Source organism: Brachyhypopomus gauderio, chromosome 18, assembly GCF_052324685.1.
Source record: "Brachyhypopomus gauderio isolate BG-103 chromosome 18, BGAUD_0.2, whole genome shotgun sequence".
NCBI classification, from domain to species: Eukaryota; Metazoa; Chordata; class Actinopteri; order Gymnotiformes; family Hypopomidae; genus Brachyhypopomus; species Brachyhypopomus gauderio.
This window is the reverse complement of record NC_135228.1, coordinates 2,881,687-2,953,775: the sequence shown is the minus strand read 5'-3', so window position 1 is coordinate 2,953,775 and position 72,089 is coordinate 2,881,687. Positions and strand designations below refer to the sequence as shown.

The window sequence follows — 72,089 nt, the reverse complement described above, 5'->3', positions numbered from 1 at the left end:
TCTCTGATCACGAGGCAAAATACTATCTTTTAACAAACCCTCATGAATAAAATACCCAGTAAAGACAAACAAATACAAAATAAGTCACTTCCCTTCAACTGAGGAGGCGAACTGCTGAGAGGATGTCGTCTGGATGGCAGGGTACACGGCAACAGTCTGGCAGGATGAAACAGTCTCTGGAGACCAGGAACACGCGGAGTCTCTGTGTGGCCTTCCCCCACTGCCGCCGGACGGTAGACGCAGTTGCAATCTCTCACGTTGTGCGCGAATACGGCTCCTGCTCAACTTGTAGCTGACGCTAGCCTAAACATGCGCACACGGACACGCAGGAAAGTGTACAAAAATAATAATAAACCAGCAGCCTTCATCTGCGGCAACGCTGTATCCTCCACCACATGCACGTTACAGAAAAGGCCTCACGTGCTCTTAGTCGGTGCGCAAGTCCCGACTAAATATGCACCGGAGTCTAGTTAAAGAGCCCTCAGACCTGCTCGTCTCACTCTCAAAGCTGGTGCTCACAAAGACAGACTTTCTCTCATTTGAAAACACTCATTTGTTTTCTTTACATGGCTGGAGAGCAAGCATATGCGTTTTCTGCTCTTTACCTCTCTGTTCACTTTCGATTTCCTTGACCCGCCCCCAAAGCGATACTGCGACCTGCCATTCGTCTTCGGACAATACTTTAACCCTTGCATGCCCCGGTACACATAGTACATTGCTGGAGATTGCAGAAAAGTAACTGAAGCATCATAAATATTTGTGTACTCCACAATTGAGACCATCGATATCAAGGGTTTGAAGCAAAGATTGTTTAAGGGCACTACATTTCATACAGCCTGAAGTGAAAGTGAGCACCTCCCAGCTGTCGGACTGTGTGCACTTCCGCCCGAGCCACTGGACACAGAATCACCACGCTCTTTCTCTCCACACGGTGAGTGTCTAAGCAGTCCGGTGCTTAAAATTGCTTAGTAAACTAGCTTAGATTAGCTAGCATGCCTTTAATTAACTTGAGATTTGATTAGTATCACAATTTCTATAAAGTTATGTTGCCCTCAAAATAAGTGCACCATGTAGAAGTTTACTTTTGACATGCTAAGAATGCGTGTCGGTGTTTAACAGGTGAAAGAGGATGGTTTCCTGCTGACGCTGCTTCCTGCTGACGCTGTTGCGGAGCGAATTTTGATTGTTTCTCTAAAGGGTGATAATCTGTTTACGTACTAATCTTTACTTTTTTCCTCCCTAGACAACTATTACAGGTAGTGCTTCCACTATCAAGACAGTTGACTACTCTCTTCGACTGGAAACATCTTCGACATTTCGACATCTTAACCGAAGCTAAGTATTTCATCATGTCTGAGTCCCTTGTTGCTTGTGTTGAGTGTGGCATGTATAGCTACTCTTCTTCCGTCAGTAGTGATAATAATAATTATATTTGTGTGAAGTGTAGGTTAGTTATTAGTATGACCGAGAAGATTTCACTTTTAGAGGAACGCATCCGGGCTTTAGAAAGTCCTGGAAAGTTTGTAGCAGCTAGCGCAGCTAGCGTAGCGGCTAGCGCAGCTAGCGTAGCAGGCCCGGGTTGCACAGCTGTAGCTAGCGAGCCCTCAGCTCCGGCATTTGAGCCCTCGCAGCGGGGCGAACGGGTGACGTCTCGGCGGCATAACCGTAGGGCTGAGCACCGTCCTTCTCAGTAATAATAATAATTTAATAATCTTTATTTGTATAGCACCTTTCATACATACATGCAACTCAAAGTGCTTTGCAGTATAAATAAAATAAACATTAAAAGGAGATAAGACAAAAAGACAAAAGGAAAATGTTAAAAGAAATTAAAGATAAAAATATTAAAATAACAAAAAGTAAAAAAGGTAAAGTAAATAAGATAATAAGAAGTAAAGTAAATAAGATAAAACTATTAAGATAATTGGATTTAGAAAATAATAGACAACATAATGTAATAAAGTAAATAAGATTGAGAATTTCTTATTTAAAAGCAGATCTAAACAGGAATGTTTTGAGACTGTTCTTAAAACTATGCAGGGATGAAATGCCTCTGAGCTCTTCAGGAAGAGAATTCCAGAGCTTTGGGCCATAGTGGCTAAAAGCACCCTCGCCAATCTTTAATCGGCTTTTAGGAATCACCAGTAGATTACTGTTTGAAGACCTGAGAGACCTGACTGGAACATATCTAACCATCATTTCACTGAGGTAAAGAGGGGCAAGACCATGAAGACATTTAAAAACCATCACTAGAACCTTAAAATCTATTCTAAAGCTGACAGGTAACCAGTGCAGTGAGTGGAGTGCAGGTGTAATATGATCTCTCTTTCTCCTGCGGGTCAGAACCCTTGCAGCCGCGTTCTGAATTCGCTGTAGGTGCGAAATAAAGCTCTTTGGAAGAGCAGATAGAACAGCTTTACAATAATCTAGCCTTGATGTGATAAATGCATGGACAAGTTTTTCACTGTCAGCAGGAGAGAGCATATCTCGTACCTTAGCGATGTTTCGAAGGTGAAAGTAAGCTGTCTTGCATGTAGTCATGATGTGTGATTTGAAGTTGAGCTCATTATCAAAGGTGACGCCCAGGTTCTTAACACATTGTCTGGCATTCAGATTCATATGATTTAAATAAGTCTGGACATCATTCCTCTGTGAATCACTGCCAAGAACAAGAACCTCTGTCTTCTGTTTATTTAACTGTAGAAAATTGTCAGACATCCATGTCTGTATATCATCTATGCAGTCAAACAGTGAGCAAATTGATTTTAGAGCTTTAGGTTCTAGCGAGATATACAGTTGAGTTGAGTGTATCTGCATATTGATGATAACTAATACCATGTTTATTAATGATGTGTGGTAACAGAAGCATATATAGGTTGAATAGTAACGGCCCAAGAATTGACCCTTGGGGGACGCCACAAGTTATTTTTTGACGTGTGGAGGAAGAGGTACCTAATGCTACATAGTAATCACGCCCAGTTAGGTATGATCTAAGCCACTAAGGCCTACCCAGCTCTGTAGTCGATCAAGAAGTATTTCATGATCAAAGGTGTCAAAAGCGGCGCTTAAATCTTGCAGAAAAAGGACTGAGAGTTTGCCGGCATCCTTATTCAATCAATCGGGTTGCACAGCTGTAGCTAGCGAGCCCTCAGCTCCGGCATTAGAGCCCTCGCAGCGGGGCGAATGGGTGACGTCTCGGCGGCATAACCGTAGGGCTGAGCACCGTCCTTCTCAGGTTCCCGTGTCAAACAGGTTTGCCCCACTCAGTAATACACCGACTGAGCGACCTGTTAAAAGAGCTCTGGTGATAGGAGATTCACAGCTCAGACACGTGAACGTAGCGACTAGTTTAGAAACACCAGCGGCCATAGTCAAGTGTATCCCGGGGGCTAGAGCGCCTGACATCAGGGCTAATTTAAAGGTGCTGGCTAAACGTAAATATTCTAAGATAGTTATACACGTCGGCACCAATGATGTGGGATTGAGACAGTCTGAGATCACCAAGGATAATGTTAAAGAGGTGTGCGAGTTAGCGGGGACGATGTCAGATGCCGTAATATGCTCTGGTCCCATTCCAGTTTGGCGTGGTGCTGAAACCTACAGCAGGTTATGGGCGTTACACCGCTGGATGTCTAAATGGTGCTCAGATAACAAAGTGGGCTATATAGATAATTGGACACGTTTTGAGGGCAGGCCTGGCCTTTTGAAGCGAGACGGCATTCACCCCTCTTGGGAGGGTGCTGCTCTCATTTCTCATAGCATATCTGCTAGGCTTAATAGTGGTAGTGTAGGTGTAGTTAATGGGGATTGACAAACCAGAGCCGAGGCCAGGCAGCAGACAAACAGGCTAATCCGACTGTCTGCGAGCTGCAAAGAGACGTCACCTAGGTCACACCAGATTGAAACTGTGTCTGTTCCTCGAGTACCAAAAAATAATTCTCGTAAAGTTAGTAGACAAAATTTAATCAATGTTAAATTCAACTATGCTCCCTCAGAGAGCAGTTTAAATCTGAAACTAGGACTACTAAATATTAGATCCCTGTCATCTAAAGCATTGCTTGTTAATGAAATGATTACCAATCATGATCTATGCATGCTTTGCTTGACGGAAACCTGGACCCGACCAGACGACTATATGGCCCTAAATGAAGCTTCTCCCTCTGGCTATAGATATGTCCATAACCCCCGTCCAAATGGTCGAGGAGGTGGGGTCGCCACAATATATGACTCTGATATAGGCATTTCTCAAAAATTTGGCTTCAAGTTTAATTCTTTTGAACACCTCATCCTCACTGTATCAAATGTTTCAAATTTAACAAGCAACAAAGTGTCACAGTCGTTTATGTTAATTACTATTTACCGCCCCCCTGGTTCATACTCTGAGTTCTTGCAGGAGTTTTCAGACTTCCTGTCTCATGTAGTGCTATCAGCCGATAAGGTGATTATAGTGGGTGATTTTAATATCCATTTTGAAAATCGGTGTGACTCTTTTAGCATTCATTTTCAAGCAATTCTTGATTCAATGGGTATCACTCAGAATGTGGTGGGTCCTACGCATAACTGTAGTCATACTTTAGACTTGGTCTTGTCATTTGGTATTGACATATCCAGTTTAGCAATTCTTCCTCAGAGTGAGGCTGTTTCTGACCACAGCCTCATAACATACGAGTTGTGCTTAACTGACTGTGTTCATCGGCCACCCCGCTATCAAATTAAACGAGCTATAACACCCAGCACCATAGCCGCGCTCACTGATATTTTACCGGGTCTGACAAACACTGATCCACTTGTAGCTCCGGAAGGACTAGAGCGTTTCACCGAGCACGTCGAGACTTCCCTTCGTACAGCTTTAGACAAAGTTGCACCACTACGATATAAGAGAGCCACGGAGAGAAGAATAGTGCCATGGTACAATGAGCACACGCGTAGCCTCAAACGAGCCGCGTGGATCCTGGAACGTAAATGGCAAAATATGAAGTTAGAAGTGTATAGACTATCATGGAAAAGCAGCCTTATTGAATATAAGCATGCCCTCCATATGGCAAAGTCCTTATACTTATCGGCCTTAATAGAAAAACATAAAAACAATTCAGGACTCCTTTTTAAAACTGTTTCCAGCCTTACGAGGAGTCATGAACAAAACAATTCTCTTATTCCACTAGAGTGTAGCAGTAACAATTTTATGAAATTCTTTAATGATAAGATTGATAAAATTAGGGAAAACATTAGTAGTGCTATCTCAGAGCCTGTCAACATGCCAATGCACCTTGACAGCTGTCTGGTCAGCTCTGATGCCCTGTTAGAGTCCTTCTCCCCAATTGGTCGTGAGGAGCTTATTTCACTGGTGAAATCTGCTAAACCCTCCACATGCATACTAGATGCTGTACCAACCCATCTACTTAAAGAATTACTGCACAGCAATGTAGAACCGTTGCTTACTATAATAAATTATTCTCTGAGCCTGGGCTACGTTCCCAGTTCATTTAAACTTGCAGTCATCAAGCCGCTAATTAAAAAACCTGGTCTTAACCCCCAAGAACTGTCCAACTATAGGCCAATATCTAATCTGTCATTCATATCCAAAATTTTAGAGAAAGTAGTTTCTTCACAACTCTCTTCCTTCTTACAGACAGAACATGTCTTAGAGTTATTTCAGTCTGGATTTAGAGCTCATCACAGCACTGAAACAGCACTAACTAAAGTACTGAATGATCTCTTAATATCCTCTGATAAAGGACACATTTCGTTTCTCATACTGCTAGACCTCAGTGCTGCTTTTGACACCAGGGGCGGACTGGGGAGAAAAAGTAGTGCGGGAGTTCCTGACAGACTGGCCCACTATATATATATATATATATATATATATATATATATATATATAATACATATATATATATATATATATATATATATATATGTGTGTGTGTGTGTGTGTGTGTATATGAGTCTATGCATGGCACGTAGTGTATATGACGGCGTTTATTGTCATATGGACAATATTAATTCCAGCAATAATATGATTACAAAGCCACATAGTGGCTTTTAAATAGTCCACCATAAGACCACCAAACAAGTTGTTTTACGCAAAGTGCATCCTAAAGAACAACCTACAACTATAACGTGGGTATTTCTTCCTCTTACCTATTTGTGGTGGTTAGTTTTAATCTAAGAATTTCAATAGGTTTAAAAAAAAACACAGTGCGCAGTGCTCTGGAACCTTTAAGACCGCCACTTGCGTCCGTGTTAACCGTGTTAAGGTAATTTGTACATGGTGCCTTAGACGTTGCAGAGGCGACAGCAGTACATTTAAAATAACATGTTATCTACAATTTAAACTGCTGTATGTTTTCGTAGTCCGGCCTCGGATTTTCTGGGACAAGTTGTTTTTTTTCTGATCTCCGCTGCATATCGTCAGCCCGCCCAGTCCGCGGCCCGGTCCAACTCGTTCATGTGTTTACAGGCTCAGTCCGCGGCCGCGCTGAGCAGGTTAGTCTGACTGGAGCGGGGGAGGTAATAACACCGTTAAACAGCAGCGTGACTACAGGCCGGGACCGCAGTGCGCGGCAGTGGCTCCTCCACGGGCCGAGTTAAACCACCGGCGGCCAGCGGCCCACCGGCCCACTAACCCATCGGCCCACCGGGGAAATCCCCGGTAGCAATGTATGCCAGTCCGCCCCTGTTTGACACCATTGATCATAATATTCTACTTAATAGACTGGAGACACTCATTGGCATAAGAGGTCAAGCACTCTCCTGGTTCAGGTCCTACCTGACAGATCGTTACCAATTTGTGCTAGTAAATAACGAATGCTCTGAGCATTCTAAAGTAAAGTATGGTGTCCCACAAGGATCTGTACTGGGCCCCATATTATTCTCATTATATATGCTACCACTGGGCACTATCATTCGTAGGCATGGTATTAGCTTCCATTGCTACGCAGATGATACTCAGTTGTATATATCTTCTAATCCAGATGATACCACCACAACTCTCAAGATTGAGAACTGCGTCCAGGATATTAAAAACTGGATGGCGTCTAATTTTCTTAAACTAAATTCTGACAAGACTGAGGTACTGATTCTTGGGCCTAAAGCTGTTAGAAGCAATTGGGCTGATATTCCCCTTACCCTAGATGGTTTTTCAGTAACACCAAAATCTACTGCAAAAAGTTTAGGTGTCACTATTGATTCTGATCTTTCATTTGACACACATGTATGCAATGTCACTAAGGCTGCCTTTTTCCATTTACGTAATATTGCCAAGCTGAGACACTTACTTTCTTTAGCTGATGCAGAGAAGCTAGTTCATGCTTTTGTCTCGTCGAGATTGGACTACTGTAATAGTCTTCTAATTGGATGCTCTAAACAGTCCATAAAGAAGCTACAACTTGTACAAAATGCCGCAGCTAGAGTCCTAACCAAGGCTAGGAAATTCGATCATATTAGTCCCACTCTCGCTGCACTACACTGGCTGCCGATTAAATATCGCATTGAATTTAAAGTTCTCCTGTTAACCTATAAGGCGTTAAATGGTCTTGCCCCACAATATCTGAGTGAACTCATTGATTACTACAACCCATCTCGCCCTTTGCGCTCCCAAAATGCTGGATTTCTCGTAGTTCCAAAAATTTGTAAAACTACAGGCGGAGGCAGAGCTTTCTCTTTTAAAGCCCCTCAATTATGGAATAGCCTTCCAGCTCCAATCCGAGACTCTGACACAGTTCCAATCTTTAAATCTAGACTTAAGACTCACCTGTTTAGTCAAGCCTTCAGCTAAAATTCCCCTTGTAAGGTGTAGGGGCTTGGGGGCCCCCAGACGTTGAGATTTCTGGTGATCTGAGATGTTGATGCTGTCATCCAGCTGTGTCTTGGCATCACTCTATTTGTGACTATGACTTGACTGGAAAGCAATGTCTCAGTGAGCCCTCATGCCTGTGGTCACCTCTGAACCTCTCCCTTTAGTTATGCTGCTATAGATTAGTCTGCCGGAGCCACATGCTGATCACTGGCACGTGAGCTACGTACATTTAAATCAACGGTGGTTTAAATTCATGTCCACTCAGTCTGTATTATCTATCTTCTTGCATGGCTCTACCCAAGACGATTGGATACAGGCACCTGCAGGCACCTGGGGGATGGTCTGGCTGCCGGTGGATGTGCTGATACCGGGGTTCACCTGGGGAGTAACACTGCAGTCGGAGCCTACAATACCAGCATCACTGCTCCGACACGGAATGAAAGCCTGGCATTCATCAACAGACATTTACAGTGACAATATCAAAACCCAGAACTTTCAATTCTACCTTTTACCTAGTCTGATTGTGTGAATTATGTGTGACTTGTGTATTTGTGTGTTAACGGGCCGCCCAATGGAGGATGGGTTCCCTTTTGAGTCTTGGTTCTCCCGAGGTTTCTTCCTATTCCTCACCATCATAGGGAGTTTTTCCTCGCCACTGTCGCCTTTGGCTTGCTCATTAGGGTTCTGGACCCATAGTATTGTTAACCTTGTAAACCCTGTAAAGCTGCTTTGCAACAACTTGAGTTGTTAAAAGCGCTATACAAATAAACTTTGATTGATTGATTGATTGATGGTTTAATAGAAAGTGCGCAAACCAAATACCCGTGACATAGATCCAGATTAAGGAAATAATAACCAGCAGTCAACTGGTACAAAGACAAGACATATATACAGGCCCGTTGACAGTCTTGCTAGGGCCCGGCACAAGAAAGTTAAATGTGCCCCCCCCCCCCCCCTCCCACGTCATTTGAATTTCGTCATTTGAATTTCGTCATTTGACAATCCTTCTGTTAGGTCATATAGTATATAATATAGCCACACATCAAAGCTGTTTCTGACAGCTGACTGGTTTATACTTGACGCGTCGCGAGCGTTCGCGCGAAAATGACGTAATCGCAGTGGCACCGCCCGTGTGCGAGGGCCTCGCGCGCTGTCCATTCGCGAGGTCGTGCACCTCTTGACTTTTGTAACTTCGAGCGCGACGCACTTCAGCACAATGAAAGTCATGTTTGCAGGGTTCATACACCTTTATAATGTGGAATTAAAGCACTTGTACGTCACTTTAAAGGTCCATTTCAATATTTTCCAGCACGTTAAACTTAATTAAGTTAAATATTTATACAAATACTCGAAATAATTCGCTTTTTATCACATTATTTAATGGTTGTTTATTTTCAAAACGCCCAATCTTAACGTCTTCACGAGAACTGTTCAGTCAGACAGCTATTTGTTGTGAAACGAAGTAGTTACAATTTCAAGCATTTTCAAGTACTTTAGCCTAAATTCCAGCACTTTTCAAACCTGGAACACAATGCAACATTAAAATTCGTCAGGTAAATGTTTCCTTTCTTTTCTGCGCTCCAGATTTCTGTATTTACTTTAACTATCCACCACTGTATTTCCCGCTGTTGTGTGGGTACCAGTCGGTTACGGTCGGTGCTGGATCAAACCATTTTCCAATGGGATGCGGGGGTGTATGCACTTAATGGAAAATATGCAGATAGGTAAAAAAAAAACATATATTTTAGCCATTGAGTTTATGTTGAGTACAGAATTTTATATTAATGAAAGATTTCAAGATTATTTAAAAATTATAGACTTTAAATAAAAAATAAATTGCTGGGCTCTTTGATGGGCCCCCCTGGCCCTGGGGCCCGGGACAACAGACCCGGTTGTCCCCCCCTGTCGACGGGGCTGCATATATAGACAAACAAACGACCCTCAGGTGAGACGGATCACGGGTCCCGCCCACCTGAGGGACGAACATCACGTGACCAAAAACAGGACATCTGCCGCTGTAAACGGGGGCAACCAGCAGGGGGCCCCCCCATAACGTGACAGATATGTGAATTGTGAAAACATGAGTTAAGATTTTTTTCATGATATGTGGCAGTATTTAATAAATATGTTTAAATATTATCAGAGTATAAAAGCACAATGATATTTTTTAACATTTCACACACTGTGCACTACCAAATCTAGTTGGAGTGGCCTAATTATACTCTCTTTTTAAGCAAATGTGAAAGACATCTGTTTTTATTACTAACAGTAGCTGCAATATGCTCAGAAAAGTTATATGTTAACATTAAATGTTTTGACATCTTTTTTTTTTTCACAGACCTTTCAGATCCATTCTCACATCCATCTATCTCACTATCCTTCATAGCAACCCAACGGCACTTTTAAGAACCACTCGTCTGTCTGTCTATCCATCCATCCATCCATCATCTATCTGTCTGCCTGTCTTGCTGTTTATCTGTCTGTTTGTCTTCAGTGTCTGTGTGTATCTGTTGTCTCTCTGAATATCTATCCATCCATCCATTCATCCATCCATCTATCTATCTGTCTGGTATGTGTACTAATTTTTATTTTACAATCATAGGCAAAGAAAAGAAGGTCGGCAAATCCCGTATCTGGTGGTGTTAGGTGGAGACAGAGGGATAATTCAGGACAAATTATTCTAAAATTTCCCCCAAAGACTCCTAACTCGACTACACGTAATAAATGTTCTTTTTGGTCTCCAAATTTGAATTGTACAGGTCTTCTGATAGTTGAATAATGAAAATGTACCTTGGTCTCACATTGCTTTTTGTTCCAAACTCAGGTAAAAGGAGCAGTTCTGAAGTGGCTGAATCAGTATTTCAGCAGCTTGAGTCAACACATTATGGTCAGTAGAAATCTGTTACACAGATTATACATACATAACTGTAAGTCACACATTTAATAATTTAGTAATTTTTTTTGTCTTACATTTACAGAACTTAATGCACTGCAAGACCTTCTCAGGGACGTTCCTCCACAAGGGAAGGGCACTGTGCCACTCAGCTGGGCTGAACGGCAAGCTCAAAGCTCAGAGAAGTGGAATGCTTCTGTCACGTAGGGCTACGCCCCCCTCTCCTAGCTGTCACGTAGGGCTACGCCCCCATCTCCTAGCTGTCACGTAGGGCTACGCCCCCCTCTCCTAGCTGTCACGTAGGGCTACGCCCCCCTCTCCTAGCTGTCACTCTGGTTTCCCTGTTCTCATGTCTGTGTTGTTCCCAGCCCGTTGATCCCGCTTTACAGATGTTTGCTGTACAGAGATTGCTTCGTCTACCTCAACAGTGTTCCTGTTCTCCCAGTCAGCTAAAGCTGATCTGTGGCAAAGAGGTCATCCTTGTTAGCACTGGAACTCCTGAGATTTCAAGGTTCTGAGGACATCACCCCTCCTTCTCCTGCCCAATTAGCAGGACCATACATATGTTAATTTCAGAGCAAGACAGGAGCAGAAAGACAGGCAGGAGCTCTGTGGCAGGAGCTCTGTGGTGCACCAGGTCTAGTCTGTGTGCAGTCTGTGTGCACCAGGTCTAGTTTGTAGTCTAAAATAAATAAATAAAGTTTAGCCCTGTTTCGGCGTTATGTGTGAAGCGCTACATATTGACATAAGTATTATTTAGAGCGGTGAACCATTATCATTAGCGTGGTATTGGCGTTATGTATGAAGCAAGCGTCTCAGATTTTCTTGTGCATGCACTTCAATAGCGCCACACATTTACATGGCTGAACCAACCATTATCACGGGTCCATATTGTTCCCGTGAAACACATTATCATTAGCGTGGTATTGGCGTTATGTATGAAGCAAACGTCCCAGATTTTCTTGTGTATGCACTTCAATAGCGCCACACATTTACATGGCTGAACCAACCATTATCACGGGTTCATATTGTTCCCGTGAAACACATTATCATTAGCGTGGTATTGGCGTTATGTATGAAGCAAGCGTCCCAGATTTTCTTGTGTATGCACTTCAATAGCAGCAACAAAGTAATAAAGGTATAGTAAAGTAATATTTATTTGTACATTTACTTATTTTTACTCATACAGCATAGTAACATAATATTTTTTTGCAGTGCTTATGCTTGTGTTTGACTGATATTTCGTTTGTGTAAATAAGATATTTCGTTCATGTAAATAACTTAGCGTCATTTATTTATTTTTACTCATACAGCATAGTAATATAATATTTTTTGCAGTGTTTATGCTTGTGTTTGACTGATATTTCGTTCGTGTAAATAAGATATTTCGTTTGTGTAAATAACTTAGCGTCATTTATTTATTTTTACTCATACAGCATAGTAATATAATATTTTTTGTGTTTTCTTGTGTTTGACTGATATTTCGTTCGTGTAAATAAGATATTTCGTTTGTGTAAATAACTTAGCGTCATTTATTTATTTTTACTCATACAGCATAGTAATATAATATTTTTTGCAGTGTTTATGCTTGTGTTTGACTGATATTTCGTTTGTGTAAATAAGATATTTCGTTTGTGTAAATAACTTAGCGTCATTTATTTATTTTTACTCATACAGCATAGTAATATAATATTTTTTGCAGTGTTTATGCTTGTGTTTGACTGATATTCACGGATTGCCGTGAACCATTATCACGGGTCCAATCAACTTTTATTGTTCCCGTGTATGCAGGGGATTAGCCCGGTTTCGGTTTCGGCGTTATGTGTGAAGCGCCACCTATTATAATAAAGTATAATTAGTATGCGCTGTTGTGGGTGTGTTCTTCAGAGTCATGATAAAAGCTGAAACCCAAAGGCAGGCGACTTACATTTTCACTACTATCCTGTGTGGAGACGACGCAAAACACCATGGCAAGACAGAGGACGTTCACCGGTCAAGAAGTTGCGGCTTTGCTGACCAACGAGGACTGCTGTGAGTCCGATGCGGGAGAAGGACCCTCCTGTTTTTTGACCAGCGATTCATCCGATGAAGAAAGAAGCAGTACATCGGATGAGGTACAACAGAGCCCTCCAAGGAAGAGACGGACACAGGCTGACACCACACCTGCACCAACCGTACGGGCAAAAGATGGAACTGTTTGGGAGAAGGTTGGCATCGCACGCTCTCGTGTCAGCAGCTGTTCGCCTAATTCAGCATTTGTTGAGCCGTCCGGGCCTACAGAGCATGCAAAGGTATAGTAACTTCATATTTCTTTCCAGTGTTTCTGCTTGTGTTTGAATGATATTTAGTACGTGTAATTTACCTAGCGTCATTTGTTTACTTTTACTAATACAGCGTAGGATCACAAGCAGACTGCAGAGTTTTCTGTGTTTGCTCGACATGGAGATGCTGCGAATCATCACAGACTGCACTGTCCATGAAGCCCGCAGAACAGACAGCAGCTGGAGTTTGTCGGTCAGCGAGTTTATGGCATTCGTAGCAATCCTATTTCTACGAGCAGTCCTCTGTCCAGTTGGAGCGATGTCGGACTGTTGGTCGGCAATGTTCGCTGTGCCTTCGATCCAGGAGACAATGGCACGGGACCGCTACCAAGAAATCATGCGGTACTTGCGCTTTGATAATAAGGACACCCGTGCGGAGCGTGCAAAGAGCGACAGATTTGCTGCGATTTCGGACATCTGGCAGCGATTTGTGAACAACTGCATTTTGTGCTATACCCCAGGCAAGGAACTGACAGTCGACGAGCAGCTGTTTCCGACCAAGGTTCGCTGTCCATTCACCCAGTACATTGCCTCAAAGCCGGACAAGTTTGGAATAAAGTTTTGGGTTGCTTCTGAGTTGAACACAAAGTACATGTGCAACGCCATTCCATACCTTGGAAAGGACCCCGATCGTCCCAAGGGGGAAAGAGTGTCCGAGAATGTGGTGATGAAGCTTATGAAGCCATACCTGGGCAAGGGCAGAACTGTAGCCACAGACAATTTTTTCACATCTCTTTCCCTGGCTAAGAAGCTGCTGGAATGCAACACGACTCTGCTTGGGACAATGAACAAGATTCGCCGAGAAGTTCCTTTGGAAGCCAAAAACGCCAAGGGACGTGAGAAGTTGTCAATGGAGGTGTACAGATCCGATGATGCGCTTCTGACGGTGTATGCCTCCAAGCCCAACAAAACAGTTTGCGTTCTGAGCACTATGCACACGCACGTGGAGATTGCAGACGACCGCAAAAAGAAGCCAAACACTGTGACGGACTACAACCGGACGAAGGTATGCATGTGTTGGCATTGATAAATCAATTTATCATACATGAATGAATTTATTCAAAATATAACATGTACTTCTTTGTATTTGTTCTTTGCAGTGCGCCGTTGACATCATGGACCAGAAGGCGCGTGCATACACAGTGCGCGCAGGAACACGCCGGTGGCCCGTTGCAGTGTTTTATAACATACTTGACCTGGCAGCGATGAACGCGCATGTTTTGTACACGGCATGTACGGGGTCCACAGAGAGTAGGAGAGTTTTTATGTGTACTCTTGCTGAGGAACTCCGTCTTCGTTTCCTACAGGAAAAGGAGTTGAAGAGAACGCCACGTCCTTCGCCTGCTCCTGGAAAGAAGACTACGTGTCAGGTGCAGACAAACTGCAACCGGAACCACAGCATAACCCCGTGCGCTGCATGCGGCAAGTACACCTGTCGCAAGTGTAGGGCAGAGTGTCCCTGGCTGTGTGGCAACTGTGTACCTAAAACTACATGAAGGTACGTCGATAAGTATATTTATATATATATATATATATATAAATATATTATATATATATACAGACAACCAATCACACACACATATATATACACACACACTATTATTTGAACATAACCAAAAATCTCTTCTCTTTCTGTTCCACAGTCGCACATCATGAAACCCGGTGTCACGGTCTGCCCCGCATCTCCTGCCATTTCATGTCTGTTTCCGTGTTAGTCCTCTGTTTATTTCTCGTCGTGGTTGCTGGTTATTTTTCTCATGGTTGCTGGAATTGGATTCCCGTTCTGTTATGACCCATGCCTGTGACATTTTCACAGAATCAATTTATACATGAATGAATTCGTTCTAAATATAACATGTACTTCTGTGCGTGCATACACAGTGCGCGCAGGAACATGCCGGTGGCCCGTTGACCTTGGCAGCGATGAACGATGAACCTGCCGCAAATGTAAGAAAGAGGGTCCCTGGCTGGTACACATGAATAAATTCGTTCAAAATATAACATGTACTTTGTTCTTTGCAGTGCGCCGTTGACAGACATCATGAAGGTGCGTGCATACACAGTGCACGCAGGAACACGCCGGTGGCCCGTTGCATGCAGCGAGTACACCCTGGCTGTGTAGCAACTGTTGGCTACAACTACATGAAGGTACGTTGATAAGTAGGCCTACATACGTAACACCACATATGTTACGTATTTTTGTCTTCTGAAAGATTTTATTCAAAATGTAAGGTGTACCTTGAATTGTTCTCCACAGCATCAACGCGTGTGTTGCATGCGGCAAGTGCATCTGGCGAGTACACCCTCAACTTCAAGACACCCTCAACTTTCTTGACATTCCACTTCAAGAAACCCGGAATAGACATCCATGTTTGATCAAAATAAAGTTGTTTTACAGCACATGAATTTGTTCTTCCTGTCTTTTCCTCTCCTTTTCCAGTCTGCTGTTTAGATCACAACATTTATCAGCCATATATATAATTGCGCCATATAATTTCTTAGCTTTTCAAACGCGAATTCAAACGCGGAAACAGAAAGTGTAACAAATATTATATAGTGTAGTAAATATACAAAGAGCTTCAAACAATATACAAAGAGGTTCAGACAATTTTATTTATTTTTATTGTTTGACGGGACTCATTTGAGAAACTCTCTACGTGCGCTTGAATTGTATCTTTTGAAACACGAGTCTACAAAATTTCCGCTGTTTGTTGTAGGATCGGTAACATATACAGTCTGCTTGTTTGTAACCAAGTTTTTCGTGAAGTATCACGTTTGGTGCCTTGTATGAGCTTGGAGGTGAGCCGCTTGTGCTTTGGCAGGCGTATGAGCTGGGGGTGAGACGCTTCCACCGCATTACCAAGACAATGGGCGTTAATCTCTTCACAGCAGGGGAGTGGGCTACATGGACCTTACTAAGCCTTGCGAAAATTTTCGCGGCCGTCGGGTTCCTAGTGTTAGTAAGTACTTGATTCAGTTCAATTAAATACAAAAGACTGAATTCATACTGCTTACACGTCTCTTTTTGATTTCAGGACAGTACCAACTAAATTTGCCAACACTGGGCTGTTCTCAGTGCATGAAAAGCTGGACCACTGGACTTGATGAACTAGTACAATGTGGAAATTGGCCTGCTACCATCAACCACCAGACCATCTTCCATGTAGACCTGTTCCAGTCTTTACCTGCTACCATCAACCACCAGACCATCTTCCATGTAGACCTGTTCCAGTCTTTCCAGGATCTGAAGCAGCTGGCTCCTGGGCTTTCTCATCATGCATTTATTGGCATGCTTGATGAAAGAACAGTCTTTTGGCAGAGTAAGTGTGCATCATATTTCTTTGTTGTAGATCAGGGCCAGTCTTATCCACACAGGGTCACTGTGGCTGCAGATGGTCTTATCAAGCAGAACCTATATCTATTTGTTTAAAATGTGCTGTAGAATACATTTATCTTGCATTTTAGAGTATTCTCTCATTTGTGCATAGAAGGTATGCAACCTTGGTTGGGGTGAAAAATGCCCACATGAGGTTTTTACATGCCCATTTGCAGGTTAAAATGTGTTGGTGGTTCTTGTTATATTTTGAGGTAAGGAACTCTGGAGATGGCAAAATTCTGCAGCAGGATGGTGTTCCTTCTCATACTTCAGCCTCCACATCAAAGTTCCTGAAAGCAAAGAAGTTCAAGGGGCTCCAGGATTGACCAGCCCAGTCACCAGACATTAACATTATTGAGGATTGACCAGCCCCGTCACCAGACATGAACATTATTGAGGATTGACCAGCCCCGTCACCAGACATGAACATTATTGAGGATTGACCAGCCAGGTCACCAGACATGAACATTATTGAGGATTGAAAGATGAAACCAAAAAATCTTGGTGAACTCTGGAAGTCCTGCGAGACTGATTACTTTGCCATTGCAGATGACTTCATCAATAGTTTGAGTCATTGCCAAGATGTATGGATGCAGTCCTCCAAGCTCATGGAAGTCATATTGATATTAACTATTTTTCTAATGTTATTGTAACATGTTTGTGTATTCAAAATAAAGTATGTGTATAATTTCAACATTATTTTGTATACAAGACCTAATTAATGATAAAACTCAATGAATGATACAAAACCTCTTTTGGTATAATAAGCATAATCTAGAGAGCTTTGCCTTACATATAAGCTATTTAGTTAGAGTTAGTGGTTAAAGTTCTGTTATGAAATACATTAGATCAGCTATTATTTATTATTCGTATTATTATAGACTTTAAGCTAAGTAGGCTTCTAAGGGGTCTAAGAAAAGTAATCAACTCAACCCCAACACTGTTAAAAAGCTTCTTTAAAAAAAAATTTAAATCAGTAATTTATATTTGTTCCATCTGTTGCAGTTTCCTGTCTTTCAGTTCCATAAGCACTCTTGTACTCCCAGTTCCACAAGTATTTATTTTAAGTATTTATTTTAAGTGTTCAACATCACATCACTCAAATAATAATATTTCCATTTAAAAACACACTTTTATATTCATTGAGAGGTGGCAAAAATATTTTATTTCTTACACAGACATTCCAGGATTCTCTGACTCAGAATTAATTGAGTCTGTCATATATCCTTTTGCACAGCAGGTGTCACTAGTGAGAACGAGTCACCGAGGCTTCGGGTAATGAACCTTTTGGTGAACCTTTGAGCCCATTGGTTCCTGAAGCCTCGTTTGGCCATCACTACTTGGCTCACTCGGCTCCCAGTTCAATCAACTGAAGTCTTTCCTCGGCCAGTGACTCACTCTGCTTCTTTGCTGCGTGCTTGTCAGAGTCCGGAGCAGCGTCCGCGTGTGGCATCCCTTGTCCAAACTTCCGCTCTGTCTCTGCACTCCAATGGGCTGTTTTAACGGCAATAATTAGTTCCGCCCACATGTTACCAACTCCCAGTAGCAGCTGCAGCCTATTTACAAATAATGTCTCAATGCTGCTGCAACCCATCAAAATTAAAGTCCCACCTTCAACAAGTAATGGTAAAATATATACAATGTAAATAAAATAAAATATTTAAAATTTTGTCACCCGTGACGTGTGTGTGTGTGTGTGTGTGTGTGTGTGTGTGTGAGTGTGTGTGTGTGTGTGTGTGTGTGTGTGTTTGTGTGTGTATAAGTAATTCCCAAATGGTACTGACAAAGCAAGACAAAAGTCTTAATTTCTCCTTGCTAATTTGAGCACATAAGGCACAAGACCTGCCAGAATTTCTTTATTATTTTATAATCAGTTCATTGGGTGGAGAAAGAATCAAAAACCGAGGTTTTCTAGGGAAGAAACATAACACACAGGCAGAACAAAAAATAATATGAGCACACGTGTGATGGAAATTTTATGATTTCCATTTATGCCAGGCTTTCTATATTAAACACATTAGATGTATATGTTAGGGCTCTTTGCATATATGTGTGTTAATAATGGCTTCAGTAGGCCTCAGATGTGTGTGTGTGTGTGTGTGTGTGTGTGTGTGTGTGTGTGTGTGCTCCCTGGACGGCCTCGCCTCAGTCAAAATCTGATGTTCCTCTGATGTTCCTAAATTGACCTCGCCGGTCCCCCCTAATCTCAACTTGGAAGGGGCTACGTCGGCACTCAGTCCGTCATGCCATCACGAGAATGCTGAGCGTGGAGGGGGCATGCGAGTGAAGGCCAATATACATCTGTCCAATCAGTGTTAATTATGTCATGTTTACCCAATCATATTCTGTTAATCACCTCATTTTCACCTCGTGGACACCGTGTGTGCTTATGATTAAAGTATAAAAGATGAGAGTTCCCAGGGGGGAATGGGCTCTCTGTGGCAGATGCCTTGTACCTCTGTAACAGGGGTCTCTGGAACTAATCCATACTTGCTTAATTAATCCATACTTGCTTAATAAATTTATTTTACTCTATTATCTTACCCAACTGCTTCTGACTTTTATTGTGCTTACCATTTAAGGGTTACAGAATTTCAACCACACGCTCCCCAGATGTTACAGGAAACCATTGATAAGGGGCTTGTGGTCCTCACCTGGCAACTTCCTCTCGTTTTCCTGATGTCTTTTCTGCCTGCAACCTTTCCTGTGTGAAACCTACAAAACTCACCCACCTGCACCTTACAGGTTCTGCTTCTAGATGCACACATGCAGTTAGGGCTTACTAATCCACCACATATCTGACATTGTACAAACACCTCCTCCCTCTTAACATCCTGACCTGTGTTTGTCTGCTTTATGAATAGAGATACAGACAGATACATAAATCTAAAGTCTTTATTGATCCTCAAGGAAAATGCAGTCATATTGGAAGGACATGAAACATGTTAAATCAGTCTGCATAGTATTGGCATCAACAGCCAACATTTGTGTACTGTGTGTACAGGTCAGGAGTGAGTGTGTGATGTCCAGGTCAGGTGTTTGGAGTGTGTGTTCAGGTCATGTGTGTGTCCAGCAGGTCAGATGCTGGAAGACATGGGCAGGACACATACTCACACTAAAACACAATCATGGAGACTCATATGTACAGTAATGTGTGTGTGTGTGTGTGTGTGTGTGTGTGTGTGTGTGTGTGTGTGTGTGTGTGTGTGTGTGTGTGTCCTGGTGTCCAGAAGCTGTAAGACATGTGGATTACTCACAGTCCTCTACTGCAGTCATGATCACTAACACACACAACCATGGAGACTAATATGTACCTATGAGTGTGTCTTTTTTCCTCCTTGTGTGTGAGACTCATACCAGGTCAGAGTGGGGGTCAGATGCTGTAAGACAGAACAGAACCATCAGACATGAACACACACTCATCACAGCCAGACATCACACTATGATATCATGCCTTAGTTTATGTACATACAAAATGTCTGCAATCACTCCCATTCTGAAGAAAGCTTGTCTGGATACAGCCACCCTTCAATCCACCACCCAATCCCTAATCCCCCTTTAGCTATGCTGTTTGAAAGAGCCTTTTTGAACAAGTACAATATTCTTCCATACAGTCTTTCTGAACCTTTACAATATGCATCCATGCAGCGTCGGCTGCTTTAAGCTTTAAGCTTCCACATGAAGAAAGGGGTCTGCTGAGCTGTCATTACCAGGCTGGAGGTGTTAGGGTCAGAACCTTTAGATCTGGTGAGGTGGAATCCCAGGAATCATGTAGGACCGTGTTTACGTACTCTTGAGAGAGGGAGATGAAGGTGAGGGAGGTAGAGCCTCGTCTTTAATGTCCATAGTGTATAAATAAACAAAAGGTAAACACAGGCAATGGTGGATAGTCCAAGGTGCCCAGAGCACAACGGACTGAATAAAAACACTCAAATTCACTTAAGGAGCAGACATGCAGTGGGCAACATTCCAGTCATGTATCTCTTTATGGCTTTTCTGGTAAACTCCAAATACTCAGGAGTGTGTACACAAATCTGACAATGTTGTTCTGGCACTAGGAAGTCTGGCTTTGCAACAGCTGGAAAAGGGCAACTTGATCTTCTATGAGGAAGACCTGAGAGAGTGTGGCATTGATGTCAAAGAAGTGTCAGTGTACTCAGGAGTGTGTACCCAGATCTTCAGAGAGGAGTCTGTGCTGCACCTGGGGAAGGTGTTCAGCTTTGTGCATCTGAGTGTTCAGGAGTTTCTGACTGTCTTATATGCATTTCTCTCCTTCATCTCCAACAACACAAATGTGTTGGAAAAGAATAGAATAGAATAGGTACTTTATTAATCCCGAAGGAATTTAAGTTCTCAGTAGCATTCAGCAGCAATAACATTACACACAATAGAAATATTGCATATTTAAATTCCACACATGAAATAGGTATAGAACAAAAATAAATAAAAATAAATAAATAATAAATAAATAAAACAAAAATATCAGTAATATTAATATTATTTAAAAAACAGTACTACAGTTGTATAATGTGCCACAGATGATTCATAGTCCGCCTTTAGTACTCCAAGTTGCTCCATGTTAGAACACACATACATGGCCAGTTTATCTACCTGCTTGCATTATAAAGTCTGATTGCACGAGGAACAAAAGACTTCCTGAATTTCTCAGTGGAGCACCTAAGAGACAGAAGTCTGTCACTGAACTTAAATCACTTCATTTGACCCACATACCTTCAAAAGGACATCAATGACTGACTTTCTTTTTTTTTAACATCAATGCCACAGAGTGTCAGGTCTTGATCATATAAGTCTTGGGGATCTCTCCACTCTCTGCTTCATCCAACATTCTCTCTAGAACAGTGGCTGCAATCCAACAGAAGACTGGAATGTGGCACATGATGTAGAGGCTTCTTGATGACTTCATGTGTGAGATGATTTTATTGGCCAGGGTCTGATCTAACTCAGTTACTAACTTATGTCCATATACAGGGTGTAACACCTCAACTAAAGGAAGAGGAACCTATTACAGTTACTAACTCATGTCCATATACAGGGTGTAACAGTCCCTCCTCCACCACTCCTCTCCCCTACGTGTTTGCTTAGTGTTCATGGTGGGTGTGTCTGTCAGTCTTTCTGCCACACCCACTGTGCTATGTGTTTGTTGAGAGCTGGACCTGTGTCTTTTTTTCCCTCATTTTTTGTGTGTATTTAAATCCCTATGTGTAACAAACTTCAGCAACTTGTGTCTTCACTGGCAAAATACATTATGTAGCTGTACAGTGAGGGATGTACACTACTAAACTAAACCAGGGCTACTGTGACATATGTGAGAAAACGGGAAAAAAATAGAGAAACAGACACTCACAGATCCAGATACAAGGAAGTTTAATAAAAGCAATCCAAATATCAGCCAGGTAAAACAGGCAAGTCAATTTCCAGAGAGCAATAAGAAACGTGACAAAAAATCAGTGCAAAAAACAATGCAGAGTTATAAACTGACAAATGCAAGGCAGACAATATTAGGTGAAGGTAGAGGCAAAAATCCAGGAACTATCATTAATAATTACTCCGTCACTGACAATCACATTCGAGTTCATGTTCAACTTCCATGTTTTGATTCACCTATGTGTTTGATTCTTTTCTGTTTCCATGTCCATTTACCCTTCACCATTTGAGTTTGTGTTTAACTTCTATGTTTTGTTTCATATGCGTGTTTGCTTTCTTTCTGGTTCAATGCTACTCATTTACTCTTCTTCATTTGTAATTCTCACCTTACTCATTTATTCTGTATTGTTCTGTATATTTTATAACACAGGTGTGTTATTGTCACTGGTCATTTTATCTCCATCCTTACATCTGCAAGTGCTGATTTCAGCACCCTGTGTTCTGTGCCTTCACTACTTTCCTTGTTTGTTTGTATGTTGGTTGTCCCTGTTTGTGCTCCCTGTCTTGAGATTTGTTCCAGTCTCACACAGATCCATTGTCAACAGAACAAGGCTCTCTTAATAAATGCCTCAATAGCGTAATCACGTAAAGGAGCCGTAATCATGCAGAACAGACTCGAACAGTACACGAAACACAAGGGAATGGCAATAAAGGAATTACACACACATGGCAGGAGCGACTACAACTGTACAACTACATAAACAGACACAGGGCAACTTAAGCTAAATAACACACATAATTACACACATAACAATCATCACATAACATAACCATAACATAACACAGTTCAATACCGGATCCGCAGGGGCTCATGGGTAGCTAGCGTCGTCCCCCATTGGACCGATGCTACAGTATTATTACAAGTTACATTTTTTATATATTTAATTTTGTCAGCCAGAGTGTCCCATGTATTATATTATATTACCAAAGGTATTCACTCACCCATCCAAATGATCAGTATTAGGTGTTCCAATCACAGGTGTATAAAATTAAGCACCTAGACATGAAGACTGTTTTACAACTTTTGTGAAAGAATGGGTCGCTCTCAGGAGTTTAGTGAATTCCTGCATTGAACTGTGATAGGATGCCACCTGTGCAACAAATTCAGCCATGAAATTTCCTCACTCCTAAATATTCCACAGTCAACTGTCAGCTGACAGAACTTCATGGAATGGGTTGCCATGGTTGATCAGCTGCGTCCAAGCTATACATCACGAAGTGCAATGCAACGCGTCAAATGCAGTAGTGTAAAACATGCCACAACTGGACTCTAGAGCAGTGGAGATGTGTTCTCTGGAGTGAAGAATCACACTTCTCCATCTGGCAATCTGATGGATGAGTCTGAGCTTGGCGGTTGTCAGGAGAAAGGTACTTGTCTGACTGCATTATGCCAAATGTAAAGTTTGGTGGAGGGGGGATTATGGTTTGGGGTTGTTTTTCAGGAGCAGAGCTTGACCTCTTAGTTCTAGTGAAAGAAACTCTGAATGCAACATACCAAAACATTTTGGACAATTCCATGCTCCCAACTTTGTGGGAACAGTTTGGAGCTGGCCCCTTCCTCTTCCAACATGACTGTACACCAGTGCACAAAGCAAGGTCTATAAAGACATGGATGGCAGAGTCTGGTGTAGATGAACTTGACTGGCCCGCACAGAGTCCTGACCTCAACCCGATAGAACACATTTGATATGAATTAGAGCGGAGACTGAGAGCCAGGCCTTCTCGTAGGTGAGCCTGCACCTGTACTCTGGTGATGTGACAATAAATCTGATTTGATTTTATTTGTTCCCATAGACCCTTTGTGTCTAGACCCAGCAAATGTATTGGTCGTTTGTCCCTTACCTGGCCCCCAGGTGATAACCCTGGTACCTTTAATTAATCCTGTCTCGCTGCACAATTGTGTCCACCTCCTCTAAGTACCCCGTTACAATCATGCAATGAATGGCAAGGGAAAACCACAACACAACAGCTTAGTATTAACACTTTGCTCAGGGAGAAATGGCAGTACTTCTCCACAAGGAATAGGTACAGTATGTGTGTGTTGTCCAGATGCTGCAAGACGTGTGTTTGATTTTCCTCTTCCCTGTATATGAGTTTCAGACCAGGTCAGATCAGATCAGCTTCATAGTAAGATACTGTAAGAGAGAATATGATAGGACATAATCAACAGACATGAACACACTCATCACAGTCAAACATCAGTTAAGTTGCCATATTGTCAATTGCAGTGGGGAACCGTCAGGGCCCTCTACGCTCTCTCAGAGGGTCTAAAATGTTCTTAAAACATAAATATATATAATTTATCCAATTTTTAAAAATCTACTTACAGTTGGACAATCGACATCTAAACAATTACAAAAATATAAGCAAATAAATTATTCACCCGTGTCTATTCAATCTGTGTTGGAAGGTGAGGGGTTAAGTGGAAGCCTGTGAGCCTGTGTCTCCCCCTATCAGCACTGTGATGCTTCCGCAGAATGTTGGTGATTGGTGGGCCCGCTGTTCGTTTACAGAGGGCCAGGCCGTTATAATTCAGCACAATACCAGTTTCAAATGACAGTAAAATTGACCAATCATATCTTCCCTCTTAGTGGGCTGTCGTTAGCGTACCACCGCTAGCTAGTTTCTATTCATTCCTTTGATGCCCTCGTGCGCGTTGTTTACATATTCCGCTCCTGGAGCTGTGAACCTTATTTTGTTTGGAACCTTATTTTGCTTATGAAGTCATCTAGTACAGATGTTATTGTTTATTGCGTTTCTAAAACTGTACTGTCGCTTTTTTTTTATTGCAGTTAATTAGGAAAGGAAACAATTTTTTTCGGGAGCGGGCCCAGGTTTAATGGTCACGGTTCGCTACTGGTCAATTGTGATTTTCACTCCAATCTAAATCTAAAGAAAATGGAAGCACAATGTCAACTTAAGTTTATTGGTAATTCTCCCCCCCCTCTCTCTTTCCCTCTCTCTCTCTCTCTCTCTCTCTCTCTCTGATGTGACAAACGAAGTAGGAAACAACACTTTTAGGAACATTCAATCTTCTCCTGGTTTCTGTTAGGAAGCTGTGTAGATTTACCCTAACTCTAAGGTAGGTTTGTGAATGTTATTTTCTTTCATTTGAGAGTTAGCGCATATATTTCTGTTTTGATCCTCTTATTTTGAGCATTAGGCTGAAACCAATTCTTCTTTTGTTCAAAATCAATTATTAATATTTCAGCTCTCCCATATCGAGTATATCCCTTTTCACCTCTTAATTTTTTTCTACCTGTTACATCTACAGCATTGAGTGGTCGTTACAATGTGAGAGTAAGTAAATGAGGGTGTGTGAGTGTGTGTTAGTGAATGATGGTGTGTGTGAGTGAGTAATAGTGTGTGTGTGTGTGTGTGTGTGTGTGTGTGTGTTTATGTGGGGTTACTGATTGTGTGTGTGTCAGAAAGGGGAATACTGACAGTGTGTGTGTGTGTGTGTGTGTGTGAGAGAGAGAGAGAGAGAGAGAGAGAGAGAGAGCATGAGGATTTACTGACTGCATGTGTGTTTGTGTATAAAGAAACAGTGAGACAGTAACTCACTGTAGCTTCTCCAGTGTACAGTGTGGATCATTCAGTAGAGCAGATAGCTGCTTCACTCCTGAGTCTCCTGGTTCATTGTAGTTCAGATTCAGCTCTCTCAGGTGTGATGAGGGGTTTGACCTCAGAGCTGAAGCCAGAGCAACACAGCCTTCCTCTGGAATACTGCACTCAGACAGACTGTAAAGGGAAGGAGAAAAACTCCTCACGCTTACAGCTCAATACACACACACTCTCATACAGTGTTGTATAAAGTATTCGAGACCCATACTTGAGTAAACGTACAAGTACTCTATCAAAAAATTGACTTGAGTAGAAGTTGAAGTGTTCTTTAAAAAATTTACTTAAGTAGAAGTACAGAAGTATTCAGCATTTTTTGTACTTAAGTATTGCAAGTAGTTTAGTCTAAAATTTATTACTCAAGTACTGAAAGTAAAAAGTACAAGTATTGTGTTATGAATTAATTAAAGAAAGCCGTCAAAGTTTGATTATCAATAGTTTTTAAATATCACTTACAAATCAAAGATGTTATTGCCAGCTAATATTAAGTGAATTCTGCAGCACGCCATGAACATAATTAGGTTAGTTAGCTAAGATACCTAACCTAAGTCGCTCTTCTGCTGTTACCAAACACTGTACCATCTCTTTTAATGAGATAGGCTAAAAAGCGAATTATTTGGAATAATTTCGAATATATGTGTATTTGTAAAAATATGTAAATCAAGCTGAAGGTGCTGGAAAATACTGAAAATGGACCTTCAAAGTGCCGCATAAGTGCATAAATTCCACCTTGTAACTTCGCACGCACAAAAATCGAGAGGTGCACGACCTCGTGACGCAACCGCGTGCGTGGCCAACATGCATGGGCGGAGCCACCGCGATTGCGTCATTTTTGCCGCGCGGACCCTTGCGGCAGTCACGACGTGTCAAGTGAACCTAGATTACGAAGCTCAAGTGTTTAGTGAAGGCAGCAGCAGAGTAAACGAGACGCGACCGGAGCATGCGCAGTTTTCTCATAAGACAGCCTGATCGCTTGACCCGGAGACAGCGCCAGCTAACATGTTTATAATTGTAACGAGTAACTAAACAGCACGTAAAAAATGTATCGGAGTAAAAGTATTAAACTGATGGAAAATATGTAGTGAAGTAAAAGTGGAAGTAGGATAAAAAAATAATACTCCAGTAAAGTACAGATACAGCATTTTAGTACTTAAGTACAGTAGTGAAGTAGTTCTACTTCGTTACTATACAACTCTGCTCTCATACAAAGTAATCCAGTACCTGGCCTATAGTCCTGTTCGCAATTTGGTGTTGGGGGAATTTCTCACTTGAACTGAGTTAGTGGGTCCCTAGACATGAAAAATCACTGAGGTGCTCGTCCACCATAGTGCCACGAATTCCGCAATGGTCAAATTAAATATGGCTATGATAAAAATTCAACTTTTTTGTTTCTGAATGTATATAGACATTTAATACCTCCATTTAGACTAATTATGGGATGGGGAATTCATTTCTGATATTGTTTTGACCATATTGGGTGATTTTGACATTAAAAGGTCATGGTCAATGTCACTTTCCTATTCTGAAGACCTTACCCACAACTTGTCCATTATAAAGAATAAAAACCAGATGCAAGTCTAAGTCTAATAAATCTGACATTTAATATTTTTTTTCAATAATACAAATATATACAAGTCATGAAGAGAAAAAACATTTTAAACATCCCCTTTGAACTATTGATATAAAATAAAACAGCTGGGTGCAAATAAAACTATGTAGCAAAAAAGTGATACAAATTACATTAAATTAACTAAAAGTGCACCATGTAGTGTGATTTCTGTATGCGTGCATGCATATTAGTGGGATGGGTTTTTGCAAAATGATTTTTCCATTTTTCCATGGCAGAATACGGTGCATGAAACTCCAGCAGAACGACAGCTACATTGGCGATTGTCACATTTGCCTGCACACTTGCATACTGTGAGCAGACTTGGTGGTAAGAGCTTTGGACATTTTGATGGCAGGAGTGTGCCAAAGTGCTCCTTCCATCCATGTTCCGTTGGCTCTTGTCTTACTTTGGTGTCCTTGGCTGCTGCAAGCAAGTTGCATGCCGTATAAACCAGAAAAGCCCCTCGTTGGATGTGGCCTCTGATCACACTACTTGTGGGAGGGAGAACATCAATTCCAGCACTTCCACTGGTGTAGATTTCTACCCTGAAGTCATCAAATGTCTTAGCTGTTGTAGTTGATCGGACCCCAGCCCAGACACGCACCGAGTACTCCTCAGCCAAAGCTGCATCTTGCTCTGTCAAGGTATCTGCTTCTCCAAAGTTGGCCAAGTACTGGACTGGATCAGAAGCCATAGCAGCATGTTTAGTCCCCACCTTGCTCATACAGTCATCTCCAGTCAGGATATGAGCTTTAATCACTGTCTTTGACAGTGATGCTCCAAGACGAGAGACTGCTTGATGGAGTGGAAGCATTTGAAGCCTCTCACCAGTGCCATACTCAAATCAAATCAAAGTTTATTTGTATAGCGCTTTTAACAACTCAAGTTGTCGCAAAGCAGCTTTACAGGGTTTACAAGGTTAACAATACTATTGGTCCAGAACCCTAATGAGCAAGCCAAAGGCGACAGTGGCGAGGAAAAACTCCCTATGATGGTGGGAAATAGGAAGAAACCTCGGGAGAACCAAGACTCAAAAGGGAACCCATCCTCCATTGGGCGGCCCGTTAACACACAAATACACAAGTCACACACAATTCACACAATCAGACTAGGTAAAAGGTAGAATTGAAAGTTCTGGGTTTTGATATTGTCACTGTAAATGTCTGTTGATGAATGCCAGGCTTTCATTCCGTGTCGGAGCAGTGATGCTGGTATTGTAGGCTCCGACTGCAGTGTTACTCCCCAGGTGGATGTGTATCAGCACATCCACCGGCAGCCAGACCATCCCCCAGGTGCCTGCAGGTGCCAGTATCCAATCGTCTTGGGTAGAGCCATGCAAGAAGATAGATAATACAGACTGAGTGGACATAAATTTAAACCACCATTGATTTAAATGTACGTAGCTCACGTGCCAGTGATCAGCATGTGGCTCCGGCAGACTAATCTATAGCAGCATAACTAAAGGGAGGGGTTCAGATGTGACTACAGGCATGAGGGCTCACTGAGACATTGCTTTCCAGTCAAGTCATAGTCACAAATAGAGTGATGCCAAGACACAGCTGGATGACAGCATCAACATCTCAGATCACCAGAAATCTCAATGTCTGGGGGCCCCCAAGCCCCTACACCTTACAAGGGGAATTTTAGCTGAAGGCTTGACTAAACACGTGAGTCTTAAGTCTAGATTTAAAGATTGGAACTGTGTCAGAATCTCGGATTGGAGCTGGAAGGCTATTCCATAATTGAGGGGCTTTAAAAGAGAAAGCTCTGCCTCCGGCTGTAGTTTTACTAATTTTTGGAACTAGGAGAAATCCAGCATTTTGGGAGCGCAAAGGGCGAGATGGGTTGTAGTAATCAATGAGTTCACTCAGATATTGTGGGGCAAGACCATTTAACGCCTTATAGGTTAACAGGAGAACTTTAAATTCAATGCGATATTTAATCGGCAGCCAGTGTAGTGCGGCGAGTGTGGGAGTAATATGATCGAATTTCCTAGCCTTGGTTAGGACTCTAGCTGCGGCATTTTGTACAAGTTGTAGCTTCTTTGTGGACTGTTTAGAGCATCCAATTAGAAGACTATACTGCTGCCAGATCTCCTTCATCCCAAGTTTTTGGAAGTATGGGCTGTAGCGGAGAAGCAGTGCAAAGGTGTCTGTGTCATTGGAGACTATGATAACTCTCTCACACTGCTTCACACGAATAGCTCACTCAACATGCACCAGCAACCTGGCATCAGCTTCTTCAATCCAGTTCAAGAGGTCTGGGATCTCTTCCCCACCAGTTGCCTTTGCTGGTAGCACCTCATCATCAATGACAACAGAACTCACAATTACAGTAGCATTGCCACTGGCTCGATTGCACACCATATCCCTAGCTAATAGTTGGAGATTCCGCTTGTTCTCCTCAGATGCCCAGAACTTGTCAAGTTGCTGAGGGATGGGGGTGTGTTTGTTCATGCCAATGATGTCAATGCCTGTTGTTGAGTATGTACGCCGCATGCGCTCCCCTTCCTTTAGGGACATCTCGATGTAGGAATCTAGAACAAGATGGATGAACTCTGGCTCTTTGCAGAGAGATGATGTTGAGCTGATGATGGCATTGATGACCGCACCTAAAGTACGAAATTGTGCTAGAGGCATCTGACGCATCTTCGACATGAAGTCTACAACAACATGAGTGGAATAAGTTGATCCAGAAATCCACTGGGTGAGATCAAGTTTAGGCTCAATCTCACTGACAAGTTTTGACTTGTTGACATGAACTGGAAGGTCACCATCAAACAGGGGAGATGCTGAAAGCACATCATGAGAAAGTATCTCCCGGATACTCTTACCCCGCTCTTTAGCAATGTCCATGCTTCTATGTGCCTCAGCCATGTCTTTGAATGAAACTGACTTGTGTTCCTTCATACTGATTGTTGGGGTTTTCTGTGTTTGTTCATTGAACTGAGGTAGTTTTCTCTTTGATACAGTAGTGCTAATTTTCTTGGTCTTCTCAACTAACCTCTCCTGTCTATAGGAGCAGTAGACATGCTTCCCATTTTGGAGACAGTTGAGCAAGCGAGAAGCGACAACTCGGTCAGCAGCCTGCTTGGTGAGCAGATTGTGCAGTGGAACAGGCACATTGACTGTCAATGAGTAGGGATTTTGCCGCTCTAGCACAAAGTCCAGCAGCTTTGAAACATTTTGGTTGAATATAAGGCGGCGAGTGGTGCTCAGTGCATGCTGAAGATGGCATTCTGTCTGTTTCAAAGTGTTGTTGGTGAGAAAGTTGAGGACATCAGTGATCATCCCAATCTCGTGGAACAAGAGTTCAAACTCTGATACAGCATTTGCATTGTGTGTGGCTCCTACTACGTAGTGACCTCCAGGACCCTTTGACACTCGCTGAATGGTCTGCTCAACCTTCATGTCACCTCCCACAGCACAGAACCAGCCAGGGCGATCCTGCACAACCCACTGGCCTATCGAGAAGCGCCGGTAGAGCTCAGGATCTGTGAACTAGCACCTTGATTTGTTCAAGACACCATGAGCCATGACGAAGGTAGTTTATGCAGTCACATTCTGCAAAGATTGGCATAGAATCCTCTATAGTAGCCACGTGTAAGTTTCAGTTTACATGTCCACTTTACATGTGCATGTATTTTACAATACTTCAGAATAGGAAAAGAACCTTGACCATGACCATTCAAGGTTAAAATCATCCATTATGGTCATAACAATATCAGAAATGAATTCCCCATACCATAATTAGTCTAAATGGAGGTATTATATGTCTATATACATTCAGAAACAAAAAAGTTGGATTTTTATCATAGCTGATGGCGGCCATATTTAATTTGACCATTGCGGAATTCGTGGCACTATGGCGGACGAGCACCTCAGTGATTTTTCATGTCTAGGGACCCACTAACTCAGTTCAAGTGAGAAATTCCCCCAACACCAAATTGCGAACAGGTCTACAGGACAGGTACAGGATTAAAGGTACTGTGTGTGTATTCAGGAGAGACATGCGGTGTTGTGTGAATATATGTGTATTGAATGAATGAGCAAGAAAGTGTGTAAATGGGAGTCTAATTAATACAGTAATAGTGTGTGTCTAGATGAAAAAAGGGGGATACTGACTGTGTGTGCGAGTCAGAAAACCACAGTTGTAGGTGTACAGTGATTAAAACAAGAAGCTCATGGCACAACCTTAGCTTTTCCAGTTTACAGTGTGGATCCTCCAGTAGAGCAGAGAGCTGCTTTACTCCTGAGTCTCCTGGTTTATTGTAGGTCAGATTCAGCTCTCTCAGGTGTGATGAGGGGTTTGACCTCAGAGCTGAACACAGAGCAGCACAACCTTCCTCTGTAATACTGCAGTAATCCAGACTGTAGAGAGAAGGAGAAAAAAAATCTCACACTCACAGCTCAACACACACACTCACGCAAATATAGTTATTGTTATTGTTGTCGGCCTAGGGGAACCGTGGCTAGGCACAAGGCGACGTCAACCCTTTGGATGAGGGTATGATGGTAGAGAGAGAGAGAGAGGCTCGTCTCTTCTCCTTTCTGTCTTTGTTCTTTCTTTCTCTCTCTCTCTCTCTTTCTCTCTCTGTCTTCGTGGTAACAAAGGGAAACAGCACAACAATGGAGTTGTAGTTAGGCTATGGCATAAGATTTATTTTGACCTTCAGTATTTTGTATATATATATATATATATATATATATATATATATATATATATATATATACAGGGGTTGGACAATGTGATGCTTTCGTTTTGATTTCTTTCATTTTTATTCTCTATGTTATTACATCGGGAAGGTGTTGAAATGAACTCCCCAAAGCTTAGTTACGACTAAAAATGTGCCCCTTGGGTTTATCTAAATGTGGGAGGAAGGGCTTATACATGTTTATTTTTTGGGGGGTTCCCCTTGATCAGTAGGGCGCTAATTGAGGTAACACCATTCTTGTTCACAGAGTGCTTTCCCGGGTTTTTTTCACTCGGACGGTGAACATTGTACGGGTAAGCAGGACAATTTCTCTCTATTCAGAATTGTTCTTTGAGGGTTTTAGTATTAAAACCACTGTAAAACCTTGGTTGCCAAAACATTAATGAACCACTGTAAACTTTGTTAGTGGAGTTTTATTTGAGTTTGGTGCATACGGTACTTTGTGCACAATTTTTGATCCTCATGTTTCTTTTTTATTCGTTAGGAGAAAAACAGAGAATGGCTAAGTTTGTGTGTATTAATTGTGCCATATGTGTTGTACAGGTATGTTTTATCTGCTGTTCAACATTAAAATTAACCATATGCATCGATATTGCCGATCTGTAACATCACTGTGCTATTTAGCGTTGTGCTTTGTTAGATCATCTTCGCTCCCGCCTTTTTTCACTCGGACGGTGAACATTATACGGGAGAGAAAGAGAGAACGTCTAAATGTGTGTGCATTAATTGCACCTTATGTGTTGTACAGGCACAAATAAACGGTGAGGCAATTGAGATCTCCAACTTGTTGTGGCTTTCTTCCATGATTGAGTTCCCAGCCCATTGACATCTGCTACACACACACAACATTATGACATACCAGAGTTCAAAAGAGGGCAAATTGTTGGTGCACGTCTTGTTGGCACATCTGTGACCAAGATAGCAAGTCTTTCTGATGTATCAAGAGCCACAGTATCCAGGATAATGTCAGCATACCACCAAAAAGGACAAACCACATCCAACAGGTGTCAGAGCGGGTGATGTAGGAGACGGAATCTCCCGCGGATGTTTAAAGATGGCAGACCCAAGCGCCTTGTCCGTGCACTGAACGATAGCACACACGCGAGGAAACAATGAAACGGCGCGCTGTGTTTTCAGTGCCGACGTGCCGACGGGAGAACTGAAAATAATTGCAGAAATATTCAACGCGTGTAACGGGGGAAAACAGAAAATAATCGCGGAAATACTCAATGCGTGTAACGGGGGAAAACAGAAAACAATTGCGGAAATACTCAACGCGTATAACAAACAGAAAACCAAAGAGAAAACAAAGGACGCCAGGGGAGGTAGCTGGCTGGCTGGCACACGCCGCGAGGAACAAAAAGCCCTTCCCAAAAACCAAAAGGACAGGAAGAATAACAGAGGGAGGAAAACTTGAGAGAGGCCAGGGAGCGGCGCAGGAGGTAAGTACTCGAATGGACAGAAAAATAAATAAAACAACTGGAACGAGCAAGAGGCAGGGTGGCGAGACACCGAGCAAATACAAAAGAGAAATGGCTTGAGGTTGACGACATGAAGCAGACAACTCAGCGGTGAGGCACTGCGTCTGTCGTCCTTATAAACACAGAATGACAGGTGCATGACATCACCGTTGATTAGCCTGTGGGCTGACTTGCGGGCTCCTCCTGGTGGCGATGGGAGGAGCCGCCCTGGGGCCAGCCCTGACAACAGGATTAACTGTGGATGCAAGAGGAAGCTGCCTGAAAGGGATGTTTGGGTGCTAACCCAAATTCTGCCCAAATCACGGCAAAATTAAATGTGCACCTCAACTTTTCTGTTTCCACCAGCTCCCTCAGGAGCTCCACAGGGTCAATATACATGGCCAGGCTGTTATAGCCAAGCCTTTGGTGACTTGTGCCAATGCAAAACGTCACTTTCAATGGTACAAGGAGCGCAAATCTTGGGCTATGGACAATGTGAAACATGTATTGTTCTCTGATGAGTCCACCTTGACTGTTTTCCACACATCCGGGAGAGTTACGGTGTGGAGAACCCCCAAAGAAGCGTACCACCCAGATTGATGCCCAGAGTGAAGCATGGGGGTGGATCAGTGATGGTGTGGGCTGCCATATCATGGCATTCCCTTGGCCCAATATTGTGCTAGATGGGTGCGTCACTGCCAAGGACTACCGAACCATTCTGGAGGACCATGTGCATCCAATGGTTCAAACATTGTATACTGAAGGCAGTGCCATGTATCAGGATGACGATGCACCAATGCGTGCAGCAAGACTGGTGAAAGATTGGTTTGATGAACATTAACGTGAAGTTGAACATTTTGAACATCTAAATATTATTGAGCCACTTTGGGGTGCTTTGGAGGACCAAGTCAGGAAACGTTTTCCTCCACCAGCATCACGTAGTGACCTGACCACTATCCTGCAAGAAGAATGGCTTAAGATCACTCTGACCACTGTGCAGGACTTGTATATGTCATTCCCAAGACGAATTGATGCTGTATTGGCTGCAAAAGGAGGCTCTACACCATACTAATAAATTATATTCTATTTTCCCATCCACTACATGTTCACGAGATGTTTGTGTGCAAATAGAAAGAATGAGCAAGAAGTGTGTAAATGTGAGTTTCTTCGAAAAAAAGGGGATACTGTTTGTGAGTCAGAAAGTCACGCAATGGTAGGTGTAGAGTGAATAAAGCAGTGGGCTCAGTGTTTAAGGTTTACTGAGGGTTTCAGCCAGTAACTCACTGTAGTTTCTCCAGTGTACAGTGTGAATCCTCCAGTAAATCAGAGAGCTGCTTCACTCCTGAGTCTCCTGGTTTATTGTTGTTCAGATTCAGCTCTTTCAGGTGTGATGAGGGGTTTGACCTCAGAGCTGGACACAGAGCAGCACAGCCTTCCTCTGTAATACTGCAGTAAGACAGACTGTAGAGAAAAGGAGAAAAACATCTCACACTCACAAACACAGCCACTTTGTATTCACATGTGTGTGTGTAAAGACTCAGTAGGAATGTTCAATTTATATGGCACCTTTCAGGATACCCAGGGCACTTTACAATTTTAACACAGGTACAAGTCACAGACAACCAATCACACACACACGAGCGAGGAGCGGCAGCCAATTGTGCACAGCGTACTCTCTACCGGGATCCACAGCCCCCTGGGGGACTGAATGGGGTGCAGGAAGGGGAGAGAGGACAGACCCTAGTGGCAGAGCACCATCCACCACTGGGCATACAAGCACACACACTCAGACAACAACTTGTTTTATTGAACAGAGAGAGACACAGACACACACTCAGGGAGAACCTCCATGTTTTTGGACTGTAGGAGGAAACCAGAGGAGGAAATGCAAACACGTGGAGAACAATGAAACTCCACTCAGATAGGGACTTGAACCCAAGACCCCGTGCTGAGAGGCAAACGTGCTAACCACCATGCCACCGTGTAGCCCAGTATATATAAAGTAGGGGTGGGCATAGATTAATTTTTTTAATCTAGATTAATCTCACTGAAATCTTGAAATTAATCTAGATTAATCTATATTAAAATGGCTCATATGTGTGCTACCCAAGTAATGACTAAAAGTCAGTTTTTGAGATAGGATTTCTTAATACAGAGGGTGACCAGGGGCTCATCTCCTGTTTCCAAAATGCATCAATGACTGCTTGAGGAAGCTGTTCTACTTTGATACTTGAAGAAAAAAAAAACATGCTCAATAAAATGTAGGCTAGTCGTGTTCAATGGTTTATTCAGTTAAACATGAATTTTAAAGCCTACTTACTACATTAAATAACATGTTTATTCAGCTAAACATAATATTTGAAATGTAAGCCAACATTTAGTACATTTAACCTCACGGACGTAATTTTCAAAAGTCAGTTTTGGTCCTTTGTAGTTTTAACGGTTAAAAATAAATATTTAAATAGCGACGAATCTAGCGCTAGGACCATGCAGAAAACGACCGCTCCGAGCTCCGCTCCGGTAACACTTTACATTCCTAAAAATGAATTTTCCATGAAGCAAACCTGGCGACTTCGTGGCTGCATCCATGTAAAAACACGTAAGATTTGTAATTCACAGGTTTAAAAACTCGTTCTCGCCCCTACTGTGCAATTTGGTTAGGAATACAGCCGAGCTAAACTATCAAGTTGAAAGTCATCATAGTTTGCTTACCCATTTTGACCCAGTTCCCAACCCAACTTTAATAATAGATTAATGGCGATAATTTTTTTATCGCCCGATAAGATTATCAAATTAACGACCGCCGTTAACGCCGTTAACGGCCCACCACTAATATAAAGATAAGATTGGGAAAACTTTTTTGACAATTTTATTGCCCCCCACCCCCACATCAGCCATTTTATTGCCACAGGTCCATTCTGAGAGTGACCTCCTAAATTTAATTAGTTTAGTTATTTATCAAGAGTCCCTAAAACTTTTGCCCCTCTAATGTATTTGGTCACAGACTCTAACCTTAAGTTTTATTAGTTTAGTTATTTATCAGGAGTCCCTAAAATTTTTGCCACTCCATTGTCTTTGGTCACACACTTTGGTCACTCCATTGTCTTTGGTCACTTTGGGATAAATTCCTAAAGTAATAAAACTTTTCTTTAACCTACTGACCCTAAGGTAAACTTGTTTTTATGTTGCACCTTCATGCCGAAGCAGATTCCTAGTCTGTGAACCCTGTTCATTGACAGTGGCAATAAAACTTTTTCTGATTCTGATTCTATGTCCCAGTAAGTCAGTAACTCACTCCAGTTTCTCCAGTGTACAGTGTGGATCTTTCAGTAGAGCAGACAGCTGCTTCACTCCTGAGTCTCCTGGATTATTCCAGGTCAGATTCAGCTCTCTCAGGTGTGATGAGGGGTTTGACCTCAGAGCTGAACACAGAGCCACACAACCTTCCTCTGGAATTCTGCAGAAATACAGACTGCAGAGAGGAGAAGAACTCTTCACTCTTACTGTCACACACACACACAGTCGCACAAACACAAGCACTATGTGTGTATTTAGAAGATATGCACTGATGTATGTGTATAGAAAGTGTGTGAATGTGCATCTAATTAATACAATGATAGTGTATGTCTCAGGAAAAAGGGATACTAACTGCATGTATGTGTGTGAGAGAGAGCGTGGTTGATACCAGAGACCATGGCTGCATCTCAATTCAGGGGCTGCAGCCTACGTAGACCGCGTAGACCGCAGCCCATGGTGGCCACACACTTCGAAGGCCGGGTAGGCTGCATCTCACGGCTGTTAAATGAGACAGTCTAGTCTTCGCAAGACGTATGTTTGCGTCACCACGCTCTGCCCCGTTACATACGTTACATACGTGTTAGCGCGCTGTCCGACAAATATCACATCACCCACAAATGCCTAAAAGACAATGCGTTGAACATGTACAGTTGTGATCAAATTTATTCAACCCCCACTGAAATAAAGTGTTTTGGCCAGTTTGACATTGATTTTGATCATTTCAGTCATCTTATTTACAATTATATCAAAGAGGCACTTATAAATTAGACAAACATAACATAATATTTATGATGGAATAACTACAAATGTCTTTACTATGCTCACATCATTATCAGTTTTATTCAACCCCCTAGTGACATTATTTTTTAGTACTTAGTACAACATCCTTTTCCAGTTATGACAGCTTTCAAGCGTGAAGCATAGCTTGACACAAGTGTCTTGCAGCGACCTATGGGTATCTTAGCCCATTCTTCATGGGCAAAAGCCTCCAGTTCAGTCACATTCTTAGGCTTGCGCACTGCAACTGCCTTCTTTAGGTCCCACCAGAGGTTCTCAATTGGAATTAAGTCTGGTGATTGCGATGGCCACTCTAGAATGTTCCAGCCTTTCATGTTCAACCATGCTCTAGTGGACTTGGATGTGTGCTTCGGATCATTGTCCTGTTGGAAGGTCCAACGTCTCCCAAGCCGCAGGTTTGTGACTGACTCCATCACATTTTCCTCCAAGATCTCCTGGTACTGAAGGGAATTCATGGTACCCTGCACACGTTGAAGCTTTCCTGTACCATTAGAAGCAAAACAGCCCCAAAGCATAATTGACCCCCCGCCATGCTTCACAGTAGGCAAGGTGTTCTTTTGTTCATAAGCCTGGTTCTTCCTTCTCCAAACATAGCGCTGGTCCATTGTCCCAAACAGTTCTAATTTAGTTTCATCTGACCACAGTACACTGTTCCAAAACCTTTGTGGCTTGTCCACATGACTTTTGGCATACTGCAGTCGACTTTTCTTGTTCTTTGGAGTCAGCAAGGGGGTGCGTCTGGGCGTTCTGGCATGGAGGTCTTCGTTATGCAGTGCGCGCCTTATTGTCTGAGCTGAAACTTCAGTGCCCACATCTGACAGGTCTTTTTTCAGTTCCTTAGCAGTCACGCGGGGATTTTTCTCCACATTACGCTTCAGGTAGCGCACAGCAGTCGCGGTCAGGATCTTCTTTCTGCCACGACCAGGTAACGTTTCCACTGTGCCCTTTAACTTGAACTTGCGAATGATACTTCCGATAGTGTCTCTTGGAATATTTAACAACTTCGCAATCTTTTTATATCCATTGCCATTCTTGTGAAGAGCAATAACCTCTTCTCTTGTCTTGTCTTGTCTTGTCTTCTGGGACCATTCTCTTGCCTTCACCATGCTTGGAAACACACCAGTAGATGTCTAGAAGGAGCTGAGTATCACAGTCCTTTTAAATCTGCCTAATTGGTGCTTATCATGCTTGATTGCTGCTCGTTGACATCCACAGATGTTTTCAATACCTGATGGAAAACACTGGAATGAACCTCTGTTCTTAGGAGTGGTAGTCGTAAAGGGGTTGAATAATTGTGTCAATGAAGAAATCACAAAAAGGCCATTTAATACTTTATGACAAAAAAATAGATGCTATCTTAGTTGCATTTAGTTCTTTAACAAGTCCTTGTAAGATTTCATTATGAACACAATTACAAATGTGCACTGAATTCCATAAAACCCTTCGCAGCATTGGGGGTTGAATAAATTTGATCACAACTGTATTCACATGTTTGGCGGGAAGTATAACTTCATAACAAAATTCAATGTATTTTTATAAACGTTACTCTTTAGTAAATACTCAAAGCACAGGTTTACCTGCAATATCATTAATAACTGGCATGTTATTTAGCATCTCATTGCAGTATAAATGTCCATATTTTAAAAATACCGACATTTAAAAACGAATTCTTCGGCCCGAACACTAGACTCCGCCTGTTTATTGTTCATAGAGCAATGAATCCTGGGATATGGTGGGACGCGAAGGATACTCAGATGCATCCTTCGTTTTCGGGGTTTTGAAGGCTACATTCGTCGGCCGCATAAGAAGGAGTCCAGGAATTGGGACAGCCTCGTCGCGGCGCAGTGACGTAACCGGCCTACAAATGCGCACTTCGTGGGCTGCAGCCCCTGAATTGAGATACACCGCATATATAAGTGGACTGGATGACACGAGTGAAAAGTGAAGCCTCCGTGAGTCAGCTGCCCTCTAGTGGCTGGCTGCAGTACAACTTTTAACCCCGCCCATTCCCATGTAAGTGAACAATCCGGACGAGAAACTTTGAATTTTTATTACAGGTGAAGTAAGTTTTTTGACCAATTATATTTTGTCAATTCTATAAGATCCCATTGCGTTAGTATCTCTCCCAGTGTTTGTCTCTACGATAAACAGATTTTATAGAAGTTATTAAGTGTTATTTAAAGGGGTGTGGCGATAAGGTGATTGACAGTTAATAGCTGCGTTGATTGACATCTAATGCCAGACGCTCAAACATGAGCGCGCTCAACAGCAAAACTCTTGACAGCAAAACTCTCAACAGCAGTATTAAAACCTTTTACCTTTGTTTATTTTGTAAAACGTCAAAAGTGTCTATACTGGTGGGCATGTCCTAACGAATGTCAGGGCGGAGATACTGTCCTGCCTACCGGTTCTAATGCTCATGCTCTGGCTCCAATTTTCCATCTTGGTGGCTTCAAAAGTTCACAATGGGAATCAACGGCGATGTACCGTCAATTATATATATGGTCTCTGGTTGATACTGACTGTGCATGTATGCTTGTTAGAGTGTGTGACTAAGAGCAGATCCTTACACTGTGTGTGTGTGTGTGTGTGTGTGTGTGTGTGTAGATGTGTAAATAGCCAGTAAGTCAGTAACTTACTGTAGTTTCTCCAGTGTACAGTGTGGATCCTCCAGTAGAGAAGAGAGCTGCTTTACAGCCGAGTTTCCTAGTTGATTGTAATTCAGATTCAACTCTCTCAGGTGTGATGAGGGGTTTGACCTCAGAGCTGAACACAGAGCAGCACAGCCTTCTTCTGTAATACTGCAGTTAGCCAGACTGTAGAGAGAAGGAGGAAAACCTCTCACACTTAAAGCTCAACACACATACACTCACATACACAAAAATCTCTCTCCCACACACATGTGCAAACAGACACACATGCATAAAAGCATGAACACACACACACACACACACACACACACACACACTATCTAACACACTAATAACGTCATGCCATATAATGTTTTGGTCTATTGGAAAACAATCATACATTGTGAAAAGTTAAACAATCCACCAGTGGGGGTGGGCCTTCTGTGGCCATGTCTGAAACTGATGTGTGTGAAGAAGAACATCCATCTCCATCCCCTCAGCCTGAATCTCCACCCTCCACCCTGCTCTAGTCCTGCTCCATCTGCTGGGCCTCTCAGTCAGGACCCAGCTGAAGAGCACCACCTTAGTCTGAGAGAGCAGCTCTTGTGGGTGCAGCCAGGAGCTCATATTACTAAAAGAAGAGAAGCTCCTCCTTAACAAACTAATACTAGAGTCTAACAGAGAGGCTTCAATTTGGAAGGTCATCAATGTCAGTGCCAATAATCTTGTTTGCAGAAATCGACCGCTCAAGCGGAAGCCAGTTTCCATTTCCACAAGCTCCTCAACTGGCTCTGCCGTTATATGCTAACGTGTCATTGGCTGCCGTGGCTGTCACTCCATCTGGTTCTAGCATGTGGGCTTGCAAACTGTTTTGCGAGGTAATTGTCCAGGAGTCCGTGTTCGTCCGTGGCTGTTAGATAAAATGTTGTGAGTTTGTTCTGCCTGGGTCATGTCAGCTGGACAGATTTAATATCAGAGGTTTAATTTACCATTTGAATTTGTGTGTGTGTGTGTGTATGTGTGTGTGTGTGTGTGTGTGTGTGTGCCAATCCTCTGGAAGATCCTCTGGAACAAATACATTTATTATTATAACCGCAGAACCTCAACAAAACAAAGACAGAAATGTGTATATTTAATACCATTAATTATTTGTGTGTTTTTTCCTCAAAAATCAGGTTATGTAATGTTATAATGTTATGTAAGTGAGGATGTAAATGAAAGCTTCTAGGTTGTAGTTTAGCTGTAAACCCCCCGCGCCCCAGTTCTCAAGCCATTTGTGTCCCCCCCACCTATGAAATCAAAATTTTGTCCATGTATGTATCGCTTTTTACAACAGTTATTGTCACAATGCAGCTTTACAAGTGTCTAAGTCCAAGCCCCCAGTGAGCAAACCAATGGCGACAGTGGCAAGGAAAAACTCCCTAAAAGCATGAGGAAGAAACCTTGAGAGGAACCAGGATTCGGTGGGGGGGGGTCCTTCCTCCCTCCTCTTGCTGACACCATTCACCATAATTACAGAGATACATAAACAAAGAAAGTACACATTTATATACATGTGTTCTCTATGGGAGTTGCAGTCCGATAGCACAATGTCTGGTGTGACTGGAGGAATAGACGTGACACTGTGCGTAATACCTAATAATGGTGTGGGTGATACCAATATGTGGTTAGTTGTGATTGGTCAGTGTTGTCAAACCCTGGTGAAGGTAAGACCGAAGTGGAATACTTGGAGTGGATGATTTGGAGGAGAGTGGAGTGGAGCTGAGTGGAGGAGGGACAGAGCTGGTGGACTGATGAGTGGAGAAACCTCTCAATGGTGGACTGATGAGTGGAGAAACCTCTCAATGGTGGACTGAGGAGAGGAGAAACCTCTCAATGGTGGACTGATGAGTGGAGAAACCTCTCAATGGTGGACTGATGAGTGGAGAAACCTCTCAATGGTGGACTGATGAGTGGAGAAACCTCTCACTGGTGGACTGAGGAGAGGAGAAACCTCTCAATGGTGGACTGATGAGTGGAGAAACCTCTCAATGGTGGACTGATGAGTGGAGAAACCTCTCAATGGTGGACTGATGAGTGGAGAAACCTCTCAATCATGGACTGATGAGTGGAGAAACCTCTCAATGGTGGACTGATGAGTGGAGAAACCTCTCAATCATGGACTGATGAGTGGAGAAACCTCTCAATGGTGGACTGATGAGTGGAGAAACCTCTCAATGGTGGACTGATGAGTGGAGAAACCTCTCAATGGTGGACTGATGAGTGGAGAAACCTCTCAATGGTGGACTGATGAGTGGAGAAACCTCTCAATGGTGGACTGAGGAGAGGAGAAACCTCTCAATGGTGGACTGAGGAGAGGAGAAACCTCTCAATGGTGGACTGATGAGTGGAGAAACCTCTCAATGGTGGACTGATGAGTGGAGAAACCTCTCAATGGTGGACTGATGAGTGGAGAAACCTCTCAATGGTGGACTAAGGAGTGGAGAAACCTCTCACTAGGGCTGAGATCTCTCTCTCTCTCTTTGTGTGTGTGTGTCCCTCTCTCCCTCACTCTTCTATACTTTTCTCTCCTTCTGTCAATCTATTAGGTCACATTCAGGTAGTATTCTGTATGCTGCACTTCTGTTGTTTATAATGTGTATTGTATCATATAACTAGTTGTAATGTGCAGGTGAATTATGTTAATATATAAATAAATGTTGCTCAGATAACATATAATGTAGATGCTAACAGAACAAAAAAATGGTTATGCAAATTCGTAACTCATGCTGGGCTATTTAACACATTAAAAACTTTAATTCAGTCTGCTGCACGTTTCTATTTATGGAAGGGTTAAGTAAACTGAGTAATAGAAACTTCTTACGGTGAAAGAGATACACATCATTGCTGTGTGTATTTGAAAAAGAAATGTCAAAGAGTGTAAGAAAAAAATATAACCTCTTAACAATTTCCTTACTATGATTTTGTACGTACATTATGATGTTTCAGAGAAACTCTCCCAGTGCAGTAATGTGTTTATGAATGAAAATACTCACTCAGCTTTTCTGGATGCTGTGACCACTGGCAGCAATTTCAGTAAACATTCCTCTGATGAGTAATATGTCCTCAGGTTAAACTCATCCAGCTCCTCCTCTGAGGTCAGCAACACAAACACCAGAGCTGACCACTGAGCAGGAGAGAGTCTGACTTCAGAGAGTCGATTGTCACATCCTCTCTTCAGGTATGTTTGGACTTCCTGCACTAGAGAATGATCCTTCAGTTCATTCAGACAGTAGAACAGGTTGATAGATTTCTCTGGAGAGGGATTCTCCCTGATCTTCTCCTTGATGTACTTGACTGTTTCCTCTTTGTTGTGAGAGCTGCTTCCTATGTGTGTCAGTAGGCCTCGTAAGAGAGTCTGATTGGACTCCAGTGAGAGACCCAGAAGGAAGCGGAGGAAAAGGTCCAGGTGTCCATTCTCACTCTGTAAGGCCTTGTCCACTGCATTCTTAAGGAAGTCAGACATTGTTGATTTTTTGGAGTCATGTAGGACTGCAGTGGTTTGCTGTTCCAGCATGTTTGTGTTGTTGGAGATGAAGGAGAAAAATGCATATAAAGCAGCCAGAAACTCCTGAACACTCAGATGCACAAAGCTGAACACCTTCCCCAGGTACAGCCCAAACTCCTTTCTGAAGATCTGGGTACACACTCCTGAGTACACTGACACTTCTTTTACATCAATGCCACACTCTATCAGGTCTTCCTCATAGAAGATCAGGTTGCCCTTTTTAAATTGCTCAAAAGCCAGTTTTGCAAGTGCAAAAATAGTTTTGGGAGTCTGGGGAAAATCATATTCCGTTTTTCCATTGTATTTTCTGTCCTTGTGTTTTATCTGAAAGATCAGGAAGTGTGTGAACATCTGAGTCAGAGTCTTGGGGATCTCTCCACTCTCTGCTTCACCCAACATTCTCTCTAGAACAGTGGCTGCAATCCAACAGAAGACTGGAATGTGACACATGATGTAGAGGCTTCTTGATGACTTCATGTGTGAGATGATTTTATTGGCCAGGATCTGATCATTGATTCTCTTCCTGAAGTACTCCTCTTTCTGAGGGTCACTGAACCCTCGTACCTCTGTTACCTTGTTAATAAACTCAGGAGGGATCCGACTGGCTGCTGCTGGTCGTGAGGTTATCCAAAGGAGAGCAGAGGGAAAAAGATTCCCCCTGATGAGGTTTGTCAGCAGAACATCCACTGAGGTTAACTCTGTTACATCCCACAAGATTTCATTGTTCTGGAAATTTAGAGGAAGTCGACACTCATCCAGACCATCAAAAATAAAAATGACTTTGTAAGCATCGCAATCTATTAATTCTAATTGTTTTGTTTCTGGGAAAAAGTGATGAAGCAGATCCATCAGATTTATTTTTTTCTCCTTCATCAAATTCAGCTCCCTAAAAGGAAGTGGAAATATGAAGAGGACATCCTGATTGGCTCTTCCTTCAGCCCAGTCCAGAATAAACTTCTGCACAGAGACTGTTTTCCCAATTCCAGCAACTCCTTTAGTCAGCACTGTTCTGATGGATTCATCTTTAAAGAGGTCATTACATTTGATGGGTGTTTCCTGTGTTGCTGGTCTCCTGGATGCTGTCTCAATCTGTCTCACCTCATGTTCATTATTGACGTCTCCACTCCCTCCCTCTGTGATGTAGAGCTCTGTGTAGATCTCATTCAGAAGGGTTGAGATTCCATGATCTGAAATTCCTTCAGTAATTTTGCTGTATTTCTTCTGCAGCTTGGATTTGTGGAGAATGAATTTTTCATACACAATTCCTGACAAGAGAACAGAACATTTTAATTTTACTAGTAATTCTTCTTAACATTGGCTTATGAATATGTCAGATTAGTACACCCATCTGTAAAACTGGTAATTAATGCAGTAATATTACATTATGTCTGCCTTCTAATCCATGGACTTGTATTCATGTTAGCCACCATTTGACATGTATGGAAATATCTTGTTTATAATGCATATTGTTTATATAGCTATTGTATATGTCTTCTTTATATATAGCTGTCGTTAGCATACCACCGCTAGCTAGTTTCGATTCAGTCCTTTGATACCCTCGTGCGTGTTGTTTACATAATAATTTCTTTATTGCAGCTAATTAGGAGAGGAAACAAATTTTTTTTTTTGGGGGGGGGGAGCGGGCCCCGGTTTGCTACCCGGTTAGCTACTGATATGTGGCAGAAGCGAACCGTGACCATTAAACCTGGGCCCACTCCCACCCCCCACCGAAAAAAATTGTTTCCTTTCCTAATTAACTGCAATAAAAAAAAAAAACTGAGACAACAGTACAGCTTTAGAAAATCTAAATAAACAATAAAATCTGTACTAGATAACTTTTTAAGCAAAATAAGGTTCCAGACAAAATAAGGTTCACAGCTCCGTGTTCCTCGGGAGCGGAATATGTAAACAACGCGCACGAGGGCATCAAAGGAATGAATCAAAACTAGCTAGCGGTGGTACACTAACGACAGCTAGCGTCGCCACAGCGATATGAGTGGTCAATTTTACTGTCATTTGAAACTGATACTGCGATGAATTAAAACTGCCTGGCCCTCTGTAAATGAACAGCGGGCATCACAGTCCTGATAGAGGGAGACACAGGCTCACAGGCTTCCACTTAACCCCTCACCTTCCAACACAGATTGAATAGACACGGTTGAATAATTTATTTGCTTATATTTTTGTAATTGTTTAGATGTCGATTGTCAAACTGTAAGTAGATTAAAAAATTGGATAAATTGTGTTATATATATTTATGTTTTAAGATTATTTTAGGCCCTCTGAGAGGATGTAGAGGGCCCTGACGATTCCCCACTGATATGTGGTGCATTTGGATCTTATTATTTGAAAGTAATGTATGTCGATGTAGTTATCGTCATTTGTCTTTGTCTGAGTCACTCCATGTTTGAGTTCTTGCTGTGTACGTTATATGTTTTGCATCATGTAGAGCTCCGCCCCCCTCTACTAGCTGTAACTCCCTCTACTCCTGTTCCATGTGCCGTGTGTTTTTCCATGCCTGTTAGTCCCGCCTTGTTTTCAGTCGCCATGGTTCCCCTTCTGTCTGTCACGGTCCTGTCATCAGTAATCCCACCTGTGTCTAGTTAGTTTCTGTTGTTTCAGTGTATTTATTCCCTGTTGTGTCTCACCTCCGTGTCGGTCATTGTGCTCAGTTTGTGTTTCCCTGTTCAGTCTCGTTCTTTGATCTTCCATACTTTGATTCAAGTCCCTCTATCCCCGAAGTTGGTATGTCTTGCGTTCAACCCACGTTTTACTTTGTTTGAAGTGTATCGTTCTGTATCTTAGTTTCAAGTCGTTCTTTGTTGTCAGTATGTCTCTGCGTCTTGGTTGTACTGTATTAATGTCTCGGACTCTTTAAAGGATCTGACCAATGCCTTTCTGTACGACCTTGATTTTGAAATTTCCTTTATTAAATTTCGCTTTCCTCAGCATTTGTGTCGCAACGCTGGACAGCCATCGCCTTCTACCCAGAAGTCTCCTTGCCTGTGGTCTACCTTTCACGCCTGCCTTGAGTATTCTTATCTTCATAGTTATTGCTAGTGATGGCAAAAGTGGGGCTTTTGGGAGATCAAATCAAATGAACCAATTGATTCAGAAAATGATTTGATCTTGTGAGACGTTCGAATCATCACATGCCACAGTCACATCTAGTGGGCAACCACGCCTAAATCAATGTTGTGAAAAAATGCATATGGAAAGTTTGGAGGAGCGTCTTTTAATTAAGCGCAATTTACACACAGCAAGGGTACAGTAGCTTAACACGCCGCACATCGCTCACAATTTAAAGACCCCTTTCTAGTTTCTGCTGCAGGTAGGATATTTAATGCAGTCTATCTCTCAGGACAATCCGTCCATAATTTTGCTGGGTTTAAAACAGAAATTATTGAGCTTGAGTATTTCGTTGGGTAATAATATGTTTTGAATGTTGAACGTGTTCCATTGATCTTTCCTAAATGTTGATTTCATTAACTTTGCACCTTCAATTGAAATGTATAAAAATAATAAATTAAATTGCATGTCCAAATGCTCCTGGCCCCTCTATCAAATGTTTTAACCCATTGTGGCCTGCAAGTCAAAAAGTTTGCCCACCCCTGGCCTAAGTCCACAACGTTTTCTTAACAGAAACAGAAGTAATGTGTTTTTTAATGAAAAATGACATGAAATATTCCCTCATAGCATATTGTGTCTCTAAATAAATTGTAGTCATGAAACATATAATTTTGCAGCGAACAGGGTTGTTTTAATGTCATTAAGATATATTTTTCATTATGATACACTGTTAGTCAGTAAAGTATGGTGTTTAAATAAAGCAATTCAATATGTTATTTTCTTCTTCACTAAAACAGTCACTATTTTTTGCATCTCTTTTAAGTGTTTGATAGCATGGTTATGTATTAAGATAATTCTTCACATTCCCTTTGTTTCTGTTGAACCACAATGTGTTAACGTGATAGTTCAAATGTAGTTTCGTGCCATGCCGTGTTTTGTAATGTTGTGATTAGTCTTTCTTTGTATATGTTTAGCTTTGCTAGTTTTCAGCTGTTAGGACACTGACGTAATCTAAGTATTGACTAGATTTTGTTAATTGTTCATTTTGTTATTGTCCTTGTCCCCTCTTCCTGAGCTCCCTGATTGGACTAAGGTCCCGTCCTCCTCGCAGTCGTGTCTTCCCAAGGTTTCTTCTCATGTTAAGGCATTACAAATAGAACAAAAAATATGATTAAATGTGGTAAGAGTCCACTAAACCACCACCCATTCCATATTCTGTGAAGTGCTATGATGAAGCATAGTGTGATGGCTAAGTGCTGGATACAGACCCAAGTCCATAAAATCAAAGATGCTAAGTTTGACAACAAATCCAACACATACAACAATCTCATTTATTAAAACTGTTTTTGTACCACTGTCATCATGTTTGGTAGGCTAAACATAACTAATATATAATACAGCACCACAGTACACAAGTAGTACATTGTAGTAAACTTTTGTAGTTCTGTAGTATACTTATGTAGTCCTGAGTACTGGATTGTTCACTCATGTAGTCCTGAGTACTGGATTGTTCACTCATGTAGTCCTGAGTACTGGATTGTACACTCATGTAGTCCTGAGTACTGGATTGTACACTCATGTAGTCCTGAGTACTGGATTGTACACTTATGTAGTCCTGAGTACTGGATTGTTCACATATGTAGTCCTGTGTATTGCTGTATTGTACACTTTAGTAATAAGCTATTACATTATGTACGTAATCAGTGATTTGTAAAACAGACCATTGACTGCAGATGTCCTTGAAGAGTCTCCAGTCTGATCTGGGCTTGTGCTGGAACTGAACGTTTCTTGATCTGAAGGAGTAAACAGTGAAGGATCAACTTTATTACCTTAATTAACTTTAATCGTTATTAGACAAAGAGGAATACAGATCCCCAGACTTAATCAGACTCCACAGACTGAAACCTGTAATAAAACTCCAGTAAAACATGAATATTAAACATTACTATTTCCAGTCACTGACACTGGTGTCTAATACACCTACCATTTTTAGACCATTGCACTGATGCGTGTTTATTGGGACCAGGAGTCAGCACCTTACCCATATACTCGTGTCACTTTAAAGAACACTTAGTACTGTACTGTGTATTATATGGCTCTATATATACATATTAAATATTTTTAGTTTTCATATAACAGAAACAAATGTAGTATTTAGGAACAATCCCTGAGCACTCATATGTGTCACTTCTCAATTCCATATTTCAGGTCTACATTCTATTACTATCATATTTTGAACATTTCTCTATTTCTATTTTGCTGTCTGCTTATTGTGGACATCATTGTGATGCCACTCAATTTGATTTCACTCCAATTTCAGTGCATCTATCCACCCATCTCTTACCTCCATATGTAATGTTCAGTGTCACTGGTGCATTAATGTGATTTCCATGCAGTACAGGAGCACAGACGTTCCCTCTTTTCTCAGCTGTGATGTTGGTCTGCACCAATTCATCCATTTGGATATAATTTGTTGCACTTTCCTTTATTTTAAGTACTCCACATGCCAGAAGTTGTAGAAACCTAAACTGGGAGCACACAAGCACACACCCAATTATGAACATATATACTTATCTAGGTTTAAATAACAAGTGTTACCTGTGTTTTAAATTTACTTAGGGCTAAGCATTTTTAAAAATTGCAATATAAAGGAATTGAAATAGTTTATGTCACGTGTAGCCCCGCCCTCGCCAGCATGTCATGGGTCATGATGGGTCATGACCCCGTCCCTAGGCATAAATACTGCAGCTGCAGCTTGTTAGGGCTTTAGCTGAGCTAGCAGAATTAGCTGCAGTCTGGAGTTCACACTCATGGTCTCACATGGTCTTCAAAGTCTGGTGTTGCATCTTTGTTTGCTAGCCTTGGTGTTACTTCATATCTAAGGAGTTCTAGGAGTAGCTTTTGTCTTGGTGTTCGGGAGTAGGTTTTGTTTTTCAGTTACAGTTAATATTTAGAGGAGTTCTTGTGTAATGTGTAAATATTTTTGTCTTCTGGTCTGTATTTCCTGGTTTATAGATTTGTGGTCAGATGTTTTATGTTTGCCTATGTTGGTTCGCAGTTACTGTTATATATGGTCTATATAACAGTGGTCTAAGTGGTCTAAGTAAAGTGCTTTTAAATCTGCATGTTAAACATTTTAAAGTAGTTTTTTCTCATTCCTTTGTAGAAACATTTGGATACTTTGGTTTTAACATAAGTGAACATTTAATTTTTTTTAAAATATATGCTTAACTGTAATCCTTACAACGTGCTTTCCTAACAGAGATGCTACACTGAGATGTCCGTTTCCCCTCCTGTTGCAATGCTGTTCCCAAACCATGTTTTGCCATGTGTTACCTGATGAGCTTTCTGTCTCCATCTGGCTTGGCCGATTAGATGGATAGAAGGTGATTCTTTATTGTGATGTGTACCCAACAATATTAATTCATTCATTCATTCTGTGAGCTGGCTCATAACTAACTTTGATCATATGTGAAATCAGATTTTCCCATAGTATTGAACTGAATCATGGGCAGAGCTTCAACATGATCATAAAGGCGTTACAGCCTTATGGACTCATTCTGCTTCAAAATCGTACAGATTGTAGAAGAACTACGATCATACTCCCTTGCCAAGTCATCAACACGCACCTCACTTGTGTTTTTCGATGATTTTGTGCTTTATATCTATGGTCATCCTCCTTTTCTTCTTTTCAGCACAGATCTTGGTATTAACTTTCTTTGGGCCCATGGTTAAAAAAAGGAAATGTTCCGAAATAAATGTGGAAAATAATCAAACAACAATAACAATCCCACAAAGACGCCTGCACGTTGGGATACAAGGGACTGAATGCCTGATCGCTTCCTCCTAGTGGCAGATGGTATATTTACACTCACTCGTAAGTCAGATATTTGGTCTTGATACAATGGTATTGCCCTTAATAAATGTCACTCAGCATAGCATTTGTGTACTTCTGAACCACTGTTCTTTTATAAATTATAATTATATAATTTGAATAAACTTTTTTATTACAGAAACTAAGAATGTAAATGTGTTAATGTTTCAAGTTATCATTTAAATAAGTTCATTCTGTTAGCTAAAACCAGATACTCAATGTGTGGAAATTCAAACTGGATTGAACTGGTTTAGCCACCAGATGAGGACGTGCAATTTTAAAAGTGAGTTATTTTAATACAATGATGGTGAGTCGGAGAGAGAAAGGAAGTAGCAAATAGCGGTTGGTGTGTGTGTAAGTGTGTCAGTAAGAGAGACAAAAAGTCAGTAACTCACTCCAGTGTAGAGTGGGGATCCTCCAGAGTTGCTAAAATCCTGAGTGTTCTGGGTTATTGAGGTTTGGATTCAGCGCTCTCATATGTGATGAGGGGTTTGACCTCAGAGCTGAATACAGAGCAGCACAACCTTCCTCTGTAATACTGCAGCTGAGCTCACAAACACAGCCACACCAATGTTTCACCCCCACACACGTACACACATGTGGAAATGAATCATTTTGAACACATGAAATATGGGGTGTGTGTTAGCAAGACAGAGATGCAGAAATGGCATTTTATAAAGAGAAAAAAAACTTCCCTAAATGGTACTGACAATGGAAGACAAAAGTCTTAATTTCTCCTTGCTAATTTGAGCACAGAAAGCACAAGATATGCCAGAATTTCTTTATTATTTTATAATCAATTCATTGAGTGAAGAAAGAAACAAAAACCGAGGTTATCTAGGAACAGCAAATAATATGAGCACACGTTCCCCAGATGTTACAGAAAACCATTGATAAGGGGCTTGTGGTCCTCACCTGGCAACTTCCTCTCGTTTTCCTGATGTCTTTTCTGCCTGCAACCTTTCCTGTGTGAAGCCTACAAAACTCACCCACCTGCACCTTACAGGTTCTGCTTCTAGCTGCACACATGCAGTTAGGGTTACTACTCCACCACATATCTGACATTGTACAAACACCTCCTCCCTGTTAACATCCTGACCTGTATTTTTCTGCTTTGTGAATAGAGATACAGACAGATACATATATCTAAAGTCTTTATTGATGGAAAATGCATTGTCATATTGGAAGGACATGAAACATGTTAAATCAGTCTGCATAGTATTGGCATCAACAGCCAACATTTGTGTACTGTGTGTACAGGTCAGAAGTGAGTGTGTGATGTGTCTCCATGTCAGGCGTGCTTGTGTGTGTTCAGGTCATATGTGTGTGTCCAGCAGGTCAGATGCTGGAAGACATAGGGAGAACACACACTCACACTAAAACACAACCATGGTGACTCATATGTACAGTAATGTGTGTGTGTGTGTGTGTGTGTGTGTGTCCGTGTCCTGGTGTCCAGAAGCTGTAAGACATGTGGAGGACACAGTCCTCTACTGCAGTCATGATCACACAATCACACTAACACACACAAAACCATGGAGAATAATATGTACCTATAAGTGTGTCTTTTTTTTTCCTTGTGTGTGAGACTCATACCATCATAGGTCAGTGTGGGGGTCAGATGCGGTAAGACAGACAACAGCCACCCTTCAACCCACCACCCAATCCCTAATCCCCCTTTAGCTATGCTGTTTGAAAGAGCCATAGCCTCTAAAATGAAGTCTTTTTTAAAACATAATCTTTTTGAACAAATACAATATTCTTCCATACAGTTTTATCATCTTTACAATATGCATCCATGGAGCCTTTTACAGTGCATGGCAGTGAAGCAGCTCTTCTACGTCGGCTGCTTTAAGCTTCCACATGAAGAAAAAGGTCTGCTGAGCTGTCTTTACCAGGCTGGAGGTGTTAGGGTCGTGTCAGGTCATATTAGGTAAGTTTTGTGTAGTTTCTTTTTGTATGTATTAGGGGTGGCACGGATCACAAAATTCACGGTTCGGTGTGTATCACGGTTTGAGGTCTACAGTTTTGTACGGTTCTTGTTTTTTTTTTCCTTTTTTTTTTTTTATCTTAGCCCCATAATACACGCCGTTACACCAGTGGAATAGTCGCTGAAAAGATTTTACTACCATAGCACTACACTTCTATGACATTACACAGTGCTGCCTTTAGCAAAGCATTACATAATAATACATAATACATAATAATAATAATAAAGCTCTCCTCCCCTCTACTGACACACTTGGGTGATGTCTTCGTAAATGGCCGGTCATATTGGAAGTGTTTCCACTAGCGTACGCAATGCGGGTTTTGCAATGCTTGCATATTGTAACAGTTCGATCCACGTTTTTATTGCCAGTATCATCGTATGTGACGGGGAATCCGAAATGATCCCACACACCTGATTTAAACAACGCTGGGGCATCCTTCATCTCTGGCCTGGGCAGCCTGCCTTCTCCACTCCCACTTGCCATGTTTGTCCACGCCACCACAAACCTTCGCTTTCGCTTCTTTGGCACGAATGAGAACCACGTGGTGACATATGGGCATTTGGCTATAATGCGAATTTCGAACGTCTGGAGAAAAAAAAACCGTGGATCCTGTACGGTTTACACACGCCCCGCGCCGTGACAAGCGAACCGTACGGTTCGGTTTGTTCACAAAAACCGTGCCATGCCTAGTATGTATGTGTAGGAAAAAGTAGTTTGCGTTGATGGGAAGGTTTTGTTGTTTTGTTCTTTTGGAACTGCAAATTTGCAAATTGTATAAAAAACAATTTGCCACACAACAGCAAAAAAATTATATGTAAAGGTTCAAGTAACGGGGTTTAAAAAGCAACAACAAAAAATGTTTATAGGCCTACTTGCTGAGACGCACCATGACGAGACGAGACAACATGACCGAAACAACAACTCTCTCCTGAAAAACAACCCCAAACCATAACCCTCCACCACCACCACCAAACCATAACCCCCCACCACCATCACCAAACCATAACCCCCCACCACCACCATCACCAAACCATAACCCCCCACCACCACCACCACCAAACCATAACCCCCCACCACCACCACCAAACCATAACCCCCCACCACCACCACCACCAAACCATAACCCTCCACCACCACCACCACCACCAAACCATAACCCCCCACCACCACCACCACCAAACCATAACCCTCCACCATCACCACCACCAAACCATAACCCCCCACCACCACCACCAAACCATAACCCCCCACCACCACCACCACCAAACCGTAACCCCCCACCACCACCACCACCAAACCATAACCCCCCACCACCACCACCACCAAACCATAACCCCCCACCACCACCACCAAACCATAACCCCCCACCACCACCACCACCAAACTTGGCACAATGCAGTCAGACAAGTACTGTTCTCCTGGAAACTGCCAAACCCTGACGTGGCCATCAGATTGCCAGATGTAGAAGCGCGACTTGTCACACCAGAGAACGCACCTCCACTGCTCTAGAGTGTTTGTGTGTGTGTGTGTGTGTGTGTGTGTGTATGAAGAGATAGTAAGTCTGTGTGTGAGTGAATGAATATTAATTAGATTAGATTTTATTCATCCCCGGGGGGCAATTGAGGGTCACACAGAGCAGCAGTAACATAAGAAATAAATACAACGTAGGTCAATATGATAAATATGATAAATATAAGTGTTCTGGTACTTACAATTTACAGTTACAGTGAGGTAGCAGTGCATTGTGTGAGTGTGTACGTGCGTGTGTGTCTGTGCATACGTGCGTGTACGTGTATGTATGTCTATGTACGTAATGTCAGAGTTGGTGTAAGTCCGCTATCAGTCAGTCTGATGGTGTGGGGAAGTTTTTGATTGGAAGGGCTGTGTGTTGAGGAGTTGGACAGCTCTGGGCTCAAAGGTCGCCCTGGGTCCTGGGTGATCTGGTATGCCAACCTCCGTGTTAAATGGTCATTTACTGCAGACAGATTCCTGAGTGGCAGTCCAATGATTTCTCCACATATCGTGGTGTTCCTCTGCAGGCGGTTCCTGTTCTGGAGGCTGGTTGAGTAGAACCAGCAGGTAATTGAGAAGGTGGTGATACTCTCAATGAAGGAGTAATAAAAATTTTGCATGATCTCTTTTTTCACGCCAAAGGAGTTGAGCTTTCTGAGGAGGTACTGTCTCTGATGACATTTTTTGAGAATCTCTTCTGTGTTAGCTGAGAAATTCAGGTGGCTGTCAAAGATGGTACCCAGATATTCGTATTCCTCCACCAGTTCAACAGACATGCCATGGACAGAGGTGGTGACCGATGGTGTCAGAACAAGCTGTTTTTTGGAGAATGTTATCACCATCTCCTTGGTTTTGCTGACATTCAGCTCGAGGCATGAGTTGTCACACCAGTCAACAAACTCCTGGAGGGCTGGACCATGAGACTGTGATGAGCCTGAAAGCATGGAGAGGAGAACTATGTCATCTGCGTATTTGATCAGAAGAGAATTAGGTTGAGTGGATCTGCAGTCATTGGTGTATAAGATGAAAAGCAGTGGAGAAAGGACACAGCCTTGTGGAGAGCCAGTTGAAGTGTATTGTAGATTGGAGTGGACACTATTTACAAGTACTCTTTGTGTTCTGTGTGTTAGAAAGTCCAGTAACCATAGAATAAGCTGGTCCTCCAAGTGAAAGTGGGATGAGAGTTTGTGGGCCAGGATGTGAGGCTGGAGGGTGTTGAAAGCCGAGGAAAAGTCTGCAAACAGAAGTCTGGCTGAAGTGTTTGGACGTTCCAAATGTTTGTGTACTGTATCCATGATGAAAACCTTGGCATCGTCAAGGCCTTTGCTCGTGCGGTAAGCGAATTGGAGAGGGTCCATCTGCGAGTTGGTAATTTTTATTATATGCACTGTAAAAAAAAATCCTAATTTTATGGAAAATAACTGTAAATATTTAATGTATTTTAACATTTTTTTCATTTGTATGCAAAACTTTGTAAAATTACAGACATTATTTGTAATTTGACAAAATGTCTTTTATTTTAAGTATTATGACAATAATTACAAATTACATGCTTTTCTCATTTTTTTACGGAAATAATACAGTATTATTTATACGGTATTTTTCTGCTTTCTTAAATTATATACAGATTCATGTATAATTACAGCAATTATCTGCAATTAAACTTTCAGTTGATTATATAAAGGTTTATGTCTGTAAGAACTAAAAAGTTTTCTTCTCTGTCATTTTAATCAAAATCTTATGTCTTTTGGCACTGCTGGTTTAAACATGATTTTCAATGTCAGAAATGAATGTGGTTTTCATAGTATTAGCTTACATGTATCAATACTCATATTTTGATTGTTAGGCGTCCTCGTAATTCAGAGGATCCATTGATGTTCAGGAGAAAAATGTACACAGAACAAAATATATAGGTTCGGACATATTAATATGCCACAGAACGTGATGGTAATTGATTTGACGAAAAAGAAAATAATTTCTGCAATTGAAAATGCTCATTTTTATGATGCCTACAGAATGAATTGTGACTTCCTAATGTCAGTTCAGACATTAGATTTTTACATTGGCATATCTAAAGTATTTAACTGTAGTAATGGCTGTAGGAGATTTCTGTTGATTGTTCCATCTCTATTGATGTCTGTTCTCATTTTAGTTCTTGTGCAGTCAATGGCAATAGAAAATGGCAGTTTGTTTGGGTGCTGGACTTTTAAAAGAAACATTTCTAAACACTGGGTCTATACTTGAACATAACCAAGGAAATAACCTGTAACACACTGAGACAGATGAACTGATATACTGGTAGACGTACATTGTAATGGAACAGGCTTTTAAACTTAAAAATGTGTGTGCCTATCCACGATTTTCCTGAACTTTAACCTTTCCCATGATTCGTAGCTGAAACCGGTTGTTGGTTTCCGGTTGTAGTGTTTACGTTAAGAGTGAATCAGAAAGTGGACGTTCGTTGCGGATTTATTAATAAAACATGGCCAAGAATACTAGGTGGCTGCACAGTACGAGCGATTTAAAAAGTTGTGGTGACTGTGTTTTAACAGTGCCCCACCCCTCCGCGCTCTCAGAGTGGGTTGATAACATGAAGCTGTGGCCTAAAGTTAGCGATATTTATATACTTCGTCTTTCCCGAAGGCGTAGATGGCGAAGAGCTACGGAATTATAAAAGAACAGAGGCATACAACTACCTTTATAGCAACAAAATAGGAAATGTATTGTATAAAAAACATGGTGATTTCATTTTTTAAAGCTGAGGTAGAGCCAAGTGAGACCGTGAGCCGAGGTAAACATCAGGCGTGGGTAATGCTGAGGGAGAGTGGAGTAGTGGAGACAGTGGGTTACTCGTGCATTGCAGAACGTATGTTGTGAAACATTGAAAAACAACAAATTATATGTATAATATCTCGTTTGTTTGTAGTTTTACTTTTACTATAACTGTTTGTAGATCCGTTTGGCTCATGCGAACTATTCGTCTCTTCTTTTGGGGTGGTCTATCGTAACCCAAATACAGCTCCGGGTCAGGATGCAGCTCTGTAGGCTTCTTTTCAACAAAGTGAAACGAGCAAACATATATCCTCTTCGGATGGTATTTCAGTTTTAAAACTGCAAGCCACGCTAGGCTCCTTCCCTTCGGTATGGAATGCAAAGCAAAACGTAGTTACTTGGATATCCCCGCATGATCATGATTGAGCCGCGGACATTTTTCTCCGGTCGCGCTGTCTAATGCCAGGTTCACACTACACGACTTTTCAGTCGTCAGGTTTTTGTGCCGTTCGCACTACATGACTGGTTGTGCTGTAATCGCGAGTCTTTCAGTTGTTGTGGCTTTCACACTACATGACTGATCGGCGACGCGGGCTCACAAAGACTCTCAGTCGCCGACCGGGCTAGATATTAAACATGCTAGATATCTGCCGGTCGTCTGCGATGAGTCGGCGATGGCTCGGCGAGCGTCTTTCAGCAGTTCACACTACAGAACTGAGCGAGCGACGAGTGATCGCCGATTTGCCTCCGACCACAGTTTCTGTCGGCGATCTACAAAAAACAGTCGGCGACTGAAAAACCAGCCTAAGATCGTGTAGTGTGAACCGGGCATAAGCGAGGTCAGTGATCGCAAGCGCGCTGTAAATAAATCGCTGTTTTAATCGGTTTGTAGGAGGTTCTTCCCAGAGTTTTGGTAATATGACATAATTGAATGTCCACTTTCTCTCATCCCGTTAGAAGAACTCGCATTTCGTGCTCCTGTTTCTTTTTGAGCCTGCTTGAATTTTAACTTCGCATTTGGACCATTCAAAAACATTGTGGGACTGTTCAAAAGATATTAATAGATACGTGGACCGTTACATTATATTCTTGTTTATTGTTTCCTGACGTTTCATCCCAGTCTGTACAGTTTAAGGTAGTTTTTAAGGGTCCCAAGACAACGTGTTGGTCCAATGAACCATGATCACGGCGGGCACTAGCCACATGGTAAAACTAGCGCACATTTCTTGATCACAAGATGTAGGTTAATTGCATTAAAAAATACAGACGATTTAAATTTGAATATCTTTGGACTGGCTTGATCAAATTTGACAATTAAGGCATCTTTTTTGTTATATTGTGCTGCATCTAATAAAATTATTTTAAATGTGATTAAGTAATGTTGAAAAAAATATCCAAGTTACTACAAAAGGAGCCGGACGCGGACAGTGTTTACGAAGCTGCTGGTGTTCAAAGCATATACTTTCCAACAACAACTTCAATTTTTTGAGTTGTTATGGCACCCGACAAGGGAACATGTCGATCCTGAGCTCATACTTGAAGCACGTAATCGGTATCAAAGCCAGTTTTATTCGTCTCACTAGCAATGTTTTGGTTAGCGATGCTGAACCGCTAGCGAGACCGGAACTAATAAACCGGGGAACGGAAATAGTGAGACGTCATGGCAACCCCCATTGGGATTCCAGGAAAAAGGTGGATAGTTACACACTGGAATAAAAACACAAGTTGAACAACCACTTAAATATAAATGTTATCTCTAGGCTAGGGGCATAAACGTGATTTGAGCTCAACGTATTGCTTTTAACCATAATTGGTTAATCTGACTGTCATTCAGGAAACTGGCCAATGACAACTGTTCGCGCCTCTCAGGTCATGTTTGAAAATTTCAGTGAGTGTGCTGACGGTGGACGTTATGGTCGGTCAGCCTACGAGCTGTGGCTAGCTAGCTACCTGGATTATTTTACATCTGCCTGCCAAATTATTATTTTGAGCGGATTATCGTTGGATGATTCAACAAAATAAGATGGAAACGGGGCACAGAGGAAGAAAATTTAAGTGAAGCATTTCTTGGTGACATCAGGTAAGAAAACGTCCTTACTTTATGTAAGCCAACGTTAGCTAGTTAACTAGCTAGTTAGCCCAGTTTAAAAACACATTTCACTTGAATGTTTCATTTGATAAAGATGAAAACAATAAAATATTAATATCTAATATTTTCCGATGCTATAAAATACTTTAATTCGGTCACTGTTAAATACATAATGGGTTAAATAATGCTCTATGTGGTAATCAAGTCTTTGTTATAAGGTTCATTGAACCTAACTAAATCTAGCGACATAGCTACTCAAATTCGGTCTCGGTCTCATTTTGAATTGGTTTTAATGTGAGGTGAACCTTGAAATAGTTGAGCATTTTTCTGAGGTAACGTTAAGTCTAATTTGCTAGGAACGTCGCTGACTATTCTATCGCTAATGATTAATATTCACATTAAATGATGTACAAATCAATGTGCTTAACAGTTCAGCTTTCTCCATATGCCACTGATGTCGCATGTTGTAGTTGACGTAATTTCTACATTTTTAGCACTCTGGATCTGGATTTTGGGTGACCGACATTAATGGGGTTTAAAAAAATCCGCCTCCATCACGTTCTGCGTGGCTGAATATTGTACCGTCCGCCAATGGGCAGCTTCGAGGGGTGAAGTCTACAGGCCTCCCAGCAGGCCCCGCGGTGAGTTCCCCGTTTCCCTGGATGTGTGTTGTATGTGTGTTAGTGTTCCCCCTCCCTTTTCCCCTTAGAATCAGTGTATTTGACACTTGTTTATGCTTTTAGTGTGTTGCTTATACAATAACAGTTCGTTAACATTGGTGTCATGACTCATTCTGGTCCTTCTGACTCGGCACCGTTACAATATGTAATGAATATGAATAGACTTAAAACTGTAGCATTTTTCTGTCAAAACCTTTCCAGATTAATGGAGAAAATCCTATGCAATTAAAATTCATGTTGATGCTGGACCACTTCTCAGTTAAGCTAATGCAGATCTGCACTGAAGAAAGAAAGGGTGAAGGAGACCAGGTATGGTTTGTGTAAAAAATTAAAACACCATTATTGGGATCATTGTGAAGATTTTGTCCATTGCATTTGAACCCTTAGGGAATAAATATGCTTTCTCATATGTTAAATATGTAAAGCAAAAAAATAATATGCACCAAGTTTGGCCTACATTTTGTTTACTGTACAGAGCTAGAGTGCAACACAGCCCAGAGCAGGAGCGCCACACAGCCCAGAGCAGGAGCACTAGCTCACAGTACAAATCAATCTGGCCATTATGTTGAGGTGAGTGGGTCTCCCTGCTGCACCACTACACTGGATCTTCAGGATCTGCCACCTCCTGAATCCCTCTTCACTGTTTATGTGTTTTCCAAGATTAAGTGCTAATTCACAGATATCATTGTCATGATTCAACATAACAGAGAAGTCTGATCCCTTTTTGAAATGGCTTTGCAGTTTTCATTCTTGGATGAAAACTGATGTCCAGATGTATAAGCTTAACAAAGCTCTGTAGGTTTTCAAAGGGACTCCGATAAGGTGAACGTATCACATTTTTGTCTCTATGAAAAAGAGCTTTGTTAACCTGCACACTTGTACCCCTAGACATCAATTGTTTTCCAAGGATGAACTTTGAGTAGTAATTTCAATATCAATAAATTTTCTACCTGCAAAGATTCAGAATCTAACCAAGTAAATAATGATTCAAAGACTTATCATTTATACCAAATCATGGTAAATATTTCAGCTCATAAGAACTATAATATTTGTAATGTTATTGACACAAAATTAACAGCAGCTAACTTTGGATTTTGTCTGCAACTTTTTAACAGGCAGACTTCAGCTTTTCACTTCTGAGAGGCCAATGACCAGATCCTGCAGATTTCTTCTCTGCAACATTTGGAGAATACAACCCTTTCTTTCACAGGAAGCTACCCAGGTGCTTGTACAGTCTCTCATCATCTCAAAGCTGGACTACTGCAACTGCTTACTTATGGATCTTTCCCTATGGGTCATCAGACCTCTACAAACTGATCCAGAATGCAGCAGCATGACTGGTCTTCAATCTCCCCAAGTTCACATGTCACTCCAGTGCTGCATTCTCTTTACTGCCTTCCAGTAGCTGCATACATCAGATCGAAAACCTTGATGCTTGCTTGCAAAGCCAAAAATGGACCAACCCCTCCGTACATGATGGCCATGGTCAAAGCCCCATGGCTTAAAACGCCATGCTTAAAGTCTCACGGAAAACAAACTTCAAGACCTGTCCTGGCGCCGAGATAGTGGAATGAGCTTCCATTGACTGTCCAGACTGCAGAGTCCTTAGCAGTCTTCAAATGACTGAAGACTCATCTGTAGAACAGACTAAATCTCTAGCACTTGTCATAGTTGTTTCCGTTGTATGATATAGTACCTATGTGAGTTTGCATTTCTTGTAGGTATCCATTTTAATTTCTGTAGTTTAGCAATATTCAGCCTATGTTTTTGTGTACTTCTAGGTATTTGCATTGATTTCTGTAGTTTAGTAGTATTCTGGTTCGAGGTTATCTTGAATTCTGACCTATCTATGTACTATTTAGAATTCATTCTGTGAACAGATGGCAAAGCACTTCGTAAGGTGCTCTGGATAAAAGCATCTGCTAAATGCCCTACATGTAAATGAGAAGGAGTGTATCTTTCATGTCACATCAGTGTTATGTGTTTGTAGTTGTGTTCAGGCTACTGATATTGGTGATAGAGAAAGACACTGAGTACAGTCCTGGGGATTTAAATGATTAAAAGTGATGATAGAGGACATTGAGGTGCTCAACATTGGTATACTATACTTTTTCATTTGTATAAAATAACTTTGCAGTTTGCATTCCACATTTGAGTTTGTCCTGGAAGTCACGATGAATATGGACAGGAAAAATCTGTAAAATTACGGTACTTCTCTGCAGAACTTTTTGTGCTGTCACTTTATTGAAAGTGCTTAATTGTACTAATTCAGGGAAAAGTTGTAAAATAAAGGTATTTCTCTGCAAAACTATTAGTGCTGTCACTTTATTGAAAGTGCTTAATTGTAATAATTCAGGGAAAAGTTGTAAAATAAAGGTATTTCTCTGCAAAAATATTAGTGCTGTCACTTTATTAAAAGTGCTAAATCATAATAATCCAGGAAAAATCTGTAAAATAATGGTATTTCTCTGCAGAATGTTTAATGAATTTTTCTATAAATTTATTGTTTTTCCACTTTAAATCAGGGTTTTTTACATTAAAATTAGAGTTTTTGTTTGGCAGCCGCTGCTGCCAGTCGTTTACCGTTTTTTTACGATTTTTTTTTTTACAGTGTGGTGTTTAATAATCCTCTCCATAGCTTTCATCACGAGGGAGGTGAGGGCCACCGGTCTGAAATCATTGAGTGGCTTGACCGTACTCTTCTTGGGAATTGGAATGATTGTTGAGTGTTTCCATAACTGTGGGACTGAACAACTGTCGAGGGAGCTTTGGAACAGGATCTGAAAAACGCCACCCAGCTGTTCCGCGCAGTGCTTTAGCACACGACCACTGATGTTATCTGGGCCAGGTAAGCTTGACTCTCTGGTGCTTCTCAAGGCTCTAGTCACCTCAGCTTTACTGAAGGTGAATGCACATTCCTTAGATTGGAGAGCAGTCCTGATATCTTCCAATTGGCTCGAATTATCTTTTTCAAATCTAGTGTAGAAACAATTGAAGTCATTTGGGAGGGATGCAGGGCTGCTGCTCTCTATCTGGATGGTGTTGGAGCAATGATTAGTGGTGGTGTTGACGGCAGCCATATTTTTAAGACCTTGCCAAGCTGATTGGAGGTTTCCCTGAGTGAAGTGTTTCTCAACTTTGTGTCTATAATTTATTTTTGCAATTTTTATGGCTCGTTTTACTTCTTTGTTGACCTCTTTTTTTTCTGATCCGGTGCCAGTGAAGAAGACCCTTTTCTTTTTGTTGAGGACTTCCTTGAGCTCCTTGGTGATCCAGGGCTTATTTTTGGGGAAGATTGTGACGGTTTTGGAGGGAATTATGTGGTCTACACAGAAAGAGATGTATGAGGTTATGGTGTCAGCTTGTTCATCGATCACTGAACTCTTGTACCTCTGTTACCAGGTTAAAGAACTCAGGAAGTATCTGACTGGCTGCTGCTGGTCGTGAGGTTATCCAGAGGAGAGCAGAGGGAAGCAGATTCCCCTTGATGAGGTTTGTCAGCAGCACATCCACTGAGGTCGACTCTGTTAGATCACTCAAGCTCTCATTTCTCTGGAAATCTAGAGGAAGTCAACATTCATCCAGACCATCAAATATGAAAATGACTTTATAAGCATCACAGTCTATTAATTGTAATTGTTTTGTTTCTGGGAAAAAGTGATGAAGCAGATCCATCAGATTGAACTTGAACATATTTTTTTTCATCAAATTCAGTTCCCTAAAAGGAAGTGAAAATATGAAGAGGACATCCTGATTGGCTCTTCCTTCAGCCCAGTCCAGAATGAACTTCTGCACAGAGACTGTTTTGCCAATTCCAGCAACTCCTTTAGTCAGCACTGTTCTGATGGATTTGTCTCCTGTGTTGCTGCACTGTAAAAAACAGAACTTAACAAAAACAGAACAGAGCTCGCCTTACTATGATTTTTAGTTTAGCTGAGCCAAAAATAAATAATTGCACCATAAACTATAACAAAGTAATTGGATCAGCTTACTTTATTGAGTTTCTTGTTAAAAGTTGATCTGACCTTACAACCTGCATTGTCAAAATATACAAATTGTAGTTGAACCCTAGTTAAGGCCAGGCCAACTCCTCTGCACATGCTCAATTTGACTACTTAGTCGAGAACGGGGTGAGGTTTGCGATTTCTGCCAGAATTTGACTCCGGACATCTTGAAATGGATTTCACCTGCGGCAAGCAGCGACCTACGCTACTCTGAACTGATTATTAACGTCCAAATGTGTTTTGTCATTTGTCTTATATGACCCAACTTCAGTTAGCTATTTGTGTAAACTGGTTCAGTCACTAGAGGAGGACTAGTTGTCAAGCTGTGTTTCCTCTGCTCTTAGGGATTTAAATGGCATCAGTGTGATTGAGTGTTTGTATGTGTTATACAATAATTAATAGATAAGTGAATGGTTTATGCTGTTTTGCAGTGTCCTACTTTTAGAAATGCTTCAGAAGATGCACTTGTTTGTCAAGCTCTGTGGCTTTTGTGGTTAGCATGTTTTATTTCCAGCACTAGCGTCTGTTGTTTGAGACCTTTTCTGGGTAGTGTTTACTCAGTGTCTGCGTCAGTTTCCTGTCACAGTCCAAATACACCCACAGAGCTTGGCACTGTTTCAGCCTCATAGATAAGGTTCTGGGTAACTGACCCTTGGTTTCACAACATTTGTTAATAGCCTCATACAATAGCAAAAGAGGGTCATAATATACATGAATACGTAAACTAATATATAATTTTTATTTCTAGCAATTAGTGAAAAAAAAGGTCTGAAAATACACAATTACATTTTTTTAATGTGACAACTGTTTCAGTGCTACCGGCTCCTCTCCTCAAACAAGCTTCTCATATTGTGTGATGAGGGCGATGGGCTTTGAAATACAAGGAAGGCAAGGACAAGTTTATTTATATTGCACCTTTTTTACACATCTGCAATCCAAAGTGCTTTACACGGGTGGGGGGGGATCTCGAGGGAGCTTCTTACAACCCGAGATCCATCATCCTTGGTGTTGCGGGAGGACATAGGGAGCAGGAGGTGCGGCTGGCAGCGCCATGACTTTAATATCCATCTCAAATTGGAAAACAAAACAAGAACGAGTGCAGCAGGCGTTGTGACACTCTCCAGGTACAGCAGCGCAACACAAACTCTACATGCTAGTAGTGCACATTATGCTAACAGTCTCAGACGCATCAAAGGGCTCGAAGAGGTAGTCATCTATAGCAGCATAGTACTCCCTACATTTTCATAGTACTCCCAATGTTGTCATAATACTCCCTACGTTGACATAGTACTCCCTGTCATCATAGTATTCCCTACATTGTCTCAACAATGTGCAGCAATGGAGGGTTGGACCTGTGGGGTTTAAGTAAGGAACACAGGAGAACAGCAACAAGGGACAGGTGTGTGTGATGACAGGTGTGTGTAATGACAGGTGTGTGTAATGACAGGTGTGTGTGATGACAGGTGGGGCCTATCAATAGCTTGATGACTGAGAGTAAGGGAGTGATGTAGGGTGTGTGTGTGTGTGTGTGTGTGTGTCTGCCTTGAGTGACGAGGCCGGATCACCATGACACTTGGGAAGTTCATTGCCATAAAGATGTTAAAGGAATAAAATAGAAATTGAAATGAATAAAATATAAAGAATTTAAAGAAATCAAACCAAAAAAGGTTTTGACATAAAATAGTAAATAGGATTAAAATAGAATAAGTGTAACGTGCAAATGGGCAGTAGAGACGCAAGAGCAGGAAAATTGGTTTATTTAAATAAATTAAACATACAAGCAAATGGGGGGGGGGGGGGGGGGGGGGGCTTAGCACAGGAACCACACACAACTTTAACTAATGAAGGGGACACGACGAATTGGAAATACTACAGGAAAACAGAAACACTGACTACACTAGATACACATGGATAATACATACAACAAATACAATAAATACAATAAGAACAGGGAGAACTAGGAACAAACTGAAAGTACTAAAAACTGGGAAATCAGGGAAATGAAACCAGCATAACAAAGCGACCTAGACCAGTTTATACATACTAAGATGAGGAACTACAATGACAGGGGTAACCAGGGCTGGACTGGTAATCTGGTGTAGCCTACAGGGCATTTGCCTGGAGGGCCGACAGTCTTCAGGGGCAGATGGATTTTTTTTCTTCTCTTTTTTCTAAGAGACCGGGCCACATTTTAGAGGGGCCCATCTTCAATATAGACAGTGTACTAAACCAATCAAGATATAGGACGCAAGCCGCCCCACCCTTTCTCTGCGTGGTCCGCTGTAACTCCTGCTACGTTGAGTGTTGAGCGCGTTGTTAAAGGAGAGGCAGCATGGAGCAACAGAAGCGGCAGAAAGGGGGTGCGGAGAAGTTACGCGTGAAGAAATTGAGGAGTCTCAATGTAGATGCTACAAAATGTGTAAAAATCACAGACATGTTCGCTGCTGTAGCCTCTGCGTCCTCTGTAGGTGAAGACAGCAGCAGCAGACAGGGAGAGCAGCAGCCAGAGATGCAGGCTTGTGATAGAGAAACAGAGGGACAGACTGAGCAGGAAAGTAACGTTAGGATAACACAGGGACTTTATTACATGAGAATGATGAGCAATGGCAATTGATTAGTATCAATATTAATTGGTATTTGCATACTTCCCAAAATCTGGCAGCCACGCGCCCTTATTCTGATAAAATAGCAAATGGTCAAGACTGAGAAGTGTTGGATGAGCTGCAAGTGTCCATTTTAGGATATCATAGCAATTTAGATAATTAGGTTAAAGGTGTGTTGAAAGGCTGCATTGTATTTTGAATTTGTAGCCTCTATGTTGTGGTTCAAAATGTTTTTAAAAGCACTCAAACAAGTGCTTTTACAATACAGATTTTAAAATTTAATGATAAATAAAAGCTTTGCAATTTAAGCATGACTACACTAAGTGTAAAAAAATATTTAAAAGTAATATTAGCAAAAGATATGCCCACACGGAATAAGAGTAAAATGGTGTCAAATGCTTTTAAGATATATTTGCGTTGCATTGTCACGGTGAGGGGGCTGGGTCACCACCAGAGGGCGCGCATCCCGGCCAGCAGCCGATCCCAGCACACACCCCCGCGCACGCAACCACTCCCACCGTCACATTCTCCTGAGTACTGAAACACCTGTGCACAATTATGTTGCTCTTTTTAAGCCCGCAGGTCGTCCTGTCCAGTGCTGCACATTGTTATAAGAGCTTTACTGGACCGTCCACCCGCTGTGCATCAAGCTGCTGTCGTCCTTATACGCCGAGAGTAATCTAGTTTGCATTGTTTGTTTTTCTTTGCCGCATTATGGAGAATAAACCCCCGTTCATTCCACCTGCGTCTCCGGCTACCTCTGTTCCGACGCCTTCGGCGTCACATGCATGAATTCATGAAACAGCTTTGTGTAAGGAATGCCACCTGATCTCCACCTGACGCTCATCACCACGCACCCTGTGCACTATACATATACGCCCTCATTCCACTCCCCAATCGCGAAGTATTGCCGACACATGCGGTGTACCAAGCCTTTCTATTACCTGTCTGCTCTCCTGTGTTCCGACCCTCGCTTACGTCCCCGACCTTGTCTCCTGCCTAGTCCCTCTGTACCTCCTGACTTCTGCTCCCCCGGTATGACCCTGGACCGTCCTGACCACGCCAAGAAAACGCTGTTACTACTGATCCTAGTACTCGTGATTCACCAGCCTGTGTTTGTACCAGCGTCTCATTTCAATAAAAGCGGTGTTCTTCCGCATTTGGATCCCTCTCTGCCTGTTCAATACGTTACTCTTTGTTTGTAGCCGAATACAAATACATGTTATAGGTGTTTAAAGGAGTGAGCACCTTTAACCTGACGAATTAGAATTGAACTGTCATATCTGAGAAATTCAGAAAATATATATTAGAGATGATTTCAATAAAATCATAATAGTGATTGATATAATAATGCTAAGATTGAATCCAATGACTAACCAGTAATTTTTTTATTATTTTTCCACGTGGTACCCCACATACATAAATTATAAGTCGGTTGTGCTCCGCTAATTACGAGGGGCCAGACTAAACCAAAAATGCCAGGGCCAATTTTTTGTCCCAGTCCAACCTAGGGGGTAACCAAGTAGGCATCAAATGTACAATAAAACTCATGGCAAGGAAAGGGACAACCAACAGCATAGAAACACACCAGAGAACACGATGTAACCAGAAACAATAACCGACCACGTGGACTAGATGATACGAGTTTTAAATACACTGAAACAACAGGGAATTCAAAAAAGACACAGGTGGAAGGCAAAATAAGTAAGTTTTTATCTTAGTGTAACAAGGGGTGGGTAGGATGCCGAGACTGAGGTGTTGGTTAGCACACACAAATACAGGCATGTTTATTGAGAACAAGAACAGAAGCGTGACTTTGTAACAACACAAACATGCCTGAGGGAGGAGTCAGGGGCGGACCGGGATGCACAGCCTCACAATGGCCACCAAGTACTGAACCTCGAGAAACATCTCAACTACATGTTGCAGGTGAGGACTGTATTTACCAGCCTAGCTTAATATAGAACTATTTTGTTACCCAACCAAACAGATAAGAAACAAGGTATTTGCCAAATGATAATGGCACTTCCCAGTAAGTTTAAAACAGAAACATATATGCAAGATGTTTTTTTTGGCCTCTTATTGGAGATTTAAGCATTTTGATTCAGATTGGTATGTATACTCTCCAGTGTACAGTGTGGATCCTTCAGTAGAGCAGAGAGCTGCTTCACTGAGGTTCAGATTCAGCGCTCTCAGGTGTGATGAGGGGTTTGACCTCAGAGGTGAAGAGCACAGCCTTCCTCTCTAATACAGCCTGCAGAAAGACGAAAAAACACACTTAAACAATAGCATAGAATGTAAACATGTGTGGGCGTTCCCATGAAAACACTTAAGAATGTACACAGGTGTGAGCATCACCAATGTCACGATGCCAGAGATGTATTAGTTGGTACCAATACCACTAAAATTCTATGATTCATCGGCCTGTTGCAGGCTAAGCATATCAAGAGATGCAGCTGTCGCAGTTCACAAACAATAATGGTAACCTTTGAGGTTATGAACATTTTGACAAAACTCTTTCACCATGAACTCTTTATACAGCTCTTAGTGTCTGTGTTTGAGGTGATTAGCTAAATTAATGGTGTTTGCTCCTTGAGTGTCAAATGTTTTCAGACACCGTTTGCATAATGGTATCACGTTACGGTCCCCGACCCGTCCCTTTTGGGCGTGTGTTTACGTTGTCTGCATCTACTTGTCTGCGTCTGTGGGTCTCCGTGGGTGTGTCTTGTGAAAATTCGTTTCAAATGGTTTATTATGACCAGAGTCAAATAAGGGCCATTATTTAACCTTGGTCATTCGACTCAAACAAACTGATTTGTTTGAAAACAAAATATGAAAAAAAGTTTTGGCAATTTTTTCAACTGGTTACAACCAGGGGTGGAAAGTAACTAATTACATTTACTCACATTACTGTAATTAAGTACTTTTTATGAGTAATTTGTAATTTTCTGAGTAGTTTTTGAAATATGTGATTTTTACTTTTACTTGAGTACATTTTGACCCAAGTAGTTTTACTTCACTACATTTGAACGCCCTCACATTACTGAGTAAAAAAATATTGATGGTGAAAAATTAAATGCGGCCAGAAATTTAAACTTCTGAGTCCCAGAACTGAAGGCCAATTGCGTGGCCTTGCCTTGCACGCACCCTTTCCATTGTCTCATAATCAGGTCATAATCTGGTGCACTTTTTTTCCAAATGGATGAGATTGTTCTATCTTTAAAGCTTCTATCTATCAGGTTCTGTGGGATCCTGTGGGCATTTTATTGTGAATAGTGGGATCCGGTGGGCACTGTATTTGGATCGGAGTTGGATCCTGTGAGCACTTACTTTTAAATTGTGGGATCCTATGAGCATTTTTTTTATTTTTGATGTGTGATCCTGTGGGCATTTTATTGTGAGTAGTGGAATCCTGTTGCATTTAATTTGATTTGTGGCATCTTGTGGGCACTTAATTTTGTGTGCATTTTGTTTTTTGAATAATTAGTCATTTACATTTCTTTATTCTTATCATAGTGTTGTCCGTTGGACAATAGGACTGAAAATAGATTGGACTTTATGGTACAGGTTGTGACTGTCCTTGTGCTGTCAGGAAGTATGTTCCTGAGCCCAGCTGATCTTTTTGCAAGTGTGGATGTGCACTTAAATACGCTTTGAAATTGAATTGAAAAACAACTTGTGCTGAATTTGGTTCATGATTCATCCATGCATTAAATAACTGAAAGTAACTAAGTAACTTTTACTCAAATTACATTTTAAATGAAGTAATTTTGTACTTTTACTCAAGTAAATTTAGAGATGGGTAATTTTACTTTTACTCTGAGTAGATTTTAGGCAAAGTAATGATACTTTTACTCAATTACAATTTTTCAGTACTCTTTCCACCTCTGGTTACAACTGACCTGTTGTTTCTCCTATTTTTGCTGACTTTATTCATGTTTGGGTTGCTGTTTTAGCATTCTTGGTTTACTAGCATGTAGGCTTATTGTGCTAAAATGGTCTGGGAGATCTGTGAAATCTTCTGTACCACAGAAAACAACCATAATGTTTTCATAATTTTGACACTTTAATGCCAAGGGCTCAAGGAGTAAAAGGGCAAACACGAAGTTTGTCTTTGGCATCAGGACTAAGCGAATCGAGGGGAAGGGTGAGGGACAACCAACCAAAACTAACAGAGTTTAGACTTGAAACCCCTTTGTGCAGTGGCCATTTTTGTCTTGGAAGCTATAGATGATATACACACATTTGACTGCTTTCACACACTCTCACGCCACACTTCGCATATCTCACGCCAAAAAAAAAATCCAGTTTATTTACCTCTGATCCACATCTATGATTCAATGAGTTACTAGTTCGCTCTGGCACCAACCACCGGCGATCGACAGATCGCGATATAACACTTAATTTGTGTCCATTTTACGTTCGCCATGTTCATGTTCGTTGTTTGTTTGTCTGAAGAGTTCCGCCGTGCGTTTGTGTTGTGTGTGGCACAGCGAGGACCAGGGCGTCCTCCCTGGGAATACTCTTCATGTTGTGTGGTGTTAAAGTGTGTATGTATGAACAGGATGTGAGGATCAGTGTGGGTCACTCGTTTGTGTTATGTGTTGAAAGTTTTGTGTGTGACGCGGGTGCCGCTCGTCAGTCGCCTCGCTCCCCGTGTGTCTTGTGTTTTATGTGGGGGAGCGACTGCGAACCGGAGTGGCGCATCACTATTATACCGAGCACGCATGTGTGGGTCTCATCCGTTCGTTATTCGTACACCGTTTTTTGTTTGTCTAGTCTTTACATGTGTGTTTTGTCCTAGCGTGTTTGTGAGTTGTTCAACATAATTCCACGCATGCTCCTCCCCTTAAGTGTGTGTTTGGGGGGAGGGGGACCGGCTGTGGTCCTGTGCCACGGGGTATGGCACGGAAGGCGTCGCTCCCCTTGTAGGGGGGATCAGGGTAGTGCGCGTGTGTATTGTGTTTTGTGTGTGCGTGTGTTTTCTGTGCAGGTGCTTCTCCCTGGCAGTGGATCGCAGTGTTCCTTGACCTTGTGGGGGTCTCCACCTGGCAGGAGCCCCCTTATGTTGTGGGGTGACCGGAGCCTGGTCTTAAAGAGCCCCTCCCTAGAGGGCTTGGGCCCCCGGATGTTTGGGGACCATGGGGCTCCGGTCTGAAGAGCTCCTGCTGAAGATGGAGATCCTCCCTCCTGCTCGGGGTGACCAGGAGGCCCTTGGGGCTGTTCCCCAGCCCACGATGGGGGTGCTCTGGGCCTCGGTCTCTGGTGCTCCTGGGTTGGGTGGAGGAGTCCACCTCGTAAAGGGAGGCCCCGGCTGGGGCTGACTCCCCAGGAGGCTGGGGTAGCCCCTAGCAGAAGGCAGGGGTCAGCTCCGGCAGGAGGTAGGTCCAGGAGGTGACATAGCCATGCCTCGGGGAGGTAACTTGCAAACACACACACACACACACACACACACACACTAGGGATGATTAAGGAGCCGTAGTTCCTCATCCTCACACCTGTAGGGCTCACCGGCTGAAGGCCGGTCAGGGCGTGAGGGCCCTGTGACCGACCGGGTTATGGTTTTGTGTTGTTAACGGCCCAGTCGGTCCAGGGTCCCGCCCAGGTAGGTGAGCTAACGTGTGTGTGTTTTTGTGTTTCAGCTCCGGGACTTCAGGGGGTGTGTCCCTTGTCCCTGCCTTCCTGCTCCTTTGTTTCGTGTGCTGCACAGCCGGTGGAGGGGAGTGTGGCTTGGAGGGGGGGGATCTGTCACAGTACTGGTCGCCCCGTCTACAGCGGCAGCTGTCCTGTCAAATGTTGCGTTGTGTGCGTCCCTCAGGTGGGCAGAGCCCGTGATCCATCTCACCTGAGGGTCGTTTGTTTGCCTATATATGTCTTGTCTTTGTACCAGTTGACCACTGGTTATTATATACTTATTTCGGATCAGGTCACTGGTTTTGATTTGCGCACTTTCTCAATTAAACCATACTTTTTCCCTGAGACTTGG

General features: G+C 42.0%; 1 protein-coding gene and 1 long non-coding RNA gene across 8 annotated transcripts in view; one reads left to right on the top strand and one right to left on the bottom strand.

Moving 5' to 3' along the window:
* Positions 1-12,095, top strand: part of LOC143481784 (uncharacterized) — a 14,341-nt gene extending 2,246 nt beyond the window's left edge. The window contains exons 3-5 of one of the 2 annotated variants that reach the window (XR_013122078.1): positions 10,401-10,515; positions 10,623-10,685; positions 10,777-12,095. This is a non-coding gene — a long non-coding RNA (uncharacterized LOC143481784). Of the gene's footprint in view, positions 1-835; positions 922-10,400; positions 10,516-10,622; positions 10,686-10,776 lie in introns of those variants that run through there. The other variant, XR_013122077.1, reaches the window with a different exon arrangement.
* Positions 12,096-21,794: 9,699 nt separating this feature from the next.
* Positions 21,795-51,025, bottom strand: LOC143481751 (NACHT, LRR and PYD domains-containing protein 3-like). Of its 6 annotated transcripts, none has more exons than XM_076979888.1 (11): positions 50,848-51,025; positions 50,208-50,295; positions 48,923-49,106; positions 48,300-48,371; positions 42,998-44,774; positions 39,972-40,148; positions 36,533-36,709; positions 34,522-34,698; positions 31,257-31,433; positions 25,398-25,574; positions 21,795-23,968 (listed from the first exon to the last, which is right to left on the bottom strand). In XM_076979888.1, exons 3-11 carry the CDS (start codon positions 49,035-49,037, stop codon positions 23,956-23,958), a joined length of 2,862 nt encoding a protein of 953 aa, XP_076836003.1. In that variant the 5' UTR covers positions 49,038-49,106; positions 50,208-50,295; positions 50,848-51,025; the 3' UTR covers positions 21,795-23,955. The 6 variants fall into 6 exon arrangements, with proteins under 6 accessions (XP_076836003.1, XP_076836004.1, XP_076836002.1 ...); XM_076979889.1 differs by having other exon boundaries at positions 48,923-49,101; XM_076979887.1 differs by lacking the exon at positions 50,208-50,295.
* Positions 51,026-72,089: the final 21,064 nt, after the last annotated feature.

Excerpts from the sequence above, each read along its gene's own strand:
- LOC143481751 (XM_076979888.1), bottom strand. The coding sequence starts at position 49,037 with ATGGATGAATTGGTGCAGACCAACATCACAGCTGAGAAAAGAGGGAAC. Across the intron at positions 48,372-48,922 it reads ACTGAACATTACATATGGAG|ATCAAGAAACGTTCAGTTCC; the intron begins GTAAGAGATGGG and ends TTACTCCTTCAG. Across the intron at positions 31,434-34,521 it reads TGTACACTGGAGAAACTACA|TCTGGATTACTGCAGTATTA; the intron begins GTGAGTTACTGG and ends TTCTCTCTACAG.